The following is a 72,089-nucleotide window of genomic DNA, read 5'->3' as shown; positions in this document are numbered from 1 at the left end:
CAGGAGTCTTCCCTATCTATCAGTTTTATAAAGCCTGGATCTCCTAGCAAAGGATAAAATTAATTTTAGTTGAAAGAAAATTTACTGGAAATTGTGTGATTTTTTTTTTTTTCCCTAACGTCTAAGCGAATGTCTTTAATATCTCGTTCTGAATTATTTCTCAAGGCAGAATCTTTTTAAGGTAGTCAAAAAAACCTAGTTATACATGAACAGTGGACAGAAGGTACTAGAACTCAAAGTAAGACAATACCCTGACCTGCTTAGCTCTAATCATGAGCAGGAGTATTACAAATTCTCTCAACTCAATCTTTAAGGTGTCAGTAATGAAATTTAGAATTCAGCTGTTACACTCCTGTTATAGTGCAGAGAACATAAGCCCACTCACCATTAAAGCTCAACTAGTTTGATTCATTTCATATTTCTGATGTAACACATCACTGCAACATCTACGACTTAACATGACATGAATTTATCATCCCATAGTTTCATTTAGGCAGACTTGGTTGAGTCAGATTTCACAAGGCCTTAATCAGGGTGGTGACAGAACTCTCCACTCTGACATTGACACTAAATCTGTCTCCAGGGTCACTCAGTTTGTTGACAACCTGAGCAAAACTCAGCTACAAATGGCTGCAAGGCAGGAAGTCACTGGTCAAAAAGGGACATGGTATAAATTCCAAAAAATATCCCCTCCTCTCCTCCTCTCCCTTCCCCTCCCCTTCCCTTCTCTTCTCTTCTCTTCTTTCTCTTCTCTTCTTTTTTTTCTTACATTTATTTATTTGAGAGAGACAGAGAGAGAGAGAGAGTGAGCATGAGCAGGAAAGAGACTCACGATAAGTCTCTGCACTGAGTTTGGAACCTGACCCGGGGCTCAATCTTACAACCCCGAGATCATGATCTGAACCTAGATCAAGAGTTGGATGCCCAGTCAGCTGAGCCATCCAGGTGGTAGAGGATATTCTAACTGAGGACAAGTTTCGTGTTTGATGCAGGGATGCATAATGCTTTTTCTTCACAGTATATTCTTGTCATCTCCGCAACAGAAAGAGAAAAAAGAATGGCTACACGAAGGACTAATTTTTTTTCCTGCAAAGCCAGCTGAATATTCCTCAAGGAACAACTGAGTGATCAGAATGGATTAAGTCTAAGCCAGTTTGAGCTTTTAAATAATTTGTTCTACTGATCACCACTGGGTGCAAGGCTCGGAGAGAAGACTAGCATGGGAAAGCATAGCTCTCAGATTCTTTGTAGTAGTTAAGAATAGTCATCTGCTTAAAGAGCATACCAATAGGCTGTTCTACTCACAAATTAACAGCGCATTTTACACCCATTACTGCCACTATACTGACATTTATTAGTTAACTATTAATTAGCAAAGCAGACATTAAACAGTCCATGAGCCTTGCTTTATAAATTTTATAAATTTGATGAAATTCCATTACAAAGGTGTTCCCCTTAGAACCAAAAATCAAACAGAAAGCTGCCAAATTCAGTGTGGATGACTGTTAGTGACTAGTTCACATGTCGCATCCCCAAAAGTACATTTTATATACCCTTCTGGTTATTGATATCCTATTAATATGGGAGTGTTGAATGTATGGAAGGCATTTAAGCCAACCACACTTTATTTCTACCTTCAGATTTAATGAGACCCTATCCTATACATTCATTATTCTAATTAAAAAGACATTAATTTTACCAATCAAATCTGATTTCTCAATGTGATGGCTGAAAGGCTTATAGTAGGTCCCCCTGGAATGTATGCTTCCTGCCATAAAGGCAGAATTAAATAATCCCAGGAATGTGAATTCTCGATTAGGGCAGTAGACACCCTCCTAATCAAAGCTCAAGATAACTGACACTCATGTGTTGTAAAACTGCATAACCTGATACTTCTGAAATAAATTGTGACTATCATAATACAGTATATTTTAGTATGAGTGAATTTTAGAATAACTGGAATCAGATGGTCGTGGAAGACCTCTCTGAGGCCACATTAAATCTAAGACTTAAATTATAAAAAAAAAAAAAACAGTCTTTAAAAATATACATTAAGGTGGACGTGAATGATATGGCAAAATCTATATAAGAAGATGTTTGCCTTGTTTGAGAAAAAGGAAGAGCAAAAGAGCATGAGAAGAAGAAGCAATGAGAAGAATGGCACGTGGGAGGGGGTCATGGAGGCTACATCCCATAGGATCTTACAGGCCCAGCATAAAGTTTACATTTAGCAATAAATGCAACACAAGGGCATTGGAAGTTATGAGGCAGATATATCATTATATGATTTATATTTATAAAGGATCATTCTGGCTCCTATGGATTATAGAGAAATAATGTTTGAAATGGAAAGCCCAGTTAAGGGTCTAGTGCAATATTCCAGCAGAGGCATCATGGTGGTTTGCAGCCACATGCCAATGCAGAAGCAGGGAGTAAAATTTTGACTTTGAATAAAATATAAAACATGACTTCCTATGGCTGGATTAGGGCTGCTATAGCCTTAATTCTTATATTGCTTCCAAATGTGTATGTCAAAACCTAATATACATTGTGAGATTTCAAAAACCAAACCACAACGAAGAAGACACAATACCAAGGTATTTAATCCAAACTATAGTCAGATTATTGGTTTTTACTATTTATTGGTTGGAGAGAGAAGAAAAATGTTCTCTATTTATTGGTACACAAAATAATATAGTCCTACTCATGACATTTTCAGTTTGGGACATGTTCTATTCTAGATGCCCATTGGAATAGGAGTGGAAATATTAATAAAAAAAAGAATAAATGAAACAAGATGGGATTGGGAGGGAGACAAACCATAAGTGACTCTTAATCTCACAAAACAAACTGAGGGTTGCTGGGGGGAGGGGGTTTGGGAGAAGGGGGGTGGGATTATGGACATTAGGGAGGGTATGTGCTTTGGTGAGTGCTGTGAAGTGTGTAAACCTGGTGATTCACAGACCTGTACCCCTGGGGATAAAAATATATGTTTATAAAAAATAAAAAATTAAAAAAATAAAAAATTATTAAAAAAACCCTACACAGATCTTCATATGCAAGGTATGGACTAAAAATATAAATTGAGGAATCATCAGCATAATTAAGGCCATGAGACTGGATAAGATCACCCAAGGAGGATGTTAGTATAAGGATCAAGCCTTAGGTGCTCTGTTTTTTGGAAGTCAGGGAGGTAAAGAAGGACCAGGAGATAAGGAGTATCTAGAGAAGTAGCAGTCAAATGAGATGACGGTAGTTTCCTTGTTGCCAAGTAAATTAAATGTTCACACTTCCCCTGAAAACTCTGAGAACACTTCCTTGCCTCTACCAGTTTCCAGTAATCGCTAACAATCCTTGGAGTTCCTCAGCTTGGGTCATATTCTAAAGTTCCAGGTAGACATGAGTTTTGGGAGGGTGATAGTCGAAGCAGTATGAGGACTAAAGGTGAACTATTGGATTTAGCTATATGGCAGCTATTGGTGAGCTAAAAAGGAAAAGTAGAGAAGAATGGCATGGCATGGTGAAGACAAAAACATCTGAATTTGTTTAGGTTCAACAAGAGGGGAAGGAATAAATTAGAGGGAAGTGAGAATAGGCAATGTGAGGCAAAGGAAGCCAAGAAATCACTGAACCCAAGTCAGTGAGGTCATAAGAGTTTTGTTTTGCCTTATTTAATTTAGTTATGCTTTGCTCTTTAAAAAAAATAAATTTTTGCAGAAATATGAATACTTTGTGTGCTGATGGAAAATATATTGTATCAAAAGGAGCATTAATTATCAAAAATGAGAAAAGAAAGAATTGCTGGAATGATTTCATTGGACAGTCAAGAGTGAATTGGATCTGGTGCTCATAGGAAGGGGGGCTCTAAGGTGGGAGCATCAGGAGGTCATTCTGGGCACTGACAACACATGCAGGGAAGTGAGCAGCAGGGAAGTGGGGAGATGAGATGGTACAGGCCTCTCTCCTCAGAATTCTCAGGAAAATGGGAAGCAACCTAGCAACCTTACTTTGGAAAGGCTAGAAATATAATTGAAAGCAAGATTTAAAAATATTGAATAAGGGCAGGAAACATATTAGTCATAGAAATTTACAGATAGGAGCACCTGGGTGGCTCAGTGGATTAAACCTCTGCTTTTGGCTCATCATGAACTCAAGGTCCTGGGATCAAGCCCCGCATTGGGTTCCCTGCTAAGCAGAGAGGCTGCTTCTCTCTCTCCCTCTGCATGCCTCGCTGCCCACTTGTGATTTCTCTGTCTGTGTCAAATTAAAAAAAAGAAAAATCTTTTAAAAAAAGACCCTCAAAAAAGAAAAAAAAGGAATTTACAGATAGACATCACAGCAGAATATGAGTTGGGTTATGTGTGATAGAAGTAGATGGAAATTTTCAACACTAAAAAATTTTCACCACTCTAAAAAAATTCTTTTTTTTTTTTTAAAGATTTTATCTATTTATTTGACAGACAGAGATCACAAGTAGGCAGAGAGGCAGGCAGAGAGAGAGAGAGAGAGAGAGAGAGAGAGGGAAGCAGGCTTCCTGCGGAGCAGAGAGCCCGATGCGGGGCTCGATCCCAGGACCCTGAGATCATGACCCGAGCCGAAGGCAGCAGCCCAAAACACTGAGCCACCCAGGCGCCCCTCTAAAAAAATTCTTGAAATGGACAATAAGGTTAAAAAAAAGAAAGGAGGATTAATGAAATCATATAAGTAAATTTCAAAGTTCTTTTAAAAATCGCAATGTAAATAGATTCATATTTCAAATATTAACAGATCAGTAAAGTTAAATGAAGAGGTTGTTCTTTTCCACTCAATTACTTAGTAATAATTATTGTTATTTTCCACCTTACTAGTTATGAATAAATTAATAATATTTGTGGGTTTCTAATTTTCAAGGGTCAGTCAGAAAACATAGGCAGAATTATTCATGCATCTTTGTTTCTTGAAGCTTCTTTGATTACAGTTGAAAGCAAACAAGAAAGAAAACACTTAAATTCCAGCTATGCCATCTGATTTACTAATTTAAAAAAAAAAGATAAATCTATAAGATGAACACAAATAAAATATTTAGTTAAAATTTGGCCTTGGTAGAATAGTTATTACTACTGAATGACTTCAGAATAATACCCTTGAAACCTTTGAATGGGATAATCTTTTATTAATATTACTATTGACTTTTTCTAAATAAATTTATCTTGGAGTTGAGATAAATGGCAGGTCACCAAAGTATAACTAATAATCTACTGATTGGTAGATGTAATGATGATATTTCTTTGTTACTCTTATCATAAAACACTAGGGGGAAGCTATGAGATACTAAGCTTAAAGAATGGGTTGGAAGCATACTACATATACATAAATAGCTTTCTTTCTCTTTTTTCTATATTCTTGTGAGCTCTGCAGAAATTATACCTATAATTACACACACACACACACACACACACACACCCCACATATTTCTGCTACACAAAGGAATTGAATAGATGATATGATGGCATATAATTCACATTGCGTGTGTAGTCTTACACTGATATATAAGATAAAATATAGTTCTATGTATAAAGTAAATATATATCATAAGGGTCAACCAATACTTAGTATACACTCACTCACACACACCATTTATAATATGTATATTTATCAATAGTAACTGTTAAACCATATGGAGCACTAAGTCTACTTAAAGCAAAGTGTATGTATTTTAAACACAGAAAATATCAATGATACATACCTACTTTACAATGACAAGGTCATTTCTTTATAAAATTAGGACATCTTTGGAAGGGGGCTTCTTTTTAATTGTGGGAAAATTTTATAATTTTTTTCAAAGCATCCCGCTATGAGGTTTTATGTGCAGAGTGTAACTGGGGAAGGGCATGGAATATGTCCACCATTATAGCAGCATGTATTTTTCAAAAGTCCATGTCCACTGAAAATCAATTACCATTAAAAAAAATGATCTACTTCTTAAGGGGCTGTAGATTCCCTGAGGCAATCTTTATTATTTTTGGTAGAGAGCTTAAGGCAAAGATTAAGTATCTACCAACGACATTTGGATTTTCCACAAAGAATTTACATTCAACAGTGGATGGTGCAACAATCAGCATAGTGAATTAGTGTTGTAGGAAGTGACCACAACAAATATAAACACTCCAGATAAAGTGCAATAAGTTCTTAGTATTTAATATACTTTTCAGAACCTACTTGGTTTCTTGCTTAGTCTGGCTGTTCAGTAGGACATGCCAGATTAATATACAGGAGACTATGTATTGAAATATTTTACTAATGAGCAGAGCAAGTGGAAATAAATGGCTGACACCTGTAGGATATTATGCCATTTTTATGTGTGGAAAATTGCATGGAATTTTGACACTTTTAGTATACGGTTAAAGAGGCACCTCACACATTATGCCATTGACTTTCCAATAAACCATTAAATACTTTTTTATTCCTAACATAACTATTTAACTGCTAGGCCAACATAACCCTGCCTAAAGCCTCAGTAAATTGTGCAGACATTTCCACCTCAAAGAGGTAGGACCCAATAGCCTGGGTGCAAAGAGCATTATGTGCAGTGCAGATTTCAAGCCAGAGGTTAGTGTCTTCTGAATTGCAGGAATAAAATACTTTTTAACAGGGTGATACACTCTCCCCATTTGCCTAGTTATTGCAAAATAGGTGCAGCAAACTCAATTTTGACAGTAGCTTGAGAGTTAGAAATAAAAGCAAAATCACTATAGTTTCAAAAGGGGTGCTATGTACTTTCCCTCCCCGCCGACTATCGGGCAGACTGAAGAAACTATGTATGCAAATACAGAAAACACAGAATTGCTATTAAAGTGTTTATCTCTTCTCAGAAATTTAGACAGATCTACCAGTCTAATTTAGCTGTGTACCAACCCTCTCCTTCTTTTTCCTCCCAGAGCACACTGAACCTAACCCTAGCATAGAGTCTTTCATTGTTGGGATGTGAGTTTTCTTTGATAGTAGGTAATGATCTTTAGAGGGTCTCACTGTTTGAGTGCTTTTAACATGGTAGGCATTGGAGATTCAAAGATGAGTGAAGGTTGAAAAATTAATAAGTGAATACATTAATAATTAATAAAATGTATACTGATATAGTAGAAAAGGTAGACTTTAAAAATGAAATATTTGTATATATATATAATATATATATATATTTATGTTCAAAACCTGTTTCCTTCATTAAATTAACTTGTCCCATCACTCCTTCAGTATTTATATTTTCTTTTATTGTATTTTTAATATATATTCCCATTAATTGCATATCAATATATATTATTCTGGGTTCTCCTACTGGTTCTGTTCTTAATAAATAAATTTATTATAAGAGACTGACTGACTCACATGGTCATGAAAGCTGAGAATTCCCAAGATCTGCAGTCAGCAGGTCAGGACCTATGTTATAATTCTGGTCCTGGTCCAAAGGCTTAAGAATCATGATAGCCAACAATATAAGTCCAAGTATGAATCAGAGTCCAAAGACAGAAGACCAGTATTCTAACTTGAAGATAGTCAAGAAGAACTTGATGTAGAGAACCTATGTTACTCAGGCTTTTTTGTTCTATTCATGTCTTCAGTGGATTAGATGGGGCACTTCCACATTAAGAAGGGCCATTTGCTTTACTCAGTCTACCAACTCAAATATTAATTTCATCCAGAAACTCCTTCACAGATATACTCAGAATAATGTTTAATCAATTAATTTGTCCAAAATATGTATTTGAAAATGAGAAAAAAATCTGGGCACTCAATGGCTTAGTCGGGCTGACACATAAATTATCCTTCATAATATCTCTAACTAACTATAGATCTACCTATCTAATCTATCTAATTGTGTTTGTATATTATTTAGTTGTACATAGTCTCCATACAAATGAGCACATGGTAATTATGTATAAACATCACTTAGAATAGGGAGGGAGAAAAATGGTCCTTAGCCATCACATTATTAAAAAATAATCATGAAATAAATGTCAACAAAACTAAATACTTTCTTTTCCTGTGTAGTGTGGCACTAAATTAAAACTTATTTAATTATTCAGTCAGACTAGATAGTTAGTAAATGTCAGGTACTAAACGAGCTTCTAGAAATACAATAGCCTGATGCCTCTACCTTAATGTTCTTTTGAACCTTAAATACTTTATTTGAAAGAACAGACAAGACAGTAGTATAATGTACCTCTTGTTGCCTTTGGTACAGTTTGATCTTCTAGAAGACAGGAAGGAAGGAAGGAAAGAGGAAGAAAGAAAGAAAGAAAGAAAGAAAAGAAAAGAAAGAGGGAGGGAGAGAGGAAGGAAGGGAGGAAGAAAGAGAGAAAGAGAGAGAGAATGAAAGAAAGAAAGGAAGGAAGGAAGGAAGAAAAGAAGGAAAGAAGGAAGAAAGGAATGAAGGAAGAAAGAGACTAGGGAGTGAGTGGAAGGAAGGAAGGAAGGAGGAAAAAGAAAAAATGGAGTTGAGATGAATGAAGAAGAGATGAACATGCATATAAAAAACATTTTCTTTATGTCCAGCACTGGGTCTTAATATCTCTCAAGGCAAACTCCTAGCTTCAATCAAACCAACTTCTTTACTGCTTACATTTCCAGAGATAGTCTTTTGCATGAAAATCTTTTCGATGTATGCTAGAAATCCTTTTTCATGATTTCAGAAATAGACTGCCAACACAAATAACAGTATTACGCTCATCATGGATGGAACTTAACTGTCAGTGTAAATGAGATATCCTGATTCATACCATTCTTTGGCAATGGAAAGTGAAAGACTCAGAGCAATGATATCATCAAACAACCCAGTTCTTTCAGTCTCTTTTATATTCTGCAGTGTCACATTATCCTAAGGCTGGATCTTAGCCCAAATTTTTAACAGGTACAGGGTCTCCTAGAGCTACTGCTTCCTCATTCATATGCAGTGGAGGAGATTCAAAGCAACTGGTCTGGCTTAGAGCCAAGGCTTGTTTCTAACCTTAGCATGTGAACAGCTCAATAGAAAGACTGGCTGACTTAGTTAACATCATTCACACCACCTCATAAGGCAGGGGTGGTGCCAACTTCCCTCCAATCACAGACTGTTAGGAAGTGGATGGCTAATGGAGAGCAGTGGACACCATTCTATGATGTCATAGACAGAAACTTATTTTTAAAGATTGATTTATTTATTTGACAGAGAGAAAGAGAGAGGGAGCGCAAGTAGAGGAAGCAAAAGAGGGAGAGGGAAACATAGGCTACCCATTGAGCAGGGAGCTTGATGTGGGGGCCTGCCCCAGGACCCTGAGATCATCACCTGAGCTGAAGGCAGGTGTTTAATTAACTCAGCCACCCAGGCATCCCAACAGAATTTTTTTTTTTAATGGGAAAAATATGATCCCCAAATTAAATTACTTAGGAAGAAGGTTTAAAGCACATGTGATCTGCAATTGAGTTCCTTCAATTCTTATGGCCAGGGATTTGGCATTTAAGTTTCTTCCTTAAATTATTGAAAATATACAATGAAAATTGCATGTCAATTCTCTCACTTTCATTAGGTTGGGTCCCATTCACCTTATGGTGAAAGGGTATTTATTTCTGGCTACAACACAAGGCAATTTACTTCATTAGGTTCAGTTTATTTCTATTTGAAAATTCTTCTCCCTTCCCTTCCTTTCCATTTCCTTCCTTTCCCTCCCCCCCATCTTCCCTCACTTCTATCCTTCTTTCCTTCCTTCCTTCCTTCCTCCCATCTATCAGCATAGGCTTAATTAAATACAGTGTATCTAAATTATATTCTTGTGACCTTAAATGTTTCCCAGAGGGGTACAACCCTGTTTCCTCCCATGATTCCCAACCAGACCTGTTATATGGCTTTATATTCCTTGTGATCACATTCTGGGGTAGAAGCTAAACTGCTCTTAATAAATGTTATGTGTGATGAGACCTCAGGGTTTTCAAAGTCTGAAACATATTGCTTCAGTCTTATTAAGATGTCACTTTGTTCAAATATGAAGATATGTCTGCATTATCTCAATTCTTGGCATATTGCTTTAAAATAACATTGTTTCAAGTTTTTCAAGCGACACGACACTATTCACAGCATGTCCACAACATCCAGACAAGTTTGCAAATTCTTCCAGACAAACTGATCTACATTTATTTTTTACCACTGATGACTCATAAAGAAGGGCAGAACCCTTGGCTTATTATAGTTTCTAGCCTAGACTCAAGTTCGACCAACATGTCAGTTCAACAATGTGTGATGTGTCAACTTCAAAAATTAAACAAACCAGACAATGTAGCACTTGCACTACAAACAACTGCCCCCTCAACCTTCATTTGCTAGCAAAAATGCTTTGACTTTTGTTTCCCACAAATCCCACTTTTGACTCAAGTCCAGCTTCTGTTTTCTGTTGATTCATAAGAAACTGGTTTTCTCAGCTGGGCAATATACTTAGTCTTATTTAAAGATACTCTCATTTAAAGATCTTGTCTCTTTATGTAAATGTTTCATTTTTGATCCAGGGGTTACTGAAAATTTAGGGTGTTCTTTTTTTTTTTTTCCTTTTAGTAAAACTCTTGTCATATATAAAAGGACACAATTGTTCTACATTAAATTGAATTACTACTTGTTGCTCACTTCTAAATCCAAGAACTTCATTTCCACATGATGCTCTTTGGTGTAAAAGGGAATACCCAAATGTAGAGCTATAATTTAAAGGCATACATGATACATCATGCACATCTATATGTGTATAAACAAGAAGATGTGGCAAACTTGAAAGAATGTATTTAATTTAGAGTATTTATACTTCCATTCCCTCTCTCTGAGGAAGAAAGATTCACACAACCTTGGTGAGTTTCTTTGAAACTAATCCTTTGAATCCCAGGATTCAAGTAATGAGACAACAGAAAAATTGAAAGAAAACAGAGAAGATTTTGCTCCATTAACAAATTTCCAAGTTAAAGAGGGAAAATGAGAAAAACAGTCTGGCTCTTGGTCTGCACTTGGGAAACAGTTATAACGAACATCAATGTAGTCAAGAGAGAAGTGGAATCATCAGCTGTATGGAGAATAAGCCTGAAGAAAAGAATAAAAAAAATATTTAAGATATTTTGATTCGCTTTATAAATAGCACTTATAGCACTTGCTATTTTCATGAAAGACTTAAAAATAGGGTTATTTTTAATTTTTATTCTTATTTTTTTTATTAAGTTGATAAATGTTTTACTACAACCTTCTCATGTCAAAACAGGACAATAAGCAGTAAGATATAATACAGGTTACATATAATGATACGTACATTTACAAACTTCTAATACTGGTTACTTCCTAGGAAAGACTGAAGAGAGATAAAGGCAGATCGATAAATTTAATCTATATGTAGCCATATAATGAATATTTTAGGTAAGCATACATTACTTCTTTTTAGTTTCAAAATAAATAAATTTTCTATATTTTATTGCCTTCACAACACTGACATTTTGTTAATCTAACTGGTAATTATCGTTCCATAAAGAAACAATTATCGCTTTGAGGATAATCACATAGAAGACAAAAGTAGCAGTAGCAAAAAATGCACTTTGACCAATTCCATTGCCAAAATTCCATTGCCAGTAATTCTGGGAATTCCTGCGTTAACTCAGATCCACAGGAGCATTTATCTCCGTACCCGCCCACCCACCCCCAGAAAAAAGGCATTTTGTAAAAATAGTCTTGTTTTACTTTTTAATTCTTAATTGACACATAGTTGTCATCTAATATTGTATTATTTTTAATAAATAGCACTCGCTACAGTGCTATTAATATAGTGATTGAATTATATAAATTATGAAATTCTCACCATGGTAAGTGTAGTTACCATCTGTCACCATAAAATATTATAACAATATTAACAATATTAACCCTTGTAGGTTTCATCCCATGAATGATTTATTTTATAACTGGAAGTTTGACCCTTTTAATGCTCTTTCCCTATTTTGCCTGCCTCCTTTCCTACTCACCCACCCTCTGCCAACCACCCCTTGGTTACCCATATTTATGAATATGTTTCTATTTCTGCTAAAGCTTTTTGTTGTTATTTCTGTTGTTCGTTCATTTTGTTTTGTTTTATTTATTTTTTTTTCTTAAGATTTTTAAAACGTATTCATTTGAGAGAGATACAGAGACAGAGCACATTGGGGGAGCGGTGGAGAGGGACAGGGAGAGACCGATTCCCCAATGTGGGGCTCGATCCCAGGACCTGGAGATCATGACCTCAGCCAAAGGCAGAGGCTTAACCATCTGAGCCATCCAGTTGTCCCTTGTTTTTGTTTTTAGAGAACAATTATAAATGAAATCATATGTTATTTGTCTTTTTTTGTCTGACTTATTTCACTTAGCATAATGGCCTCTAGGTCCTTCCATGTTGTCTCAAATAACAAGATTTTGATTTCGTTATTTCTAATTGTTGCTAGTTTCCATTGTGGCCATAATGGATAATTTAAAAAACTAGAACTAGGGGCGCCTGGGTGGCTCAGTGGGTTAAAGCCTCTGCCTTCGGCTCAGGTCATGATCCCAGGACCCGGGATCGAGCCCCGCATTGGGCTCTCTGCTGGGTGGGGAGCCTGCTTCCTCCTCTCTCTCTGCCTGCTTCTCTGCCTACTTGTGATCTCTGTCTGTCAAATAGATAAATAAAATCTTTAAAATAAAATAAAATAAAAAACTAGAACTACAATCTTATACCTAGTAACACAGAGAATTAATTTTGTGACACATGGTAAAGTCTCTTCAAATAGTAAATACCAAAACATTTTTTTAACTTATGGAATAAGTTTATGCCCATTTCAAAAAGAATCATCATATGAAGTAAGATTCCTTAATTCCAATGAATAGAATATAACCAACAGAATACTAGCCAGAATAAAAGATAAAGAACATGTCTAAAGAGAGCTCTTCTTCAACTCAACCCCATTAACACTCTAGTTCCCCAACACAGATAAACAAACAAAAATCTGGCCTATCAATACCAGTATTCCCCTAGTTATTTCAAGGCTAAAATTAAACAATGAATGAGAATATGCTTTTAAACTAAAAAACATAGTATGCAAGCATGAAACAACATTACAGTGACATTGAACAATAGTGAGGACTGATACGACTGTTTTCTCAGACATCACATTTAGATGTACTTCTAAACTTGACAGACAGCTAAAATGATACATCTTGGCATTTGCATATCCTTTTGTTCAAATATCTCATCACCCATGTTTTGAACATGTTGTAAACATTCTTTTTGGTAGTAATTTTCAAGATATGAAACTTTTCTATAGAAAAATGATGTTTCTTTTGTCTATAATTCATCTCTGTGTAAGCTTTAATTTCCAGTGTAGCAGGTGTTACAGGCTGAATTGTATACCTCCAAAATTCGTAGGTTGAAGTCCTATACCTCAGTGGTTCAGAGAATGATTGTATTTAGAGAGAGGACTTTTAAAGGGCTGGTTAAATTAAAATGAAGTCCCGATCTAGTCTGACTGGTATCCTCGTAAGAACAGGAAATTTGGGCACCCACAGAGACGCAGGGGGCACTCACACAGAGCCACCTGGGTGACTCAGTGAGTTTAGCACCCAGTGTTTTATTTCGGCTCGGGTCACGATCTAGTGTTGTGAGATTGAGCTCTGTGATCTCCTAGCGTGGAGCCTGCTTAAGATCCTCCCTCTCCTTCAATGTATAGATTCGTTGTAGATTTTCAGTATGATGGACATTCTGCGATACTACGGAGACAGGGAGAAAGAAGTCATCCACAAACCAAGGACAGAACCCCAGAAGAAACGAACCCTAATGCTGTCTTGCTCTCAGGCTTCTAACCTCCATAATTATGAAAAGGTAAATTTTTGTTGTTCAGCCAGCCATTCAGTCCCTGGTAATGTGTTATGGCTGGTCTAGCAAACTAACACACCAGGATTTGAGGGAAATATTTTATCTATTGTAGTATATCCCCATCAAATATCTATAACAGATCTATAAACCATAATTTTTTATACTCACACTCGTCTCTCCAAACAGCAGAATATTTCACATTTCAGCAGATTTTGCTATATTTAAAATTTAAAAGTCACATTTAAAATTGGGTTTTAGCTTCAGGCTTTCCACGTATTCCATCAAAAAGACACAAGTTACTAATGAAAAAATCCTAAGGGCCCTCTGCTGCTTCAGCCTCTGATACAAGCCAGTTGGCATAGCCAGGAGGCAAAGGAGTCCTTGACAACCACAGGTTGGGAGTCAATTCTTCTCTTCTACCCGGGCCCATGATTCTCCTTTGTAACAAATACATCAAATGAGGTCATTCCAAAGGTTTCAGAGACAAATTACTCCATGGGTAAGTGCTTTGGTAAAGCTCTCTATTTATGGGAATCACTCCTCATTTCCCATCATTATTATACCTGTGACTTTAAGAGTCTGTGAGTTTTGGCTCAGGGGAGGGAAAATAAATGGCTTTTTTTTTTTTTTTTTTACAGACAGGGTTTTTACTGATCTTTTATGAGTTGGACCTTCTTGATGTTTTATTTCATGGCCCCATCTCACATAAGCCGTGCAAATACCCACATCCTTAGTCCGTATGTATGTATAGGATCCATTCTGCTATTTATCTTTCTCTCGATCCAAGGCTGTATTTGTTGTGAGTGAAAAAATGCAAGTAGAAGTTTTTAAAATCTTCCACCTCAAACTTAATTAAAATGTCTGTTTATCACCAAACATAACAAGCTATAAATTATATGGATGTCTCAGTTTATTTGGCTCTGCAAATATGTCACTTTGATCGATATAAATTTGACTTCACTCACAGTTTTGAAAGTGACAGCTCAATGATATTTTCTCCCACAAAAGAATTAAAAAAAAAATAGATGGAAGGTGATCTCAATAGGAAGTTTCGAAGAGGAGAGCAGGGAGTCCCCAAAACAGGTAAGGTGAATTTGTAAAGCATGTAAAATAGGTTTTTCAGAGTCATAGTCTATCATGGTTCATCTCCCTTTCCAATTTCCTTCAATCTGAGGGTTTTGAAGGGGCTGGGTGTGGGAGGTTGGGGGAACCAGGTGGTGGGTATTGGAGAGGGCACGGATTGCATGGAGCACTGGGTGTGGTGCAAAAATAATGAATACTGTTACGCTGAAAAAATAAAAAAAAATTTTTAAAAAGCATGTAAAACAGGTTAAAAGATTATGAGAAACGTAGGGTAGCCACGGAGTTTTGCCATCAGATTGCTACCGCATGTTGCAAAGAAAATAAATAAATAAATAAATGATAGGGGAGGGATAAAAAAGATAATAGGTTTTTACGTAAAGGGAGAAATTCCACAGAAAGTGGGTTTGAATATTCACCAAAGAAAAATCAAAGAAGGATCCTCTGGCCATTTCTGAGAGACAGACAAAGAAATATTATGGAGAGATGATTAAGATAGCATTAAAGAAAGAAGATGGAAGAAATAAAAACCCAGACTCATATTGAAATTTACCAATAAATAAACTCTCCTATACCTAAACCTAAAGCTTATGTTAGTTTTCTTTGGACAATAAGCAAAATGCTGTTTTTTAATAACCTAATCTCCTATTGAAAACTCCCCCGTAGAACTGAATGAGCATTGAGGCTTTTGCTGAAGAAAGAGTGGTAAGATTCAATAAACTTTCCTTCCTAGAATTCTCAAATGCAAGGTGGTCACCATAGATTTCTGAATACTTAAGAAACATGACAACCTCCCTTCCTCATTAAAGCATAAAAACACGCTTTAGTTTGTCTGGATTTCATGAAGTCTGGCCTGCAGGTCTAGAGTTGGTATGTGCTAGGGGCCACCGTTTGTTTGAACTCAGCAGCCTTTATGGCTCATTTTAATTAATTTTCTTTGTCACATACCATATATTTCCTTTACGGCATTCAAGGGACTATGTAGAAGTGCCCCAGGGTGGCTCATTTAACACCTGAAATTTCCATTATTTTATTATTATTTTTTTTTAACGTCTCAGATTGACCAGCAGGCAATGATGTGCGTGAGAGAGGCATAGAAAAATACCCATAGCAGGAATTCTGTTTCGGATAAGTTTGCATTAAAAGCTCTTAATAACGATAGCTTATTTCCTTTGAAGTTCTTGAGCAGGACCTCTTGTAATTCCCGGTGTTGCTTTTATTTAGCCAGAATATATAGCCGCCCCGATGTTTGTTCTCAATTCAAATCTCATTAGCTTGGTGTTTGCATTCTCTACTCATGTAATGATGAAGGATTTTTGATTTGAATAAGGCCTCTGGGAATATATACGTGTGCATGTGTACATGATTTGATTAGAAATTCTCTGTGTAGTTATGACGGGGAGGCAGAAAAATGAAGACATGATAGTAAATCCCAACCTCGTGAGTCCAAGATGATGCTACCTGGGGAAAATCACAAGGTAGAGCCTCAATCCCCTCAGCTCTGAATGAGAAGAACAGTAGTGTTTTCATCACAGAATTACTACATGGATGAAATTAAAGAATAGGTAGAAAAATACCTAAAAAAGTGGAAGCAATATATCCTATCAGCTGTTTTATGGTGAAGAAACCAGGAAAGCATGAGGCATTGGACTAAGACAGACCTGAGTCTGAAGCTCATTTCCACCACTTACTAACTGCTGACTTCTCTTTGCCTTGGTGATTCTTTTCTGTAAAATGGGGATGACAGAGCAACTTTCCTTGGGTTATTGTGAGGCATAAAAAAATTCACATAAAGCATTATGCCATGCCATAATTAAACTAGTATTCAGTTAATGATAATTATACTGTATTATGCTTTGAAGACAGAGTCTTCATACCTCTGAGAGACACCCTGTAAGTAAGTGGGTGCTTCTCTCCATTTAATCCTTCATGACTTCGAACGTTAGGGAAGAGTCTCTCTCATGTTTTTAAACTGCCTCTTTAACAAAATCAGTGATCACAATGCAAGGAATTCTCTTCCTTGCTGGTGGCAAGCATTACATCGTGCCTGTGCATTAACAGATCAGAACTGAATGGGAGGGACTAGATAAACCACCACTTAGTTTCTGAAAATAAGGGTGGGGGGGAAAGTAGCCAAATACATACTTAGTTTAATGGGTTCCAGAATTTGTCAGATTAGCTGAACAGGCAGAACAGCATCCAGAGCATATTCATAAACAAAGAAATGAAAGAACGAATGAATGAGAAAAAATTAGATGCACTAATTATGCAAGTGAGCTATAGGGACAAAATGATTTAAGCACATGGGAAGCGTTAAGAGTAACTGCTCTAAGCAATTGCTAGACATGGTAGAAGGAGGGACCCCCCAGGAAGACAAGTGGGAGAGAATGGAAAGCATTAGACAGAATTAAAGTGCAACCATTCTTCCCTGCAGGACCTTGAGAACTAGCATCTTCCTTTCTAGGTGCATCTACTTACCTCCCATCATTGTCTTCACCACCTCTCACACTTTGCCCCAAAATTAGTCTTTCATACTGAAGAGTCTTCTAAAGTGTTGATTTTTAAAATGTGTGTAGACTGCTAAACACCTTCCGATCTATTAGAAGTGTCTTTATTTTTATTTTTTTAAATTTTTTTAAATGATTGATATATTTATTTTAGAGAGAACAGTCGTGATGGGGAGGCAGGGGGGAGAAATACTCAATGGAGCCCAATAAGGGACTTGACCTCAGGACCCTGAGATCATAACCTGTGCCAAAATCAAGGGTCAGATGCTTGACTGACTGCTCCACTCAGGTGCCCCTAGAGGTGTCTTTTTAAACAGAATGATCAATTAACATTTATTGAGAATATACCATCTGTTATGCGGAATGGAAATAAACTCCAAGGATGAAAATCCTACTCACAAAAATGAAGCTATAGGGACATCTGGGTGGCTCAGTGGGTATCGGGCTCTCTGCTCAGAAGGGAGCCTGCTTCCTCCCCTCTCTCTCTCTGCCTGCCTCTCTGCCTACTTGTGATCTGTCTGTCAAATAAATAAATAAAATCTTTAAAAAAAAATGAAGCTATAATCCAAATGAAGATACACATATTGGTGTTGTCTTTTTATTTTTTTAAGTGTAAGAAAAGATATTGGAATATCATACCTACTGTGATCTTACTATGCATCAGGAACTATGATTATATGATCAACTTACAGTTACTGAAATAGGAAATTGGAAAGGGTCCCCATTCAACAAAGGAGCTGTATACATATCCACACCTTTGCATAAGTTTCCTGTGCTGATTTGTTTAAGCTTTGTTCCTTTGTCATACAGATAGTTACAGTCATTTCTCACTGTTCTCTCTCTCTCCTTTCCCATTAATGCAACTCTTTTTTCCATGATTAAAGGTAGAAAAAATTATTGACCTATGTTCCCTAATTCAGCAGGAAAGTTGTAGGATACCACAAACAGTCCACCACATCATGGAAATATAAATTAAATCACTCAATTTTGTTAGAATAATTAATTCACTACTGGATCCAAGGAAATCAATCATTAGGCTTAGCTGTCAATCAATTTACCTGCTTTCCAGACAAGATCTAGTATCTCCGATACTCGATTATGAGACCCTATTTTCTGTGACTTTTGCATTTATCTCTATGTACATTGGGAATAATCCTCCCATCTTCTCATTTTATTATTTTTTTGCTTGTTCTCTGTCTGTGTGTGTGTTTAATTTTACTTTAACATTTTTTCCTATGTTTTTCGTGTGAATTAAGTCAATTACAGGTAATTATTTGTCTTTGCCCTATAAGTGACTAATTTGAAATTGCGGGCCAGTGTGAATTGTTAGGGTCACAAAGCCAATGTATTTGGTTGGTTCAGCTAAATGGTCTTAGAAGCAACTCCATAATTTCAGAGGCTTAACACAATAGAGGCTCATTTTTCACTCATGTAACACATCAGTGCAGGTGTTTGATGGTGACTTGAGGACCCTGGCTCCTTCCATCTGTGACTTCATCATTCCCTCGGGCCTTATTACTCTGTCCTAGATCTCTGCATCCAGCTGGAAATGGGAGGAAAAGAGAATGTAGAGAATCATGCGAGAACATTTATGGGCCAGGCCTGGAGGTGGAGAATATCACTCCCATTCCCTCTCCATTAGCTAAGACTCGGTCAACCTGCCATACATAACAGAAGGCAGGAAGGGACATGCAGACTACCTTGAGCCCTCTGGGAAAGTAAAATATTCTTGACGAACAATTAGCCAACTTTTTTCTGCCATGGTCTGTACCTTAGGAAACAAAATATCCATTTTATTGTCCCCACACCAGAAAATACATACATCTTCTCCCCCAGGGAGCCAACTTAAAGATCTGTCTACTTTTTGTACCCAGTTAAAAGTCTGAGATCTATAGGAACTGTATATTTCTCAGGAGCTCTTCATGGTGTAAGGATATATGAACTAAAATGACTTGCCAATATCCAATATATAATATTAAAATAGGGAGAGGATAATTCAGTGGGCTTCTTCATTTAGAAAAAGGAAGATTGGAGAAAACAGCAGACATTGGTCCATGTCTTCCTGAAACCCTGCCAAATTAACATTAGGAAACACCTCTAACCAGGAAGTGTGGAAAACTCATCAGTTAGACCAGATTCTAATCTCTGAGAGACACTCCATTGTCTCTTGTCTTCAATAGTCCCTGGCTCTTCCCTCTGGAATATTCTTCATTTTCCATTATTCTTCACACACACCAGCTAAACCACTACCACATATTTTAGGTTGTTGTTATAGGTTATCTCAAACAGAAGTACTCATTTTTGTATTAGTCAGCATAGGTTAATCCCTGTAACAAACAACTCCAAATTTGCTCTGACTTGACACAATAAGTTATGTCATTCCCATTTAAAGAACAGTTCACTGTGGCTCTTCATTGAGCACCTTAAATATGATAACTCCAAGACACTGGCTCTTTCTTGGGATTCTGCAGACCTTGGGTCATTAGGGCTCTTTACAGCTACTCTACAGACAAGAGAAAATGGAGAATCGTGCGTACATGTGTGGACCACATTCACTCACATTCAGTTGGTGAGAACTTATTCACATGATCTCAACTAACTGGAAAGACAGTGAATAAAGTAGTATAACTCTGAACTTAGGAAAAGAGAAATGTTTGGAGAACAACCAGCCAGTCATTTTTAGTGAATATATACATTGGTCCTTAATGATTAACTTTAGAGTTTTTCCATGCTTCCTCCCAATTGTATCTAAAAGTCAACATCTCCTGCAAGCCTTTCTTCACTAAAAATATTAACTGTGGTCAAACATCACATCCCAGAAAGGTACAGTTTCAATTATTTTCATACTTACTTCTATTTAACTTAAAAAATACATTGGTACCAAAAACTCTATGGCCCTTCACCACATTTCAAGAAACCATCAGGCCTGGAGGTGTTACATCTAGCTGAAAATGCTCTTGACTCTCTTACCTGTAAAATAGAAGGAGGTGGAGTTGATGTCAAGTTAGTATACATTATTAAATATCCATGGAGCCTTACAAATACAATATATTAAATATATTAAGAATCATGTTTGTTTAATAAATCATTCAAAGGTACTTAAGAGAGTCTCCTAAATATTACAACATTGCCATTAAGTTAACCCAGATTTTTTTTAGAGAATTTTGACAAGTATATTTACAAGTTGATATATTAACCACAACTTTATTTCCACACCATTTCCTTAAATATGGGGTTATTTTGATGAGACATCTCCACAAAAATATTCACCAAGGTAGATAAATACAGCAATTTAAAACAATAAACTTTTCAAAATATTTATTTATTTTTTTAAGAGAGAGTGAGGAGAGGGGCAGAGGGAGAAAGAGAGAGAAAATTTCAAGCAGACTTCCCACAGAGTGCCGAGGCCAACACGGGGTTCAATCACACCACACTGAGATCATGAATGACTGCAATGATTATTCCAACCTATAATGGAAAAAATCCTGGTTTCAGGGTCCTAGTTTCTGAAATGGGAATTACCACAAGTTTATCCCCAGAGAACTTTTGGGTCATCCTCAATCATGTGTCCACCAACAAATGCTTTCCTTTCAGGCAGTATCATGGCTTCATATTAGTGTGCTCATTGATCTTTATTGGTAAGTCATCATATTGTATTGTTTGGTTTGTGACATGCTTTCATTCCCAGGGGAATGTAAGTTTCTCAAGGGCAGACAGTGTGTCACCATCATTTTTATTCCTATGCATTTCCTAAGGAAGACCTTTAATTTCAGCATACTCAACAAAAACTAAATAATGAAAAAAAAAAAAAGATTGAATGAACTAGCAAGTCAGCAACATTTGAATCGAAAGAGACTTTCAAAGACTTTGTATACTGATTCCATATAATAATTCCAACAAAACTACATTTTGTTTCTGCAGTTTTTCATACGCTCTTGCTTAGAATAGTAGATGGTCATTGCAGGATCAAGTAAAATGGCTTGCCAATCTCCAACAAATTTGCAAAAAACAAAAATAAAAACAAAAACAAAAACACAAAACTTGTCCAACTTTTGAGTACATTTGCCTATAAGTAAGGAATGCTTAGATTTGGTGAGGTTGGGGGGAAAACCATTAGAAGAAATTATAGAATGACTTTTCTTCAAAATATGTAGAGAATTTTCATTAATATCTAGAGGAACATCAGCTTTTGAGGTCATCTAATTAGGAGTGCTCCATATTGTATCAATGCTAATCATTCTGAAATGTTCCCTAATTCAAATGTTTTATCTGAAAGCAGCACAGCAGAGGTTGTCCAGAGCATAATTAATTGTTCTTAGGAGTTACTCTCTTGTCCTTTTCTTCCTTCTCACTCCAGTCTGAAAAGCAGCCTGAAAAGTTACAGAGTAGAACTCACATCAATATTAGAGTCTTAATAGGGTTACAATAAATATTGAACTTGCTTCTCTTGGTCAAGAGAGCAGAATACAATGACTTAAAAATGCTTCTTTGAAATATGTCCAAGTTAACACCAAAACCATAGCCTGCAGCCAAAATTTGAACCCTGTCAAAATATATGCAGGAAAAAATTAGCATGAACAAGTTAACTTGCCATGGTTTTCCAGGAGAAAGCTTGAATTTATAAGGTCATGTACTTAAGAATTTACATTCATTGGGCACCTGGGTGACTCAGTGGGTTAAAGCCTCTGCCTTCAGCTCAGGTCATGATCCCTGAGTCCTGAGCAGGGAGCCTGCTTCCTCCTCTCTCTCTACCTGTCTCTCTGCCTACTTGTGATCTCTGTCTGTCAAATGAATATATAAAATCTTAAAAAAAAAAAAAAAGAGCCATGGGCCTGCATAATATTTGGAAAAAAAAAAAAAGAGTTTACATTCATCTGAGACTTACAACACAACAAGAAACAAAGAGTCATTAGGAGGATTTAAATAACTGAATTTAACAGTTTTCAAGAATATTGTTTAAAAGCTCAACTTTCCTGGGAAGTCCTCTTAGATTACTATTCTAATCCTATCACCCACACTCAGTTTTGTGCATATTTTCATATTAGTGTGTGGAAACAGAATCATAGAAAACACAAAGTCATTGCTTTACCAATCTAATGGAGCATGTTTTCAAACCCAGCTTACCAGGCCCCTGGAGGTTGTAGTAGGTTAAGTGTCTGGGGACTCTTGGTTTTGGCTCTTGGGGTCTTGAGATCAAACCTTTCATCAGGCTCCATGCTCAGTGTAGATTCTGCTTAAGATTCTCTCTGTCCCTCCAACTAGTGTTCTCTCTCTTTCTCTCTTAAATAGAACAAATAAATCATTAAAAAAAAGTCTTACCACAACTCTAGCTATATTCTAAAATCTCAGTAATTTAAATATCAACAGCAATAAAATTTATAATGATTAAAAACATGGGAAAATTATTAAAATATGGGAGAATTTTTCTTGTGTCAGGTATAATAGGAACATTACAAGTATTTTCAAATTCGCACCCTCGAAGACATAGCTTGCTTCCCCCACCACCACCACCATTTTGTTAAAAAGAGACAGTTCTGCTCCAGGAAAAAAATGGCTCTATCTGAGACCACATGTTTAACCATTTTCAAAGGTGGAATACTTTCCGTATTCAGTTTTTCACAATGGCTGAGTTTACCGTGCTCCATTTATGTTTTTATCTCATCTATAGCTTAACTTTTTTCTTAATATACTTTGAAATCTAATCTAAGAGAAAGCCTGAACGCCACCCAAATTTCTGCTACTTTTCTCATACTAACTATAGCAGGATGCACAGAGCTGACATTTTATAGAGATAATGATAATGGAATTATTAAGATGTGATTCTGGCAGAGAAAAAAAAAAATTTTCCGAATCTTGGGCATGCAGAGTTAATTGAATCAAAATGTTCTGAACTGCATGGGCATAAGACAAAAAGCATTTATGGTGGCATTTAGTCCCATAATTCATTCTTATGAATCATGCTGATGCTTCTGTGTATAAGACAGAGATGAAAGTGTGTTGTTAAAATTTGTTAATATATCCTGCCTGGGAATGGAAAATATAATATTAAAAAGTTTGATCTTCCAAGTGCCAATCATGAGTTTTAGGTAGGACCGAAATCAAAGTATTATGTCTCTTAGGATCTTTGGCCTTTATTTTGACAGTTAAATCTAGACTTCAATTTTTATTAGAAGTTTTCAAATGTCTCTTGCAGATGATTTTTAAAAATTAAACCTAATTAAAGGAAATGACGAGGAGACACTGAGCTCTAGTAAAGCCAGGCAGTCCCAAACAGAAATAATCCCTCTGTAACAGCAACACCATCATTATTTGGGAACATTCACATACACATAGATGAATGCAATATTTCGTGTCAAACAGCATACAGTATAATATCAATATGTAGGGAATAACTTTTTTAAAATATAAGGGAATAAGGTTATACATTTTCAGAAAATAATATGCCAGGTCAGTATGTACTGGAGTGATTGCACTGAAATGGATGATTTCATGGAGAACATGGAACTTGGTCAGGCTTAAAAGCTGAATAGAGTTTGAATAGGTACAATAGTGATTAATTCCAGACAAGGAGGGACACAATTACAGAGAAGTAAATATAGGAAATATATTAAGAAATAGCAAATAGACGTATCTCTTTAGATGTATAAAGTGGTTTGTTGAGTACAAATAAGTGAGATGGCTGTCATCATTTATATAACATCATAAGACATAATTATCACTTCTTTTTCTTTCCAATTACATAGAGTAATGGGGGAGAAAGAGATAAGATAAAATGAAATTTGAAAGGCTACGTTGGGAAAAAGTGAGACTCAGAGTGGATGCCTATAGTCATGAACTATGTATTAATGAGATTTTAGTACATAGTCACTGGAGACTTTAGTGGACAGAGAGATAAATTATCCTGCATAATTTAGTGCTGTGACAGGTTGAATAAAAGCTCTATGAGAGAAATAAAAGGGGTGAGCGTCACAGCAGGAGGTTTGTGATTGAAGAGAATGGGGGCCACTGGAGATCTACAATGTCCTTAAAAAATTTTTCTAAAACAGGATGCTAATCTACAGTTTCACGGTATGAAATGGCTCTAGCTCTCTAGTAATTCAGTCAAGTCTGTGACTCACAACAATTGTTTGTGTGATGGTCTTTTGAAGAAAACCAAGGACCAATACTAATTCTCACATACAGATTTGTTTAGACCAGAAGAAAGAAATATAAGATATGATGTTAAAAATTCAAATATACTAAAAAAAAAAATAAAATCAAATATACTGGGGGCTATTTACTCTGTGTGTGGGTACTGGGATCACATCACAAAGAACAGAAGTCGTTCAGATGCCTGCTATCTTAGCAACTAATATCTCGAGTTGAATGTCTTATGAGAAGGATACAATCCATTTAAAGTAATGTTCCAAGAGTAATCATGTCTTAGATTTTCAAAAGTTACCTTCAATGTATTTGCTGAAACTCTTCATAAATCCTTGGCACAACCTTACTAAGAAGTTGTACTAATTCCACTTGAACTTGCCATTCCTTCAGTATCCCTTTCATTTAATTCTGAATATTCAAGATAACTGGCTTCCTACCACTTATATCTTTGTTCTCTGGAACAGCGTAATATAAACCTAAATTTTTTCTTACCCAAAGAAACAATTATTCAAACATGATGAAATAGCTACTTCCCTTCTTTTATTTTGCAGATTAAAAAGTGTTTCTATTTTCCTCATTTCTTATTTGAAGAATGTTTTGATTATCAACCTCACCATCCAGATCCTTCCTTTACTGGATCAGCTAGCTTTTCAGTCTTCCACACCATGCTAATTGTGTGATCTCAGAGTTGACTACAATATTACTGGGCAGTCTGATCAGGGTGGAAATGAAAGATGTGTTCAAAACATGACTATAGGAATAAATAACCCAAAAGGATGAGACCTAAAGTTAGAGGTATGATGAAAAATAAAGGTTGAGGATAATCTTTATGAAAAGTAAGTAAAGAAAAATTGGGTCTACAATTTTTCACTTGGTATATGAAATATACCCTGGACCCACCTACTATGATTTCCAAGAACTAATGATACAACTATCTATTTAATAAGCTTGAGTCTTATAATGACATTAATAAGCTCAATATATACAAAAAAAAATCTATTCCACAAAAACTAAATCAGTGTTTCCTTAACTGCTATGAATAATCCATTCTCCAGATGTAAACCATTTGCAAACTTTGAGTAATAAAATGCAAACAACTATTAACCATTCAGGATAAAACAATTTGATTCAAAATATTTGAAAACTAGGTTGTCACCAAAATGTTGACCACAGATGTTTAAGTTCATGATTAGGTGCTTTCCTTCAGCCCTTTCTTTTATTTAGACTAGGAAGGAGTCAGTTTGTATTTTTCATGGGAAAATATGCACACCAAAAAATGCAACCAGACAGAAATTGTACATAATATTACAAAGGAAAAACTGTGGGAATTTTCTAATACCAAGTGAGTATGAGTTAGGAAAAAAATGTTTACTTAAAAATGAAGAATGACTACATTTTATGTCATTCCAGATTTCACATACACTTTATTAACAAAAGTCAATTATTAACACTTGACAATGTATGCATCAGCTATATGTCAAGTACTGATTTAAGTATTTTACAAACTTTAACTCAGATAATGCTTCCAACAACACTGTAAAGCACATAGTATTTAGTATCTGATATTTATAAAAAGATAAGTTATTTCAGTGCTCGCTTCGGCAGCACATATACTAAAATTGGAACGATAAGTTATTTCTGTTTTCTTAAATTGATAAGTACTGCACTAAAACCTAGGATTGTAACACATCTTACCAAAATAATAATAATAATAATAATAATAATAATAATAATATATTGGATATTTCTGCAATATCTGTATTTCTTCATATAATCTCAGTTGAGGGATTTAACAGTATATTAGAAACACTTGGACCTATGAAATAAATGAATTTTGATATACACAACAGAGTTTGTCAAGAAGAGATAGTGTTTAAAGCCAAGGTAATGGTCATAGAGGAAGAATAAAATCCAATATATAGTAGTGTTAGAGATGTCAAGGAAGAAGTATAGTTAAGTGATATTCAATACTCCAGAGATTTAAAATATGATGGAGAGAGAGGTCATTGGAATTAGCAAAAAGAAAGCCATTTGAGGGATCTCAAAGTTGTGTTTCAGAACATAAATGATGTGCCTGAGGTTTAAAAGAGATATGGATGGATAAGTAGAAGCTGCGAGTATAGCTTATCACACACACACACACACACACACACACACACACACCCCTGAATATTTAAATGTATTTAGACAGGAAGGACTTAGAAGGAAAGAAAAGAGATAAATAGGTGGGAACCCAAAGGGAATGATGGGATCAGTCCCATCCAATAGTGGTCATGACTGGGAAGAATCAAGTGCTTGGATGCCAGACAATGTTGAAGTTGCTACATCGAACAAAAGACGAATGCATAAACTGCCTCCAAATGTGGGCTTAGGAAACTGTAGTTTGTCACTTAGGGCCAGGTAGCTAATGCAATGGATCTTGACCCTAATCCTCAGTTTTACTTCCTCTTAAAATTCTTTGGAAATTCCTCCATAATTCACCATATTACCAATATGCCTAACTTTCTACAGGAGTGGTGTGCTTTTCTTTAGTACCCTAGTCACTGAGTAGCTCATGATCCCTCTCATTGTCAAGTTTTCCCTCTTTTCATTCAAAAGAAATAAATATGAAATATTCCTGAGGGTCTCTTCCCACACCACACTGCCCGGCATTAAATATAATTGCTAAAGTGAGAGATTCGGATCACCAAATAATAAACTGCAACGTGAAAAGCCAAGCTTTTGAACCAACTAAGCTCACAAGTGTTGGCTCTGCCTCCATCCCAGCCTCCCCCACTCCTCTCCCACAGGAGGGAATGGCTGATCAGTCTTCTAGCACACCATGCTTTAAAGTGTTGATCCTTCTGTCTTCCATTATTTTTCCCTGCCCTTGTTTTTTTGTGTACCCTTCAAAAAGATTTAGAAGCCACATCCTTTTTAGAAACTTTGTTGACTGTTCCAATGAGAGTTACATATGCTCTTTTCTGTACCACATCAGTACAATAAATGTACTTCTGTTACTGTACTTTTTGTCCATATTATAATAATGATAATGGTTTTTGACATATATTTATTTCCTTTGGGAAACAAAAGCACCTACATTCAAGGACTGTCAGTTTTTACATCAACATTGCATCTCCTAAGCTATTTAAGAAAAAATACAAAATCACTAAAAGTAAATTTAAAAATAAGAAAGAAAAAATGAAAAAAAATAATTTAATATCTATCTAAACTTACAAGAGACTCATTTATCTACATTTAGTAGATGTCATATTTTCTGTCATACCACAGACGTCTGCAGAAGACATTTACTTCTTGGGAAAGCACAAAAGCTCATATTATATCCTCTCTAATCTACCCATTAGTGTCCATTAATTTCAAATTCCAATGGCGTGATATTCCTCTTTTTCTGAGATCATCAGCAGATCATAAAGATGGACACCAGAAATAACTTAGATGTTCCCCAAATTGCCCACTGAGGATTAATGTTACAGCCATTTCTGGGGAAAAGTGGCTCACTTCTATAATGTTAAAGCCAGAAAGATGAGGGATCTAATGATAAAATAACCACAAATTTCCACTCACCTATCAGTAACTGCAAATTTCCAACTACAACAACAAAATGCATACCCATTCATGTGCGGTGGGTCTGAGTAGGACAGGAGCATATATCCTGAAATCAGGTGTGCTTTGTTCTAAGAAAATAAGAAATGTACACAAATACAAGCTTTGAAAAAATTCATTATTAAAAATCACCAAGATTAATATTAAAGAAATATAACACAAGTCAAAACAAGCTCAGCATATGTGTAGCATAATAAAGTAGTATATTACATGATTAAAAGCAGAGCAACTATCATTTACCAAGTGTTTCACATGTGAGCTTTTCCCTAAGGAGTTTGCATACATTGTATCTTTTCATCATCATAGCCATGTCATGAAGTAGAATTTTTCATCTTTCTTTCCTAGTTCAGGAAACTGAGCTTAAAGAGGTTAAGGATGTTTGATCAAACAGATAAAGCTGGGATCAAATGCAAATCCATCTAAATCAAAGTCTGGGTGCTTAATGAATGTCCTACAGGCCAGAGCATGAGCTTTTCTTAGGACATAAAAAAATGTTATTCAATGTAGAAATATTTAAACTGTTCACATACCAGAAATCTCATTCATGAAACGATTCTGGGGCAGTTGTGCTCTGATGTATGCTCTAGAACCAGATTTCATTCCAGCAGCATTGATACATTAGGGAACAATGTGAGCATCCCTACAATTTCACCTTTGTTTCTGTACAGTTTCAACCATGAGAAGCACTCTGTGAACACAGGGGACTGCACCCAGGTAAACCCAGCACAAGGGAGCCCATAGACTACACACCCTTCCCACACCTGTGTTTCACCTCAGTTCACTTGCCAGCAACTTGAGTCACACCCACCCGCATCTGACTTTCCATCTGATTTCAGAGAAGCTTCCTTTTACCACTTTGTAGTAACTTATGAATGGCACCCCTTTCCACACGTACTTGCACAAGCAAACTTCAGGTCTTCTCCAAAGTAAGGGGCCATATTTATTATCCTAACCATCTACTCCTTAACCATTTAGCGCATGTTAACTTTCATTTTTGTTAAGTTCTTACTGCTTTAATATGTCCCTGATGATGTATTTGATTGCTGTGCCCTGATGCCATTTTTCTCCTAAGCCTCATGGATTTTAATGCGTGATTTTGCACAACATGGTGATTTAGGAATACACATGTAGCCTTATAGCAGAGCTGGCCATATACTACTTCTTGAATAAATTATATATCATGGCCTTGGGTCTTTTTTTTTTTTCTCCCCCAAAGGAGTTGATTACTGTTTAAAAAAAAAAAAATGGGGGGAACCGGGGTGATTCAGTCAGTTAGGCATCAGGCTCTTGACTTTGACTCAGGTCATGATCTTGGGGTCCTGAGATGGAACCGCAGGCTCCACACTCAGCAGGGAATCTTTGTCCCCACCACCACCACCCTGCACTCACTCACACACACTCTCTCTCTAAAATAAATAAATATGTCTTTAAGAAAGATACTTAACCAAGTAAATTTGAAGATCTAATTGGCTTTGATAAAGGATGTGATAACCAGGCAGCACACCATCCAGCAATGTAGAGAGGAGCTCCAAGGAGTTGCACAAAATGGAAGATTTTTATAGATAGAGGATGGGGTCAAGAAAGTTATTGGTAAAAGGAAAGGTTTATTCCAAATGAGGTGTTTTCTACAGGGGAATAAAACAAAGCATCTTATCATGCAGGATGGAAAGAACACAGGTGACACACTCATTGATGCAGACAGAAAAAAAAAAACAATCCTGACTGACTGAAGACTGCATTTGGGGGAGAGATCAAAACTGCAATTAATTGGATATTAAGCCCAGTTTGGGAATTCAGTATAAGTGACACCATACTGGGCCTGCAATTTTCTTTTTTTAACACTATCATTAGTTAACAGAACAGCTTCAGTGTGGGATTAAGAACAAAAAGCATCAGTAATCATAATACTTTTACTTTGTTGATAAACAGTAAGTAATCAGCACACAAAAGCAATTGTTACTGATGTCTATGAAAACTAGAGGCTTACTGGAATTGGTGAAAGATGCTGTTTCTAAAACTCCACAATATTTCTCTCCTGGTTTGTCAAACTTTTAATGTAATTGTTTATTTTAAAATGCCAACACTGACATTTTTATTGAAAATCTGTTTGTTTAAAAAATAACACAGCTGTTGGTCATATGGTAAGTGTTTCACAAGGCAGAATGAAGAAAACGTGCTAAGATTACATTCAACCTGATCAAGATGACTATTCCTCCAGGTTAGGAAAAAAGTTTATTATTTCTTTATTGGTGTGCAAATGTCTGATATGATTTATATCTATATCTATATATTTATATTTATAATATTATATAATATTATATTATATTAATATATTATATTATATTTATATTATATATATTTACATTTATATCTATATCTATTATGGAAGTCAAATTCTGAAAATACTCACAGTTGATTTGCCTAAAGAGATGTGAATGAGATTTTGCATTTAGAGCAAGAAAAATGTACTCAAAACAAGAAAACAATTTGCACAATTTCAGCCTCTGTCAGATAATCCTTGTGTCTTTTAGCTTAATATACCCAGAATATGGCATGAAGGTACGGGTGAACTTTGAAATATCTAATAATGGATATGGTAGAGGCACTGACCAGGTAGAGGCACTGACCAGATATCTGCCGCATAAAAAAGTGTGTAATGCTGGATGTCATTTTCATGGACAGAAGGGAAAGGGAAATATATTATTGTCCTATTAGGTGCCAGACTTCAAATAAATACATGAGAACAACCACAGCATATTAAAATCATTTATTCTACATTCTAATTTGGGGTTTGCATGTGAGTGCACTCACACACGCACATGTGTGTGTGTTTGGATTTTTCAGGGATAATTTTTTTATTCTTCTTAGTATATCCAGCAGGAAACAGTGTCCTGACCTAAATAATGTTTAGAAATGCAAAAATATCCAAATCAGCAAATATCATTGGCTGGATGCTCACTCTTTAATCAGAACTGGGTTAGGTGATTCAAGTACATAATCTCTAATTCCTCCAAAACTCAGAAACTAATTGTGATTATTCCCATTTCATAATAATAAAACTGAGACTCCAAAAGTTTCATTGACTTGACTTGGGCCACAGTGTCAGACAAAAATTTAAACCAATGTAAGTCTCTTCCCAGATCCTTTTATTTCATATGCCCAGTATGGTGCAAATGCATTTCATTTTGGTTGGATTGAATTAAATCTCTTCATCTCAAACTGACCTTCACAAAATCTACATTAAGACTGTTTCTTAGATCAGGGAAATTATTCCAAGGTTGCCATCTAACACACATAGAGAATGGAAACATTAAGAGACAAAAATATCTTTGTTTCCAAATTGATTTACATATCAAAGCTTTTTGGAGAAAGTTGGAATAAACAGTTCAGTTTCTGGAAACTTATTTAAATCAACTTTCACATTCCTTGGAGAAGTTAACCACAACATTTTAAGGAGAATGTATAAGCATCTCAAGTTGGCACAAGATCCATTCACTTTACTGTGGCTAAACATGGCACCCATTTTTTCCTCATGACCTCACCAGAATCATGGTGGCTCACACTGCACAACTTCCTCATTTTAAGTCTGTCATTCATCCTAGCATTTTTTTTTTTCTTGCCTGGAGACTTTAAATGTTTAAACCTATTGAATTTATTCTGTGGACAATGTGCCAGATACAGCTGTTTCACATATGATCTTTTTGAAGTCACATTTCTTAAACTAAGCCATTAACTTTGAATAACATATAAAAGAAAAAAAAGTGAATAAGCAGTTTCAAAATAAAGTCTACAAGGAGGTGGCTTTGTGTGATAGTGTAAAAAGCAGTCTTTTAACCCAGAATCTTAGAGTAGTCTCATGGCCATTGCTTCCTCTATTGGCAAAATCCCAGTTCTGAATGAATTTGTTATCTACTTTTTCCACACGAGAACCAGCACCACCATATTTGGCATGAAATAAATCAACACACGACCAAACAGACTTCTTAAACATGATTTCTTGGACATAAACCTCAGATCTGTGCTACGTCATGCCCAGGAGCCCTACTGTGTCTCTCTAGTGAGCTCACTTTATCCTGCCTTCAAGTAAAAATTTCTTATCTGTTCAAGCCCTCAAGACATTGGCAGATAATCTTGCTTTATACTGTAAATTATATTCATCAGATTGAAACTCTTCTCTCTTCTTGTTATATACACTGGAGTCCAGCTTTCCCTTTTTCCTTTCTGTTATAATGCATTAAGTGTCCTTCCTATTGCAAAACCCATTTATCTGCTTGTGGTATAGATGCCATGCCTTCCACTTTCCAAGAAACTCTCCTACTCACTTTCCTACACCATTGATCCCTTACTTTCTACTGGTTATTCCCATTGCCTTTTTTTTTTTTTTAATTTTTTTCTTATTATGTTATGTTAGTCATCATACAGTACATCATTAGTTTTTGATGGAATTGTTCCATGATTCATTGTTTATGTATAACACCTAGTGCTCCATGCAGTCCATGCCCTCCTTAACACCCATCACCGTGCTCACCCATCACCACCCCTTCTAAAACTCTCCATTTGTTTTCCAGAGTCCATAGTCTCTCATGGCTCATCTCTTTCCTAGAAAGTCTCCTCTTTAAATACCCTACATTTATCCCCAGATCTTTCCCCTGGTATTTTATCTTTTCACAGAACTACATTGTGGTATTCAGATATCCAGAGCTATTCAGATTCATTGACTAATTCTCACACTTATTCTCTCCTTGGTGCAATTCAGTGAGGTTCCCATCTTCTGAGAGTCACTAAAAACTGTTCCTGAATTCCATTACTTCTTTCTGAAAAGGACTTACTATGTTTTATTTACATTTATTGTCATGTATATTTATTTAAATTTCTCTATAGTTGGTCTATATAAGTCCCATTAGGATGTGTTGACCAAATCTCCCTGTTTACCATATTTTATCCCAGAACCAAGGGCTGTGCCTGTACATAAATATTTGTTGAATAAATAAATAAAATAGCTGCATTGGAGAATGTCATTCCATTTATGGAATATCATTCCATAAAATCATTTCATTTATGGAATATCATTCCATAAAATATTCCATTTTAATATAAGATGATGTTTAGGATGCATTCATTTCAAAGAGGAAAAATGTAAGTCCATGTTTTTTAAAAACTATTTTCATTATCATAAATATGCCACCTAAGTATTATTTTGTGAAGTTTGGAGATATTTTAATTTATTTCATTTTTGAATTTAATTGTGAAGCTAAGATCAATACAGTGAAATTCGATACAACCAAAATGTATTATCAATGTTTGTGACATCATGAAATTATTTCAGGTCTGTATAGTTTCTCTAATAAAAAGTACAAAGACCTATAATTCACTTTTCCTTAGTTCATACACACCCTCAAGCTCCATACCATCTTTTTTCTGGACTTAAAGCCGGAATTTTAAATTTATTTCAACATAATTTCATTTGTAAATACACAGCAGCTCTATCCAGAACAAAAATAACCACATAAGTAATTTTAAATTCTCTAGTAGCCACATTAAGTTTGTTAAAAATAAAAAAGCGAAATTACCTTAATGAAATATTTTATTTAACACAGTATGTGCAAAATATCATTTCAGATTATTAAAATATAAATTTACTAATAAGATATTTTACATCTTATTTTTCATACCAAGTCTTAAATCCCAATGAGTATTTTATATTCACAACACTTTTCTCCATCTGGATGCTAAATTTTTGTCTGAAATATCTATTTAAATTTAGATTTCATAAAATTTGCAGTTGAAAAAGTGGATTCATGTGTCTAAGTCATTCCAAACATGATTTAAAGTTTTCCATTACTGAATTAAATATTGTTTTAAAATTTAAATTAATTATATTAAACTAAAAATTCAGATCTTCAGTCAGACTAAACACATTTCAAATGTTCCACAGTCACATGTGACTAGGGGCTGCTGATTTAGATAACACAGATACAAGAGAAAAATGGAGCACAATTAGATTTCTTTCCCCATGGAAGCTTATATCCAAATGAATTATTTTAGATTTAAAATATCTATCAGCTATTTTAAGTGTATATGTGTGTGCATGAACAAACGGGTAAAATACATGCTCTAATTGTCTGACCTATAGTAACACTCAAGTGATAGATTTTATTCCTCTATTTTAAATAATTTTTATTGAGCTTGACAGTAATCCTATTTAGTAGTGATAGCAAGTTTTAACCTAGTTTTATACTGTAATTATCCAAAATCCAGAGAATAAAGTTACCTCAAAATGTCCACCTACATTTCTTTGCAAAGTCATCCAATGGGGTAAGAAGGAAGACTAGAACTCAAATCCTCTGCATTCCCACTCACTATTACATCTTGAGATCCTGAATTCCATATCCACATTTGTTCCTCAAGGATTTGCTTGGTTCCACTATGTACCTATTGCGGTAGTGGACATTAAAGAAAAACAGTTTAAAATTTTATTGGGGAAACTTACATATACGACTTGGACCATTGCAAAAAGCACTTTTTTATTAATTTCATTTTCCCCTTGATTTATTAGGGGAAAAATCATTGGAAAAGTTAGGCTTAAAAATACTCTTTCATTAATGAAAGACATTTTAAAACAACTTCTTGTGGGGAAAAATCTAGTCTAGGAAAAGAATGCTTTTTTATATACCTGAATTGGCAAAAATTATTTAATAGTCTTTAAAATTTCAAGAATTTATTGGCTTATAGGTCCAGGGCTATAAAATGGTATAAAATTATGTATTATTGTTTTTTTTGAATAGGACATAGGAGTATGGTAACTACCATGGAAAATTAATACACAGAGAGATTCAGAATGGGGCATTTTAAGAAATGTATAAGAAATATGCAGATGACAAATGCTTTCAATCAAGTTTTATTAAATTCCTACCAAATATTTTGACTTTCCCCCCTAAACATCTGGTTCTAAATTTCAGCTATTTATACAACAAGTCTAAACATATCAATAAGAAATATCTTGTGAAAGCTCTAGCTAAACTTAGTAATAGAAATATATTTTTGGCTTTTGAAAGACTCCCATTTTTCATTTGTTATGTAAGTGAAGAAAGAGAAGGGGCTCAAAACAGGCTATCTATGAGAAGGAAATATAGAATGACTTCTCAAGTTTGGAATAGAGCAGAATTTTTCAGGGATGGGTGGCAGGAGGGTGACTAGCCAATGAAATATTCACTGAGTACTTGAAAGATAATTAAAGGTGAAAGATCATTTAAAAATTTTTTTCAATGATGTTGCTCTGGGTTATGACTTACACCCCTTTTAAGGTTCTTTGAAAGAGGTAACTGAGCACAAGGAGCCTTTAAAGAAGAGTCTTTGGGATTGTACTACTTTGACTATTTCAGACTGAGTCAAAGTTAAGTGGGGGGCCATAATTTATATTTGCTCAGTTTACATTTTGGAGGACATAGTTGATGGTCTCAAACCTAAAGTGTCCAGATGCAACTTAAAATCTTTACTGTACAGCTGAGCCAAGTGGGTGTCCCCTCCATCAGTGGGACTGTTGAGCTACTCAGGTAACAGAGCAGGAATCAGTCAGACAGGAGCTGCTATAGTTCTTAAGAAGAGATGTCAAAGTCACAGAGACGAAGTGCAGATGACACAAGAATAGAAAGAGGATTTTGTAGAGAAAAAGAGGAGGCTTATGTGGTATTTTGTGGGTTTACCTCGCTGATGAAATCTTAAAACCCTCTTACGAAACTGTATATTGTAAATGAGTCAACCTCCTGGACACGTGCTTTCTTAAAGAATCATAGGCTCCTTGGATAGAAAGAAGTGGTCAACAGCTGACTTGTTAGGATTGGTTAAATCTTTTTCCAGACATCGCCAACAACGAGCAGACGTTCTTCTCTTCTTGGAGAACTTGTGATTCATTAAGGTTTTTGCAAGCCGTGATAGGGTGTAATCCCTAATAGAAACTAAAGAAATCCAGTGGATCAAGAGTCATTGTTGAAACCATGCCCCGTAGGGTTAATGAGGTTGAAACTAGCAGAAAGTTCAAAGCTTGATTTTCAGAGACCTGTTTCTTCCTAATCAGCTATTGTCTTTTTAGACCCCACTAAAAAATCCACTAGCTATTTCTGCAGAAGGCTAAACTCAAGGTCAACTGATAGGCTTCCTGCCTATGAATAAGGACCACCCTGGCATTCCTTACCAGAGATAAGGAGCCCAAGACCCTATCCAATTTACACTGGCTCTTGGGACAAACCCATAGCCCCTTCTCCTTGTCCTAAAATAGCCTCCTGATGTGAGGGGTTACATTTTGCCTCGTTGCCATGTTAAGTATCCACCCCAAAGTGTATATGAGATGTGTGTTACATATGTTTGCTCAAAGCTCCTGCTCTGTCTTTCCTTATAAATTGTCACTAGCCTCTCCTTCCTTTTCATCAATCTATATGTAATCTCAGTGCTTAAAAGAACAAAAACTTGTTCTCTCCCCCTTTCAGGAAGGCAGAGTTGAGGCTCATCATCCCCTCTTCTCATTTGTCAGCCTCTGGAATAATTCTTCCTTTGCTACAAACATGATGTCTCAGTGATTGGCTTGAGTGCATCAGGCAGATAGACTTGGGTTTAGTTACAATGTGATCACCCTACAAGAAGTCAGCAAAGGAAGGCTGATTATTAGAATTTAACATTAGCACTCCTAGTGGAGGCATTTTCACTGTTTACCTATGTGGATTGGGGAAATAACCCAAAGGAAGGGAGTGTATAACTGTTATCCTCAGCACCAACAGCCTTCAAGTTACACTAAGTTTGTGCTTTTAAAATGTTTTAGCTTTACAATTTTCAAATAAAATTGTATGATGAAATCTAATATATAAAATAGATCAAAGGAAACCTGCTCCCTGATTAAAGTGGGAGTGGGAAACTTTGCCTACTCAGCCCCCACACTGCCTCTTTCTCTTTTGCAACATAAGCCCCGAGGCACCTCCAAAAACTGCTCTAGGACCCAGCTAAGTGCATTCGGAAAATCACAGCTCTAAACCGTTCCCTTTCAATTTCCTGGATCCCAGCCAGTTGGTGCCCAATTATTAGGTGGAGTCTTAACTTCTCATTTAAAAGACTTACCTTCTGGAAAATAACATATTTTCATTTGATTATTTTGTTACTTTTAATAATTAAATATCTTCAGTAATCATAAGAGCACACAATTACTTAGTATATGCTATATGCCGGCCATAGCCTTCTAAAGTCTGACATTATTTCATTTAATCTGCACTACAACCCTATAAAATCGGTATTATTATTATTATTATTACTATTATTATTTTTAATTTTCCAGTTTTCCCAAGGAAACTGAGTATGAGAGAAATTAAGGAATTAATGCAAGGGGGTACCTGGATGGCTCAATCTGTTAAGTGTCTGACTTTGGCTCAGGTCATGATGTTGGGGTTCTGGGATCCAGCCCCATGTTGGGGTCCACACTCAATGGGGAGTCTGCCTCTCCATCTCCCTTTACACTTCTCCCCACTCATGGGTGCATGCACTCTCTCAATGAATAAATAAAATTTGGTGGTGGGGGATACCTGGTTGGCTCAGTGAGTTAAGCCTCTGTCTTTTGCTCAGGTCATGATCCCAGGGTCCTGGGATTGAGCCCCACATCAGGCTTACTTCCTAGCAGGGAGGTTGCTTCTCCCTGTCCCTCTGCTGCTCTCCCTTGCTTGTGCTCTCTCTCTCTCTCTCAAATAAATAAATAAAATCTATAAGTAAGTATATAAGTAAGTAAATAAATAAATTAATTAAAATAAATTTTAAAAAAATTAAATTTATGCAAACATATGCAACTAGTGGGGTCATAACTCAGTCAGTGTTTCGAATCAAGCTCTTTGGAATTCCAGCATTCTCTTCTACAGCCATTAGCTACTGCTGCTGCCTTTGTCATAACCTGATACTTTAGGGTAGTCCTTTCTAATTTCAAAATTAGGATTAGTGTCCATTCCCCCTCCGCTGCTATTTTTCCACCATTTTCATTCACATGTATTAATGTTTACTCTTGAAAACTCAATTAATAATATCCTTTGGATATGTCCTTGGAGTTTGTTAAAGACCACTCGTGTCTGAATGGTACCTTAGCATGTCGGTGCTTGCAGATTTGTGTGAATGGCTGCCATGTATCATCATTCACATGCAGCATCTGTGATCTTTACCAGCTTCCCTGGGAAAAATTATATCCATTTACCGACTTTCTGCAGCCCTAGCAAAGCTTGCTAATCAGGTGCAGGCTGGACTCCCTTTCTGCCAAAATGGAAGCAGGGTTTGTGAGTTCTCTGCATTCCTCAGACTCACTGGAGGGTGCACCTGGTCTTAGTTAATTGGGTGAAGGAGTTTTGCCTGTAAGGTGAAAGGAATTAGTGACAGGTTTCCTATTCTCTCGACCCCCTGAGGTGGGATAAAAAGCTTGACTGGCTACCCCATTTTACAAGACCAATTGGGGAAAGACATAATTAAGGGAAATTCGGTGTGGCATGAAGCTTTTCCCTTGTTTGGGGATGATAAAGGTCAAGAAACACAATTTTAGATAAACATTGGGTTAGCTGGCTTTATTTTTAATATTTAGTTAGCAAGCAGTAGAGACAATCAACTAGATCATTTAGCCATTGGGCTATAAATTTGCCATTATGTGATTTAGTTGAGTGATGTTCGATAGGTCTTATAAAGTTTATTGGAGTTCAAGAAAGGAAACCATCACACCTGGCTAGCTCTGACATAAGGGAAAGTGCCTTGTGGGAGTTGGTTAGACTTTCTAATATGATCAATGGCCTGATGTTACCCAGCATAAAGAAATAAAAGACTTGACTTGAAAAGTGCATTAATTCTTTCGGGCTATTTAGTATAATTTAATGCACCGTATAGTGCCCGGGGGTATTGAAAGAGTTAAACTCCCCAGACAAAATGAAGAATTACTCTCTTTTTCCTGGAAATATCAGGCCCATATGTATAGAGAGAACTTTATTAGCAAGGGTATTAAAATTGGTTTCACTGTAAGCGATTTTCCGAGGTTCCATTTCTGTGCCATCTGTCCTTTTTTTCCTTACCAGTAAAAGCAATAAAATGTACATGTTCACTAAAAAGAAAGGAATTGAGTTTTATGGCATTCAAGGGACATTAAAATTCCTTTCTCTTGGAGAATATGTCTTGGTCTTTCAGAATATTATTTTAACAACTGATTTCTAATATATCTATAGCAAATTATTCATATTTTGTATTAATGGTCATATAGGCAAACTGGGTAAAAACCAGGAACAAAACAAACCTCAAGCAATGTGAGCAATCATTGCCACTGAGAATAGAAACAGTGGCTATAGTTTTGATATAGAAATGAGAATCATCACAAATGACACATGAAATAGGGCTATCCTTGCTTTCCTGCTTGCCTTATATTTTTTTCAAAAGACATTTAAATTAATAGGTATTGTTCTTTTACAGAAATGCTCTTAACTTCCTGGCCTTGGATCTGATCACAATAGACTACCTTTGATAAAAAAGAAAAGAAATATTCAATCAACCATGACCATTAGCATCAATTTTTGTTAACAAAAATGCCCTCTCTCCCACCAATGCAGGCCAACTGGGGCTCTTACCTACCCCTCTTGTCTATGCTTTTGCCTGCACTTAAGTTTCTTTTATGGGATGTTTTCCGGTACTTGTTTAACCTTCAAACTAATAGCACTAACCACTTTAAACCAAACAAGAGTTTTCAATTGTAATTTAACACCCAATCCAATGGCCTCTGGATTTATAAAAGAATCATATTAAATACTGCCATGAAGGAATTTGGCTGAAATAAAGAAAGAAAACCAAATGACCATTTAGTTAGTGCTAGAGTTTTGATTTTTATGTAATATAAATATGGCATGACCTAAAATCTTTTGGGCTGGAATATATCATTCTGTGATGGTAATAATATTCTGAACTGAACTTGCTCTAATGCACTGATCCCTATTCATTTTGCAAAGAAATAAAGAGTGTTATGCATGTTATTCAGCAGGAGAAAAGTCTAGTACAGGAAGCTTAACTTCCCTTCCTGAAGATGTTCTTTGAGTAAGAAACGAGTCAAGGATAGAGCTTAAAATAACATACTATTGATTTTTCTGGGCCATTAGATCACAAGTATTTCATTCAACTACAGGTTTCACACTTTACCAGAATGCAGTAGCACCTTATCTCTATGAGCCTTTATGGTTTTTAAAGTCCTTTCTTGTCCATTATCTAATTTGATCTTCAGAACATCCCTGTGTGCCTGTTGGTTTCTCTGAACTTCGGTTTTCTCCATCCTAAAATGAGGATGTGTGGTTTACCCAAGCTTGAAACTGGTCAACCACAGAGCAAGTTCACAGGTCCAGAAACGGGCCTTTCCTCTGTACCATAGCCTTTGTTAGAACACTGAAACTGAAAATGTCTCTTGATTTGCTAAAACAATACTTAGAAATAGCACACACACACACACACACACACACAAACACACACACATTTTTTTTTTTTTTAACTGACAGGGTAACACATGACTTTTGCTAAAGATAGAGAGAATACAGAAAATAAAAGGAATAAGCATCCTCATATGCCTCCAACAAGGTAAAAAATACTAACATTTTCTTTCCAATCTCTCACCTGTGTATTTGTGACATAGCTGGCATGTTGTGTTTTTATTTTTGTATTCTGATTACTTCCACTGGCATTGCAACACAAATACAATACTATGATAATAAAAACTCTCTATTTCATTTTCATGGTGACTTAGTAACAATAACCACATACTTCAACACCTATGTCACTTTTCTCTATTTTCTGTATATTGCTATATAGAAAAGTTTTGAGTCGAGTAGGCTAAGTGAACACCTTTTTTCCTAGAGTATTAATTTAATGCCAGTTACTCAGTCTTTTCTCTCTAGAAAATTTAGTTTTGCTAATTAACTTCCATTAAAATTCTAGTTTGCAAATTTAAAAAAAAATAAACAATGTTTTAAAAGATGTGGCTTTTAGAGAAATGCTCCTAATTTCTAGCAGTGCAGTCCTTGGACACTGATAGCCTGCATTCAAATCCCAATGTTAGCGCTTATTCTTGTTAAAGTGAAGAACCTTAATCAAAACTCTTAACTACCTTGATCTACGGTTTCTTCATGTTTAAAATGATGATGATAATATAGATCACAGAAGCCATTGCTTTGACGTTTACAAGTCAAAAAGGATGCAGCACTTAGAATAAGCTGAAATATATCAAGTAGTAATAAATACTACATATTATCTACAACCCCAGCACATATACAGACACATATGATATATATGTTTTATCATGTATACAACCCCATGCCAGAGTGTTTGCTATTGAAGTGGGAAGTTTAAAAAGATGTTTCTTAAAAAAAAAAAAGAAAAAGAAAAAGAAAAGATAAAAGAAAAAAAGATGTTTCTTCTGAGCCCCAGGTGATAAAATAATATGCCAAGAAAATGCTAAAAGAATGTGCAAATAGAGGAGGTAAAACAATTGATATTTAAAATCAGATCTCATGCCAAATTTCCACATTATCCGGTCATGGATCTCTATTTTGCTCCATTGGTGAATATTTTTCTTTTCTCTGTTCTATTACCATAGTCTTAATTTTAATACATTTATTATGGATTAATAATCAGTATAATATTTCATCCACCCTGTCCCACTTCAGGAGTTTCTTGGCCATTCTTGGACTACTGCATTTCCATATCAAAGTTAGAATTAACATTTCCATATCAAAGTTAGAATTAACAAATTTCATTAAAAATAAATGAGAATACTGAGATTTTGCTTGGAATTATATTTGTCAATAGATCAATTTGGATAAGTTTGAAATATTTCTGATAATAGGCTTCCCATAGATGAGCAATGTACACAGGTTCTCTATAATGTCATTCAATACAATATTCTAATATCATCACAAAAGTCTTGTACAACTTCTTTAGTTTATTCTTTGGAAAACTTTGTATTTTTGCAATTTTAGTGACACCTTTTCCAGAAGTTAATTTATAGAATGGACTTTATTTCTATACTCTGGTGTTTGAGAAAACTTGATAAACTCTGAATAATTAAATTGTATTTCTACTTAAATAATTGTATCCTTTATACATAGGGATCATGCTATAATTTCACTTGCAATGTTTTTAACCTTCAATTATGTTCCTTGTTTTATTGTATTGGCCAGACTTTCTAGTAAAATATGGGAGGATAATGATTCTGAAATATATTCTTCTCTTACTCTCAATCTTAAAGATGATGCTGTCAGAGACTGATCATTATCATACACATCACCTCTGGGCTGCAGAATCTTTTCTTGGGTTAAGAAGATTCACTTAGGGGTGCCTGGGTGACTCAGTGGATTAAACCTTGAGCCTGGGATCGAGCCCCACATCAGGCTCCCTGCTCAGGGAGCCTGCTTCCCCCTCTTTCTCTGCCTGCCTCTCTGCCTACTCTGCTTACTTGTGATATCTCTCTGTCAAATAAATAAACAAAATCTATTTAAAAAAAAAGAAGAAGAAGATTGACTTGTAGTTAAATTTTTTCTGAGATATTTTAACATGAAGGAAACTTGAATTTTACTAGACTTTGCTATTCATTTAGGTGATCATACATTTTTTCTTGAATCATTTTTAGTAAATTAGGTTAATTGTCCTCTGTTAAATTTATCTTTTTTTCATTCCTCAGATAAACTCAACTTGCTCATGGTAAATTATAATTTTTAAGTATTTCCATGATAAAATTACTACTATTTTACTATTTTTCAGGATTGTTTTACCAATGGCTTGAGGGCTTGGCTTTTAATTTTTCTTTTACTTCTTGTTTTGTGAGTTTAAATAACTATGTTATCCTAACTTCAATGAAGTAAGTAGTCATTCTTCTCTATTGTGGAATAGTTCTTGTGCAAGTTAAAGTACGTGTTCTATAAATGTTTGGTAGACATCATCGTTTTGGGCATAGATACCATAAAAAATGTGGAGATCCCTTTTCCTTTGCTGTTTTTTTTTTGTTGTTGTTGTTGATGGAAAAATATGTACTTTTTAAAACACTGTAGGATTTTTCAGATTTCCCAGGTTTTTTTTGTTTTTTTGTTTTTTTAATTTAGATTTCAGTGATTTAGGTTTGGCAACTTAGATAAAATTATTCATCTTAACCTGACTTTTAGAATTTCAAATGCAAATTTGTTCTTAATATCCCCCCTTTCTTTCTTTTTTTTTTTTTTTTTTTTTTTTTTTTTTTTTTAGGTTTTATTTATTTATTTGAGAGAGACAGAGAGCCAGATGGAGAGGCACAGAGAAAGGAAGAAATGGGCTCTCCATGTAAGGGTCTATTTAGCCAAAGCAATTCCATCTGGTTAAACAGTGATTTTGTTGTTTATTCAGTAAAACTTAAACTGACCCTGCCCCCCGCCCCAAGGGGACATACTTAAAAGCAAGTCCAGGAAACCAGTCCCAGGTAACAAAGCCCAAATACAAGGGTGGGTCAGGCCAGGTGGAGACATCCTATCAGTGGGGTGCACATACTGTCTCCCTAGCTACCAAGGAGTGTGGGCCCCGCCTTTTGGGTGCCAATTCTGACCAAGGTGATAGGCTAGTTCAAATATCTACTATAAGGTAAATTGCAATTCAATTGGTCGCTTGTGTGTGACCTAGCATGACTGGGCATCTTTCTCTGTGTGTTGCAATCTCATTGGCCACCTGTGTGTGGCCAGGCTCAACCACATAGCCTTTGCCTTTAAAAGTTAGTCGGTAAGGCAAAGAGGGGTCACCCTCTCTATAAGAGGTGGCCCTGACTGGTCAGTTTGATTCTCGATGCTTGGAGCAAAATAAAGCTTTGTTTGATCTTTGCTTTGTATAGGTCTCACTCCTTTGATTACAGACCCAACACCCCACTGAGCACAAAGGACTCAGGGCTAGATCCCAAGCCCCCCTGAATCATGACCTGAGCTGAAGGTAGATCTTTAAGTGACTGAGCCTCCAGGACCCTCTCTCATTATAATTTTTCAATGACTACATCTCCTACAGCTATATCTTCTTCCTCTTTCAAATGATTCTTTTGTTCCCTTTCCTTTTTTTTTTTTTTTCTTGATAATGATAGGGATAAACTGGTAAATATTAGTCTTTTCAAAGAACGAACTTCTGGTTCCATTGAGCTATTCTATTTCATATTTGTTTTATTTCATTAGCTTCTCCTCTTTTTCTAGCTATCATTTTCTTATAAAATTTTTACCTAATTTTCATTTTGGCTAGAAGTTTAACCAATGTTATATAAATACATGCCTGGAGAGACTATTAAGAACAATTTATGCCACCTACTATTATTAACCAGAAAACCAAAGCAAAATCTATGTTTTTCCGTAGGTATATAAACAAACTACACTGCTTAATAAGTTAAGTTATTTATTTATTTTTTAATTACTTTAAGTTATTACCTAAATGTGACAAGTACATTTAGAGGTACAAGAGAAAAGGACACAGCCTCTGATGTAAAGGGACTGATAATCTTGACCTGTAATTTCCTCTAGCCAAAAGCCATATCCCATTTTGAGAAGTCGCATTGAATGAATGCCCCTGGGCTAGGGTGAGTCTTCTCACACACTGATTGAGGCTTCTCATGCCTTGCTTTCCTGGTAACCTTTTTGGTCTTTTTGTCTCGCAGAGTTTCAGATCCCTTAAAAGCAACCCCATACTTGAATATGTTAAAGGTGGTCGTTAGTCCCTTCTACTTTACCCACTTGTTTGGCAAAAATTCACAGGCTTCACATAAATCTTAAACCAAAACTCAAATGATATCTGCAGTAATATATGTTGGTTGTTTTTATTGTGTCCTGCATCAATAGTCAACTTCAATATGCTTACTTCTAACACTTCCTTAATTTTCTTTTGCTTAGTAATTTTGATATACAAATAACTTGCCTTGGATGTTATACATCTATTAAAACAAACAAACAAACAAAAAACAAAAAAAAAAACCTAAACATCTTTTTAATTTAGATACAATGATAAACTTCTTAATTTTTGCTAAAAATTTTCCTAAAGTTTAGAAGACACTCAAATAATTCCTTTGCATGTTTACTGTTCATTTGCATGTATATGTATGTATTTCTCATCTTAGTTTTCTTTTGGAAGCAGAACTAAAAAAAATCCAGTGAAGAATTCACTGTGGAATGTCAGCCCCGGCTGTGAATGCTAGATTATATATGATAAAGTCCATCCTTTAGAACTCACTCACTTCTTCCAACTAACTCCAGAGCATTCCTTCTGTGATAAATGTGGGAACACTTTCATGGGCCAGTTTTTAACAACAGAAGAATGTGCCTTACTGTCTGCATTAATGCAAGCACTTAATATAATCCTATGAATTTATAAGTATCAGTTTGTTGACTCCCAAAGACATTTCATATCCTTGGACAAGTGGGTTGTCATACTTTGAATCCATATTCCTCTTCTAAATTAATATAGTAATGGGTGTAGTATTCAGGAAACCCGATGCCCAGTGGAAAGAAGTTGAAATTAATAATAAACTAAAAGCTGCTTAAAGGTGAAAATGGAAATGTCCTTACAAAAGATAAATACAGATCTCATGATATCATATGTGAAGAAAATACATCTTTTTTTTTTTTTTTTTTTTTTTTTTTTTACCAAATAGAAAGCATTTGTCACAACAGCTTTGTTTTTCTTGGTGTCCATGTCTTTAGTAATCACTTTCCACTCTAGATCAAAGAGAGAAAAGAAGGCCGCAGAGACAGTAATAACAAGATAGGGAATGTTTCCGTGATCTGTTTTCAAGTGGGTGAAATTACTTTTGATAGCAGACATGCGAAAGTAGACTTGTTATTTTTGAATTTTTAAAAAATATAAGTTCTCCTTTGTTAATCTGAGGACTGAAATTTTTACAGAGCTTTGTTGGATTTGGGTAGTATCTGTCAGGGTGGAGGCAGGTTCCTGTCTCACTACAGCTCACATCTCTTTTCTTTTTCTTTCAAAGTGTTGAGGTTATAAGGGGACTGATACAGTCATACAAAGAAAAAATTATAATAATAAAATATGTAATAGGAACCAGGAACTTGGAACTCTCTAACAGCTTGAACTTTTTACCCTTCTAACACTGTTTTTTTTTTTTCTCCTTCTTTCCCAAGATGTCAATCCATTTATTAATCATGCTAAGTCCTCTGAGGATTATTTTTAAAAGATGTGTGAGTGTATCTGTGTGTAGTCATTTCCGATGGAATGAATTGGATAGGCTGAAGGCCTGCTGAGAAAGCAAGTTAAAACAAAATTATATATCACTAAAATTTAAAATTTAGATTTATCCTTTTTTTTTTTTTTTAAACCTCCTCCTCATTTACTGGTTTGTTTGCTCATAATCTACCCCTTACTCAGGATGCCTTTTGGCTTGATCACCACTACTTTATACTTGGCATAATGACCTCTGTCCATGCCAGACAAGAGGATGGATGATATAACTATATGAAGAGAAAAATAGTTGTACCCCTGCATAGCACCTAAACATGCAGTTCCGTGGGACATTTGACAAAGGAACACATGCCATTGTCCTGTGCTCATGTATGCACTGGACTATTGCTTGATCACATTATGAATCTGATGCTTCCTTCCTTTCTTACAGCTCTCCCCTTAATAGAAGGTATCACCCTACTTCTTACCCAGCATTCATTATAGAAACCCAGTACTTGAATGAGCCTCTTCTTCTCTCTCCCATCTTCAGACCCATTGTCCTCTTTCATGATACTCACAACAATAGGATGAATTCACTATCCCTATTAAGAAATTAATAGGATTAGAGTGTGGATGTTTGTAATCTAAAATTTGTATATTTTGTAATTTGGGGATTTTAGCTACTTCTTGATTTTCTCTCCTTTATTGTGGTCATTTGAGACTTCAAATGGTAATTTTCATATGTAATTTTTCTTTAATTTAAGGATATTTAAGTCCCCAACTTTCTCCAAATTATTTTTGGAGCATTATTTTTTGACCTGGCTGATAGCTGTAATGTCTTACTTATTTTGGAAACTAGCAAGTAATGACAATCTTGGGTCCAACATATAGACTACATTTGTAAATGTGATAAAAGTAATCACAAAGTTTGTCCTTATGATGTTTCCAATAATTTTCATAGTAAACAAAAACAAAACAAAACTTTTCAAAACAAACAAAAGTTATCACAAACCTCTTTAAAAAGATTTGTCCTTATGACGTTTCCAATAATTTTCATATTAAACACTTCTGTGCTTCCTTTTGGCATATTTTTTTCTTTTTTTATTGAAGTATAACTAACATTCTTAGTTATATTATCATTATACTTAGTGTTATATTATTTTCAGGTGTACAATATAACAATTCCACAATTCTATGCATTACTCAGTGCTCATCATAATGCATTCTTAATCCTCACCTGTTTTACCCATTCCCAACCCACCTTCCCTCTGGTAACCTCCAGTTTGTTTCTGTAGTTAAGAGTCTTTTTTGTTTGTCTCTTTTTCTTTCATTTATTTTGTTTCTTAAATTCCACACATGAGTGAAATCATGTGGTATTTGTCTTTTGCCAACTTGTTTCACTTAGCATTAGACCCTCTGGATCCATCCACGTTGCAAATGATGAGATTTCATTCTTTATTTGATACTCTCAAATTAATTGAAATAAAACATAATTAAGTTTTACAGTGAGGAAACTTTTTTTAGAAAATAATATGTTCTCAAGAATACTGGATAATCTCAGGGAACTCCATCACAATAAATCAATAACAATATCATATTTCACATGCAATAAAGCTCTTTTATTTTAACTTTTATATTTTTCTCTTTTGGTGTTACATTGGTATAAAAGACTTAACCTTTAATTGACCCCTCAGTTTTAATCATGGTTTAGACCATAGTAAAACTAGTTTACCTTCACAGGTATAAAACACTTAACTATCTTCCAACAATTATACAACTACAGTATTAGGTAAGCATAGTTTAAGTAAATTAAACTACAGTCATAAATTGATAAAAATTAAAATAATGGTCTACAAATTACCAGAAGCTATAGTACACAAGAAGTATTATTAAATTTGCTAAATTTAAAGCATATTAATTTTGTTATTTTTTTAAATTGCTGAAGACATTTAACTTATTACAGTTTAATTATTTTAACTTCTTAACTGTATTAATTAACAAACAAATCTTCAGATGTCAGCTGTAGTTCTATGTACCAATCATCTTATAAACCCCAATTGTGATATTAGTACCAGTTACTTTAAAGAGTCTCATCTTAGAAATATAATTTTTATCTGATTTCCAGGGAAGTAATTTAATAAAAGAGTGAGGTGATGAAAGTAAAATATCAAATCTTTAAACCAAGAGTGTTGATGTGTTGAACTCTTTAGAGCAATCTAATCTGAAGTCAAATGTGATATAATAAGAATACAATAGCAGATCAAACTAAAAAATATTCAAACTCAATGTTCAAATTTTTATTTTATTTTATCTTCTATTTTCTTTAGATAAATAATGAGAATAAAGTAACTAATTACTTCTGGAATACTTCTATTACATGGCATTGAGATTTCTTTTCCAGATTTTCTGCATGAAACTATTCTCTTAAGACTATGAATATATCTTGTGACCGATGGTCACTAACTAGATCCTCACTTCCCTTGCCTTCTCTCTGTTCAAATAAGGAAACGTAAAATGTAACTGAGGGTATTAACGTTGGCTTTAATACGGGTATTTAGGCTGCAGATTTCTAGTCATTGTTTTCTTCCACAATAGTTTTATAATTTGGTGATTATTGCATAAAATTAAAGACTCTTTAAACATACATGAATATACTTGGCATGTCTGCATGAAAAGAGACAAGAGATCACCAGATATGCATTCATATGTTTCAACACCTATGTTCTGTCGTTTCATTTATTTTTTCTTCAGGTAGGCCTAAATCAATTGAAGAGAAGGGAATACAGCTAACAAATGTTAAGGACATAATTGTGTCATTGCACACAGTCAAATTTACCCCAAATACTCATTAACTGTTATAGAAAAGTAGGTTGGAGATAAATAATCAACTACTTTGAGTTATAAGGTGAAGATGCAGGATTTTACCCTGTTGGTAATAGAATACTGTCATAGATATATGCTTACAATATTTTTCTTCTGCTATATAAATTGTGTTTTCCTATGTGCTATGAGAAAGTGATACAAAAGTCATTGAAGACATGGCATATGACTTCAACTAGCTTGCTATCTGGCTTAGAAGATAAGAAAAATATTAAATACTAAAAACATATCAGTAATTGTATATACTCTATGGGATAAGAAAATGAGACAAAGTTCTGTTCCATATCGACATGATACTTCCAAGTTGAATGTTTTTTCAAAATAAGAAAAATCCTCCAAATCTACAAATTCCTTGAAATAATGATATACATCAGTAAGATAATTAGATAAAAAATTATCACTCAAAAATTAAAAAAAATTAAATCGTACTTCTACTTGAGCAAAATTGATGTAATAAAGAAATTATGTAATTTTAAAAAAATATGTAATTAAAAATCCACTTATCATTTTCCAAAGAACCAAAATGTATTTGGAACAAACCTAACATAACAATTCAGCACTAAATAAAACTATAAAAATGTATAATAAAACTATAAAAATGTATTTAAATCTACTAAAGAATGTTTAAATTAATAGAAACATATGGATACCATTTTTACAGATAAAAAGTACAATATGATAAAGATGGAAATCCTTGTTTTTTGGTCTACAGAATCAATGTAATTACAAATAGAATGCCAATATATTTATTAGATCGGTTCTAAATAATATATGGAAGAGCAAAAGCAAAGAATAGTTAATACTTATAGAATTATAGGGAAATATAAGAAATTTTATTTTTTTATATTACAAGATGTATTATTACAAAGCTATAGTATTTTAATGTCTGGTCTTCGCTAAGATAAACAATCCAATCAATAAATAGAGCAGGGAGTCTCAAAATAGAGCCCACATACATACTAAACTTGAAGTCTAAAACAAGTGGTATTGTAGATCGTAAAGAACAAATTGTTTAATAAAAATTGATAGGCAAATCAAATAGGCATATGATAAAAAAAACCAGATCCAAAATCTATATCATCCACAAAATTTTCAACATAAGCATGAAAAACAAAGTTTTAAAATGTAGAAAAAAAAATGTATGTATGAATTTGTGGCATACAATGAAAAAAACTTAAAGGAAATATTGAGTAGAATTGTTAATTAAAGTTAGGACCCTGAGTTTATCCAACAGACTACCAAGTAAATGAAAAAAAAAATCATATATTTAGAGCAGTTACATGAAAAACATAATGAACAAAAAAACTAATATTCAGAATATAGGACATTTTCTGCATGTCAATAACAACAACAACAACAAATCCCAAATCACCCAATAGAAAAATAAGCAAAAATAGAGTAGCTATTTCACAGAAAACGTATCAAATGTCAATTCATATATAAAAATCTCATCAGTTTACTCGATACCATTTTATGATATCATAGTTCAAATTTTACAGTGAGCAAAAATTGAAGTCTGAAAATTCTGAACAATTCTCTATTTGACAATATAGTGAAGTGCACATCCCTAAGCTGCTGATGGTAGTACTGAAAAAAGAAAAGAAAAGAAAAAAATAATTAGCTAGTAAATTTGAAGATTTGCATATGCAGCAACGATACTTTGCCATAGATAAAGTCAACCATTTATATTAGGACATGTGGGAAAGAATGTTCTTAGGAGCATTGTTATAATTTAAAAAAAGAAAACAGGAGAAAAACAAATGGCCACCAAAAGTAATAAATTATAGTATAGTCACTCAGTATAGTATGTTAAATCGAAAATAAATAAACCAGAGCTTTATATAAAAACATGGATAGATCTTTCAAATAAATGATTGAATAGGAAAAAAAAAGATATATAGAAGAATAATTACAATCTGCTTTCATTTGTATAAAGCTCATAATGCAGGACTAAACAATATGGTGGGGTTGGTTTAAATAGAGCAGTTGGAGTGGGAAGGAACACATAGGTACTATAGAATTAGAAATACTTGCCTATTTAATTTGAGGGTTTATTTTTAAAATTTTAGTATTTTATATCAAAATTCATATATATATACACACATATGTATGTATATATATGACATAAAATTTCTCCTTTGCTCCAAATCATGCTAATATAAAGTTCAGTGCTCCAAATCATGCTAATATAAAGTTCAGAGTTACATATGTACAGATGGGTATTAATGGTATATAATGCTAGTCTGTCACTAGCTGTGTGACTACAAGAGGATACACAATATTCAGAAAGAAAAAAGTCATATTACTTCCCTATAGTGTTTTATAAGTAATAATTACATAATGCATATAGCACAGTGCTTTGAATATAATAAATACTCAGCTTCAAGTACCTAATTTTTAAAAATATTTTATTTATTAGAGGGAGAGAGAGAGAGCATGCACAAGTGGGAGAAGGGGCAGAGGGAGAGGGATAAGTAGACTCCCCACTGAGCAGGGAGCCTGATGTGGGGCTGGATCTCAGGACACAGAGATCATGACCTGAGGGGAAGTCAGAGGCTCAACAAACTGAGCAACCCAGGTGCCCCTTCAAATATCTAGTTTTTAAATACTGCAGTGCTACATTATACAAAAAGGTTTTAAATTAATTTATAATTTTCAGGGCACTTGGGTGGCTCAGTGGGTTAAAGCCTTTGCCTTCAGCTCAGGTCATGATCCCAGGGTCCTGGGATTGAGCCCCACTTCGGGCTCTCTGCTCAGCAGGGAGACTGCTTCTTCCTCTTTCTCTGCCTGCCTCTCTGCCTACTTGTGATCTCTGTCTGTCAAATACATAAATAAAAATCTTTTTAAAAATATTTATAACTTTGGTGAGACAAAATGTTATGAGGATCACTTTTAAGTTGGGATTTGAAAGGCATTGTAGATTTGAATTGGCAGACAGAAAGAAGAGGAAAACTTTTAACACAAGTGAGTGTATGAGAAGACCTAAAATGAAATAAAGAATAAAAAGAAAGGAGGGAAGAAAGGGAAAAAGGAAGATTGGTAGACAGATTGATATGACATTTTAAAATTATAAGTATGATTGAAAAGCCTGGTGTAACACATAAAATAATGAGGAAGGTTGTTTGGGACAAGCCCGAATGACTTGAATGTATTCATGGGAAAAGAGAGAGAGTGGAGGTTGGGGCAGAGTTATTAATGTTTGATTAGAATGTCCCCAAACCTACAGTACAGCTGTGATCTGTGATTGGATGACAGGTGTGTTAGAAGGTAGTCATTTTCTGAATGGTTTTGTTTCCTCCCTTCCTCCCTCCTTATCTCTCCCCTCACCCCCCCCACAAGTCTCTCTTATCTGTTTCTTTCAACTATTAATTATTTTTGGCATTTGATGTTAAAAATTAGCTAAATGCTGATTCCTGGTAAAACTTAATAATAAATTCTTATTTAGAAAAAAATAAATTGATATTCTAAGAAATAGTGACTGATAATATTTCAGAATTTAGAAATTGATTAATAATCAATAATAATAATATTTTGATCATGTATGCATATGTCATATTTTTATTTTGCATATTTTCCAGAAATTTAATTAAAAGTAGTATTTTAATTTCATATTTTGTTTACCGAATGCTTAGTATTTAAAAATCGTTGTTGCAAATTAAATCAAAATATTCTTAAAATGATCTACACTATATATTGACTTCTGGTTTTTGGTTTTGTTTTTATTTAAATCCCATGTGGTTAGCCTACAGTGCAATTGTAGTTTCAGGTATAAAATCTAGTGATTCAACACTTAGAACATCTGATGCTCATGATAATGATGCAATTCTTAATCCCCATGACCTGCTTAACCCACCCCACTGCTCTCTGGTAACCATCAGTTTGTTCTCTATAGTTTATATACAGTTCGTATTGTCCTCTTTCGATATCCTCAAAAAGCTGTGTTTGAAAAAAAGACCGTAGCACACGTGGTTTGTCAGGGAGGTGGTTGGAGGTGGCAGGATGAGGGAGTGTACAGAGTAACGCAGGGAAAGAGACCGGCCAGAATGAGATCCCCTGTTTCCAGCTGCCTCTGAGGGCCAAGGATGTGGCTCCTGCAGGAGGCCACAGGAGCTCTGGGCAGCTCCCAGCAGCCTGTTCGGAAACGGTGACCAGAGCATCTCTCCGTGAACTCGCAATGCCTGCCAGTTGCCGATGATCCCTGGATGACTTTTTTTTTTTTAAGATTTTATTTATTTATTTGTGAGAGAGAGAGGACACGAGCTTTCAAGCAGGGTGAGCAGCAGGCAGAGGAGAAGCAGGTTCCCTGTGGAGCAGGGAGCCCCAGGGGGGACTCGATTCCCTGACCTGGTGATCATGACCTGAGCTGAAGGCAGACACGGAGGCCTCCTACCCTCCGGGACTTTATGGCTGGATTTAGGTTTGCATTAGATGACTTTCTTGGTTTGCAGGAAGACCCTGAGGCAGGAAGTGAAAAATGTCACACATCCTACTTGAAGAGTGACTCTGCCTGAGTGAGGGATGTCCAAGTTCCGTGTGGAACTGTCTCCAGGAACTGCAGCTGAACTCCGAACTCTGCCACAGGAATGTGACATAAGGGGCCAAAGATATCTGCCAAATACATATGCTGAAAAATCATTCTCTGAAACCATTAAGACCAGTAACTCCCTTAAGTATATGTGTATATGTGTGTGTATTTAATATATTATCATAACTCCCTGTTTTAACACCAAGACAAGCAACTATTTGACCGAAGCTATAAAGCTATCTAATATATGGGGTAGCATAATCTTAAAAAGCTTATTATTAATTAGGTAATATAATGAAGATTATCTTATATTTGCCTTCATATTCCCCCTGTAATTTTCTACCCTGGCCTAAACCTTGTATTTGTCAGTGATATTTTTTATTTTTATTTTATTTTATTTTTTTAAAAGATTTTATTTATTTATTTGACAGAGAGCGATCACAAGTAGGCAGAGAGGCAGGCAGAGAGAGAGAGGGAATCAGGCTCCTCGCTGAGCAGAGAGCCCGATGTGGGCCTCCATCCCAGGACCCCGAGATCATGACCCGAACTGAAAGCAGAGGCTTAACCCACTGAGTCACCCAGGCGCCCGTCAGTGATATTTTTTAAATAAACAATATCGCTAAGTCAACTACACTGATATCCTGCTGAACCAAATTTCTATATGGGGCAAAAAGGAGTTTTTCACTCTTTTAAGTGTTTGAAATTACAAAAAAAGAAACATTGCCCTCGTGGGATTCGTTCCAGCAATGTGGATCATAATAGAAGCAGTTAATCACAAGATCACACAAGTAACTGAGAAATAGAGAATGCTTCACACGTTACAGAGTGGCTTGTTTTACCACCTTGCATAATAAACTAATACCCCAAGCTCGCATTTGGGACCAGTGAAGCAAAGAGGTAGAAAAGATACTATTTTGAGTAATGCATTGCTGATGTAGCCAATGACATAAAGACCATACAAAATGACCATCCAAAATCTCTTCTTCCTGGAAATTTCAAAACAAACTACTTAAGACAAACATTCAAGTGGAAAATAAAGGACTGTATGAAATCATCCTAGAACTCTATGTGCCATATGTACATAGGCAAGAATACAAAGTCAAGTGCCAGCTCTAAGATCCATGCTCTGGTCCTGATCTCAGCACCACCGGGGCAGACCTTGGTTCTGCCATTTATTTGTTGATAGATCTACAGCAAACTATTTAAACATTCCATCTTAGCACCCTAATTCTTAAAATGAAGAGGGCAGTATGTGTTATGTGTTGAGGGTTAAGTAAATTAATGTTGGTAGTATTAACCTTATTATTAAATATTAGTCATATTAGTAAATCAATATTAACTGAGTCCACAATATTTCTTGTTTCTACTCCTTTCCATTCCTAATTGTTAATAATGCCCATTTGCTCACAAAAGTGTCTTGCCTTTGAAGACAAATTATATGATTGCTTTAACTAATAATTATTCTGAGAAGTCGGGGTTTGAATAATATGTTGTTTAATTTAGAAAAGACCTGACGTGATATGGCATGCCTGTAGATTCAGATTTATATTAAATGATATTAAAAGTAGTGAAAATGCAATAACAGTAGGTGATTTTAATAGGTTCAGGTCACTGTATCTCTTCAGCTCTGTGCAGAGAAGTAGGATGAAAATGTCACTTTCTCTTGTTTCATACGAGGGGCTTTTGCAATGTAAAATTTTTGTCAAATGTTTACGAGCTAAGAAATTTATTTCCTTAATTAGTGTGTAATTATTGTGGATAATTATATTTTGTAGACTGTTGAAGAATAATTATTTGTTTGTCAAAGCAGCTAATTGAAGTGAAATTTTTGAACACCTTGAACAAATGTATTTTTAATTGCAAAAACTACATGAAAGGATATATTATTATGTATTGATATATTTTATATTTTTAAGAAAAAATTAAAATTTGGGAGAATATGGTTAAAATGCTCACTGCTATTCTTTAATTAATCTTTAAATTTGAATTCTATAAAATATTTTATCAAAAATGTTTAACAATATTTTGAGCTTATGATAGAAAAAGATTTAATTTCAGCATTTCCTATGAATCACATAAAAATAAAAGTGATAGATGTACAGAATGAATACACATTTGGAGTATTAGGATTGATAATTCTGAGACCTTGTTAATGCTACAAATTTTCTTTCAACCAGTATAAAAAATAATAAATTATCTATTGCATTTGCTATCCCCTACATGTGTAAATAAAATTTCTTGTTGAAAAGATATTTTTTTAAAAAATGGAGGAATCCTTGACAGTCTTGATCAATTTTCAGGTTAAAATTTGAAAAAAAAAATATTCACAGAAGCCAGCTCAATTTTCTTATTTAAAATTTTGAAAATACCTTATTGGAATTTTGTAAAAATTCAAAATTTAGTATTTTCCTTATTTCTTTTATTTTGTGTTTCTTTTATTTATATAATTATATAATTATATAAATTATTTTATTTATAAAAGAATGCTTTCCTTCACTAAGTCTCACATTTACCCCATCATGCTGTATAAGTAGCATTTTCTATGTGTACCATGAGGAAAAAAAATAAGGAAAGAAATTAATTTATCAATAATAGCAATAAAGAATAGATTTCTAGGGAATTCTAAGATTAAAAAAATAAAAAATAAAAAAAAATACTTATCTGAGAAAAATGCAGCTGTATGCAGGTTGGATTGAATAAATGGGACTTGGTTTGTCCTGAAAACTGTCAGTGGTAATGAGACAAACAAGTCACATTAAAAAAACAAACTACAAACAAGTCCTAAACTAGGGAGGCTTTGGAACAAAAGTGAGTACGGATAGGATCCATTAGACTGAGAAATAGAGTGGATTTGTGGGAAACCAAGAAGCCTCTAAGGTTTCAAGGTTGATTGCAGATATCTCATTATTACGATACTTATAATCACGAACATGGACAGTTTTGTCCTGGCACTGTTCCAAGGTATCTCCTTTTTGACATTTAAATTCTGTTTATCATATCATCTTACGCAAATGTGTGCACCTAAGTTGCTCAGGTATTGTTGGCGGCTGGGAATTCTTGAGTAGTGATAGCATCGAGTAACCCAGGCCACAGGTGGTACAATGTATCATTTCATGCAAGTTCACTAACACTTAATATGTACTAAGTGTTATTGGAAGTACTTCTTCCAAAAAAGTGATTATAACTCTTAGTAAAATTTCATAAAATAAAGCTACAGGAAATATGTAGTTTGCCTTGAGCCTTTTCAAGTGTAAGTTTCTTCTTAAGCATATACCATTTGGCCTCACAAAGTACAGAGGCCATATGTTTGCCAAGATTCCTGAGTCCACAATTTAACAAATGTGAAAAATCTATAAGAAGTCTGATGGCCAGTATTTGGCCTTGAGCCTGCCATTTATTAATCTTTTTCTTTAATTTGTATTTATTTTTTATATTTTTTTAAATTTTTAATAAACATATAATGTATTATTAGCCCCAGGGGTACAGGTCTGTGAATCGCCAGGTTTACACACTTCACAGCACTCACCATAGCACATACCCTCCCCAATGTCCATAACCCCACCACTCCCTCCCTACCCCCCTCCCCTGATCTTTTTTTAAAATTTTAATTAATTATTTTTATTAACATATAGTGTATTATTTGCCCCAGGGGTACAGGTCTGTGAATCATTAGGCTTACACATCTTATAACACTCACCATATCACATACCTTATATCTACAAAATGGTTATCCTTTCTCTCTGAATCTTTTTTCCAACCAGTGTAAAATGAAGATAAAAATAAAGATAAATGAAGATAAAAATAAAGATAAAAGATAAAAATTTAGTCTCTATTTATGTCATAGAATTCTTATACTGACCAACTACGCTAGTATAGCTCAAAGCCCTGTGTAAATTATCAAGAACTTTATAAATATAAAGGAAGTATGTATTAAATAATGTATACCATACCGTACCATACTTATACTATAAATATTTCTTCTTTCTCAGATCAATTTGGCATCACACACACACACGCACACACATACATATATGTGTGTGCATGTATGTCTGTGTGTGTGTATATGTATATATATATATATATAAAATCAGCCACTCTTTGATCCAAACTTACAAGGGAAAGAGTTACATCTCTATACTTTTAACTTGAATGAAAACTGACTTAGTTGCTTGGACAATCTACAGGAGCTTGTCAAATAAAAGGGAGTAGGTATCCATATAGCATACAACTCAAGGTTAAGAAAACAGTCACTTAACAGATATTTCTCCTGCCTCAGTTTTAGCCAGATCTCTGGTCCAGAACTTGAACCTATAGTGAATTCTGATAAGGGATATAGTTTATTGGTGACATGGATAGTAAAACTCTCAGCTTGTGAGGCATTTGTGAATCAGTAAAATAGCATATTTCAGATAACGTGCTCAAGTCAAAGACCAAAAACACCCTTTTTAACACAACCTTGGGCAACTGTAAAATACAATCTGCAATAACAGTTAAACATAATAGTTCTTTGGGGACTTATATACGAATATATAAAAGTGAATGGGTCACCAGCTTTCCAAAAGTGGTTTGGCTTTGGAAAAGCAAAACAGCAAACTAGGAATTCTGTTAGAGAAAGGTGCAGAGAGTGTATGCAGAGGCACTGAAACACTTTGGGTTCTGTTTTGTTTCTCAAATGAAGGTAGTGCATGGTGTCTCCACAAAAGGTCCCATTCTCTTGATTATTAATTAGGGTTAGCAAAGGACCCAGTGACCAAGGTGCTATGGTTGGAATGATGAAGTTCCCTCCTTCTGGAATGAGTTTTATAATTTAATGTCATATGTGAATTGCAGGTCCATGATTACTTCAAAATATATATTTCCTTTATTTTTAACTGGGAAAAAATTACAATGCAGCTTTCATGATCTTAATGATGGAAGGTTTACATTCCTTTATAATACAGCAACCATAACAACAACAGTAAGTAATCACTCATAGACCCTAATTGTGGATTATTAGTTGGGATATACAGTATATAAAATTATCTTCTACAATGTTACTTTTAACATAAATGTTGTAATCCTGTTATTTCAAGGGTAGCATAGGCAAGGATTCACAACATGGCTCTTGTTCCTCATCTGAAAAGGAAACTTCTAGTCTTTGTGAAGACAACCAAGGGGTAAAAGGAAGAAAGAGTGCCAAGTTTATTTGGCATCCACTCAGATGCTAAATAATGTGTGTCAAATGCAAGCTGCTTATTTCATTAAACCAACAAAAACTGCATCATTGCATCATTGAGCTTAGCACTTGCAATATACAGTCTTCCTATTTTCTCATACATACATATATTCCTAGGACTTCCAGTCTATGGGAACAAATGGTTAACATTAAATCAATAGTCAAATTATACTCTCTTACTATAACACCAGCTAATCTAAGCACATCAGCCTATGTGCCCCACTCTCCCTGGACAGATGTCTTCAGGTTCCTCAGAGATGAGATATTGATCTACTCATGTTCTCTCTTTCTCTCTGACAAGACCCTGCTTGGCTACCTTGTTGTGATTACAGAGCAGTGTTGACCCATCATCAGCAGAACCACATTAGGGCTTGTCCTTAATGCTTTGCTCCATAGGAATAAAACCCTAATGTATCTTCATAGGGACCAGTACATCAGATGAGTCCTGCTTTCTTTAGCTCAAAAGGGAAAACTCTTTTTATAGAAACTCAGTCTAAGAGTCACACAGACAAGGTCCAGCCCAGTGCTGTATAAATGCTGTATCACCATTTAAATTCTACTGAACCAGAGGCTCCTGGGTGGCTCAGTCAGTTAAGCATCTGCCTATGCCTCAGATCATGATACCAGAGTTCTGGGATAAGCCAATGGGCTCCCTGTTCAGTGGAGAGCCTACTTCTCCCTCTCCCTCCGCCCCCTCCCTGCTTGCGCTCCCTCTCTCTCTCTCTCTCTCTCTAATAAATGAATAAATAAATAGATAAATATTTTAAAATTAATAAATAAAGTAAATAAACTCAGCTAAACCATTTTTCTCTTCTGGCTCTTTCCTTCCTCGTTCAAAGAAGCAATCAAATCAGCACACATGTTGTAAGTTTCAATGTCATGACAAGGAAAAGTTCTGAGGAGATAAACAAGAAATCACATATCACTTGAGACTACCAAGAAATAGTCCTTTTTAAAAGTTCCTATAGTATATTGGTTAACAAAGTCTCTTTACTGGCCTTGGATGATTTCCATTAATGAGTGTGAATCATGCCTTATTAACAGCAATCCACATGTACAATATGTTTTTCCCCAGAGAATGGTAACTTACGATTTCATAGAGGAGATTCATCACAGTGACAACTTTCCTTACAGGGACAGAGTCTGACAAGAGGTATATAAATCTTATTTCCATAAAACTTTCTAATACATCCCTACATGTCAAAAGACATATCAAATCCTATAAATTAACAACAAAAACAACAACAATAATAATAGAGAAAGGAAGGAAGAAAAGAAAACAAATAATTTGATCCAACAAAATTATATTTAGTTTTTATGTTCCCCTTTTTATAATTTGTAAAGGAAAAACACTGGTAAGATTGTAACATGGAAACCTAGGTAAAGGTTTCTCCAGAAGACATTTTGGCTAATATTTTTAAGACAGCATGACTTCCTGAGAGCCATGATATCTCTAGCCCTGAAAAACACCAAGATTGTTAGAAAGTAATCATATGTAAGATGCCCCTTTTTCCCCCATCGACCCACAACCTACTGGAATGGGAAAAGGGGACTCAAACCATAAGGAAGGAATAAGTTAGGAAAAAATGTATTTTCATGATATAAAAAGGAGCCTCATAAACTTTGAGAAATCATGTACCAATAAACCTGTCCCTATAACTTATTAATGAAGAAACATAAATGATAATTTCAGAAGTTTATGAAAAAGGATTAAAGTGACAATTTGCAAAGAATTAGTAAAATAGGATCATGTGGGTTCATCAAAATGTGTGTTTCCAAAAGACAGGGAAATTGGAAAAGAAAGAGGGAAGAAAAACTTAGGGAAAATAAACATGCAAGTTGGATTTAGGCATACATGAAATAAGACAATCTGGGTTAAATATTGTTCTTAGTATACCTTGTGATTGTGGCTTACAGCATTAATTCATGCATTCACTCATTCATTCATTTTTTAAGGTAGGCTCCATGCCTAATGTGGAGCTTAAAGTGAGGTTTGAACTCACAACCCTGAGATCAAGGCCTGAACTGAGATCAAGACCCTGATGCTTAACTGACAACCAGCCCATCACCCCTATTGCATTTAAGTCATTATTCCTTTACATATCTGTATATATCAACTACTATTATCCATCATAGCAGAATATGAATTTCATTCATGTTTGGATTTTTTTTTTTTTTCTTGGTCTCTCTTTTTTTTTTTTTTTTTTATTTCCAGCATAACAGTATTCATTATTTTTGCACTACACCCTGTGCTCCATGCAATCCGTGCCCTCTATAATACCCACCACCTGGTACCCCAACCTCCCACCCCCCGTCCCTTCAAAACCCTCAGATTGTTTTTCAGAGTCCATAGGATTTTTGATTCCTGCCATTGTTTTGTATAAGTAGAGATGCTCCGAAGTATCATCACACTGGTTCCAAGCTACCTTCTTTTGAACAGGGATGTTGCCTTTGTTACCCATTGGAACCTTAGCCTTATTTGTAGCATGAGGAACACAGTAGACATTCCATAAATATTTACAGAATGAGTAAAGAAGTAAATGTATTCTGGCCTTCAGGGGAGTGGGTCATAGATGTCCACAATAAAGCAATAAGATGTGAAACATGAAGGCTCATAAAATTAACTGAGGAACTTGAGATGCATATATTATGGGCAGCTCTATAGCAATGTGGACACTGCCTTTTCTCAAAAAAGGAAAAAAAAATACAAAGAAAACCAATCCCTTAGTGTCTACCATGGACCCCACTTTATTACTCTCTTCTGTTATGCTGTGAACAAATGAATGAGTAAAAGAATAACTGAATTCCTACTCTGAGCATGTTTCTTCTCTCTGTAGACATCCTACACCAGAACTACATTGTGCCTAGTGTGTTGTGAGTAATCTGAGAAAAACACATTCTCCTATGAGTCAAGAGAGAGTACAGTGAAAGCTCTAGGTTTGGGAGATTTGGAGATGGATTCCCATGAAGGGGGGGAAATGTAGACATCAACCTCCCTTGTCCTAAAAATCAAACCAAACCCCTTGGCAGGACTGGCTGAATTAACAAGTAAATGAACAAAACCTAGCAAATACATCTCACAACACCAAACACTCCCTTCACTCCTTGTTTTTATGTTGAATATATTATAAAGCTTACATCAGCTTTTAATGTCACAACTTGTAAGCATGCATCCAGTTGGCAGTTTATGGGTTAGAAATAGAGGAGAGGGGCACCTGGGTGGCTCAGTGGGTTGAGCCGCTGCCTTAGGCTCGGGTCGTGATCTCAGGGTCCTGGGATCGAGTCCCACATCGGGCTCTCTGCTCAGCGGGGGGCTTGCTTCCTCTTCTCTCTCTGCCTGCCTCTCTGCCTACTTTGTGATCTCTCTCTGTCAAATAAATAAATAAAATATTTTTAAAAAATAGTAAATAAATAAATAAATAAATGGAGGAGGAATGTGAATCCAAATATCAACTCTTGTTTTAGTATATTATTATAATATGTTTATTACCCCCCCACCCCACCCAACTGCTTTTCCTTTCCTAGTTTATCCCATTCCTTTCTTGTCTCCATGGATCAAAGTGAAGCACATACACTTAGCTGCTGAGATAATTTAATTTATTGATCCATTGACATAAGACACTTGGACTGGCAGCTCCATTAGTAGGTGCAACTTGGTACTCCTCTGAGCCCAGAGTTCTAAAGAAGAGACACTTTAGACCAACATGTAAATTGTCTGGAGGGAGGCAAGAGACTGCTGCATCCGTTACTCTCATTATTGGCCAATTTGTCAGTAACTCAGAAAGCAGAGAAGCTCCATTTCGAGTCAAAGGAGACACAAGATCATCCCCAAGGCGAGATGAATTGAAGAAATTGATCTGTGAAGCAATGCCAAATGACAAAGTTATGGAGAAAAGAGAGAGCCCTAAAGCCCTCTAAAAGGTGGGAGAGAGGAGAGAAAAGAAAAAAAAAATGCTCACATGCCCATAAATTATAAACATAGAGAAGTCTTTTTTTTTTTTTCTTCCTGTGTGTGTGTGTGCATGTGTGTGCTTTAATCCCCACAGTATTTAAGTAGAACTAGTCTCAATAAAAGAAAATTCAACTGAAGATTTTTGGTTCAAAGACTAAAGGAGTGGGCGATGTGCATTAAGTTTTGATCTTTGACAACAACAGCTACCAAGAGAATATCAGAGGAAATGAATGAAGACATCCTGCTGAGATGGGAAAACACACACACACACACACACACACACACACACGACACACCTGGAATAACCTAGTTGCCTGTTACATTAAAGCCCAAATCCTCTCCTCATTGTAAAGGAGTTCGTGTCTACAAACTAGTTTGCTTGCTCACTCCTTGTTTTATCTGGCAATGGTCCCTGAACAAAAATCAATCTCCAATTCCTTTTAATGTTTAGTACTAAATCCAGAAAGCAAAACAAAACATGGGAGTCTCACATTTATTATGGAACCTCTTTTATCTGGCTGGAGGGCAGCCTTCTAATCAAGGGAATGAATAAACAGTCATTTACTTTCAGGGAATAGAGGAGACAGCTCAATCTTCTTGAAGGCCAGGCAAACAAAATGGGCCTCCAATTTGTAAATCAAAACATTAGCAGCTTGTTAATCTAGGCTGGCAATTATTAAGATGTAAAGAGGTTTGTATTACTGTGTTATTGATGGAAGTTATAGGTAGGGGCCAACCACTTACTTTTCTTTCTTTGTAGAAGGAAAAAAAAAATATCTAGTAACTGAGACTAGAAGGCCTTTTGAGAGACAAGCACTTAGTTAAGCTTCTAAAAATGTATATTTCAAAAAAAAATAAAAAAAATAAAAATGTATATTTCATTGTTTCTCAAATAGTAAAAAGAAAAAAAGAAATAAAGAAAAAGTCAGCAACCTGAACGACAAAAGAATTTACCATGTGGCCCATCATTTTTTCAGATATATGGTGTCCTGATAGGATGGACAAAAATACAGGACTGGTTGAGGTTGTCACATTCAAGCTGAATAATGCCACACTTCATTGTGTTTGACAGGCAGGCAGAAGAACACACACACACACACACACACACACACACACACACACACACATTCACATACCCCATGCTGGATTTATTTAGAGCAAACTATTTCTTATGCATTCATCATCATCACAGCTGCTTTTTTGTCTACAACAGCAATTTCTTAAGCCACATTCAAATTGGCCAAGGTAGAAAGCACCTTTTATCTCACAGAGGGCAGAAAATGTGAGCCTTTATAGTTCTTGTGGTAGAAATACAAGGATATGGAATGTTATGATGCAGCCAACTGGACACCCAGCTGTTTGGATTGGAGGGTCTTTCTGATGTGGCTTTGATTGATACTATCATTTTAAAAACTTGACTCAAAATAGCTTCACATTCATTTTTACTCTTTTGTGTTTCTTGGGTCTATTTCAATCAAAGAAGCTGCAAGGCAGCCCAGTGGTGGTGGTAGAATGAAGACGTCTGCTTTATGCATTACCTGGTAATTAAAAGTAATTCTAAAATGTGATGATTTAGGGGTGCCTGGGTGGCTCAGTCATTAAGCATCTGCCTTCAGTTTGGGTCATGATCCCAGGGTCCTGGGATCAAGCCCTACATTGGGCTCCCTGCTGGGCAGGAAGCCTGCTTCTCCCTCTCCTAGTCCTCCTGCTTGTGTTTCCTCTCTTGCTGTTTCTCTTTCTATTAAATAAATAAATAAAATATTTTTAAAAATGATGATTTAGAAAGGTAGTAAAGGAGTATAGAACCCAGTATCTCTACGCTTTTGCCGTAAAGAAAGACTTTATAAACAAAGCTTCCTTGTCAGGAGCCAGAATGAAGAAAAATCCAGTTGATTTGATGAATTGAGGAGGAAAAGTGTTCCGTAAACTAATGTAAAAGATAAACTCTGAAGATATTTGCACTAGGGTGGCATTGATATCCTTCATAGAATGAAAGCTCCTCAAAATTGTTGCTACAAAGAAGGATGTCTCTGCTATTGTGTGTTCAATAGGATTACTGTCTATTTTTCCTCTATACTGTGGGGCCCTGCCTAAATCATAGAGCAAACCACCCACTCCCCGGAGAGTAGGCATGGACAAATGGAAGGATGAATGCTGGGTGTAACAGCTGGATACCACGTACACTTATAGGAATCACCAAGATATACTCTTGAATATCTTACAACTTTGCCAATTGTACCTCAATAAAGTTGCAATGGAATAAAAAATCCTGAGAAATTTATACACGATCTAAAAATACAATGTACTTTATGATCGTCCTCCTACTCTACCCATCTTGTTTGTCTTTCCTGCTCTCACTATCAGATTGTTTCAAGACCACAAATTTCTCCCACACCACCTACAAAATTATCTCCCTCAAAAATAAATATACTCTTTTAAAATTTAAAAAAGAGACTAAATAATGAGTAAAGACTAAACTAAAATTTGAAAAATTATGATTGTGCATTTTGTATCATTGTATACCTGCACAACACAGCTAAACTTTATTTCCCCTTAGTGTTTAGAACCAATCATGCTAGGTAACAGGGTATGCTGCTTTTCTGGAGAAATTTGTTTTCCTGTGGACTTTCAGGAACAGGCCTAAGGAGAGCTGGAATCCTTCAGGAGCCACCGGCATTTAGTGTCAGCATGCCACACTGTATAATCTCTATTCCAGACCCAATGCATTTTTTGTACAGTTAGAGGAACTCCTTTGTAGATTTAGGTGGGAGATGAGGAGAGAGGAGCAGGCAGCAATTAGACACACAGGGAGTAGAAGTCAGCTGCTTCTGTAGTATCTTTGCTCGTGGGCTTCTCAACTTTCTGAGGAAATGCCAGGGAGGAGAGGATGGGACTCCACCACTCGGAGACCTCCAGTGTTGTCATCCTCTAGCTTGGATGGATCTATTTTCATCTCTTTCTCTCCCTTTATATTCCCTTATTCTATTTCTAAGAAATTTTACACGATCTTTCCAATGGGTTTGAGCATTAAAAATAAGAGGTAGCAAAAGCAAGACTGTGCTATGTTCTAACAAACTTGTGTTTATTTTCTCAACCATGCAACCTCTCTTTGAAGCAAAAAAAAAAAAAAAAAAAAGAGTCGATTATCTGCTTAAATAGGACCAGATCAAGAGAGAAACTACAGAAAGAGAAAAGTGTAAGACAAAAGAATATGATACAATGTACCAGAAATTATTTGGTCCCATGAATTTCTAGTTATTAAGTATATCCAGATCACATTTCAAAAAAGTTAGAGCCAATGAGAGTCAACATTTAGCTATTTTTTTATTATGTCACCTTGCTATTTCATAAGCTCAGTAACATCAGTCCCATGAACACACAGCTGTGCACTGCATCTCATACCAGATCATGATACAGGTGTGCACTATTTTGCCTTTCTGTTATGAATTAGCTGTTTGCAAAACAGTGAAATATGGAAAGTGCACCTGCAGAGCCACTCTTCCCTATTTTCAATATATTTTAACCATCTTTGCCCAACACCTGCTCTTCTTCGTTCCTCAGTAGCACTAGTGTTTCCCAGACCCTTTTATTTAATGAAGGGAAAGGTTATAAGTAGATTAATGCTAAAATGGTAGAGGAGTTAATATTTATTTCTCCTCTGTGCATGCCTAGAAAGAACGAGGCTGAGCCAAAAGTAAATGACATACTGAATGGTAGATTCTAGGCACAGTGGCATTGCAGTCACTATTCTTGGCCCTCCAAACTAGAATCCGACTGCGTATTTTTGAAGGCATTGTTTATTAGAAAGATGTGGTGAAAAATCAGGTTACTGGCAAAGGAGAAAGCTTTGTCTGTTAAGCAATGATTCCCAGCAAGAATTTATCCAAGCTGGTAAGTAGGTTGGGCTCCTTGAAAGCCTTCTTATGGTCCATTAGGCAGCATTAGCGTCCCCGGAGAAATGATGCTCGGTGATGATCACATTGTTGATGCAATTAAGATCTCCGCAACTGTGGGCTTTAAATACCTATTGTTGTGTTTTTGTCATTTCCTGAAATTATTCTTTTTTGATATTTTTCTAAGCATAAGGTTCAAGAAAAGGTGAATGTTAATCGCAACATTTGAGAAAAATCCCTTAGCGCATTACGTGTGATGAATATAAGAAAAATAGGCTGAGACCACTGCCAAAAATGTTTCTTGTGACTTTTTAGTTAATTATGATAACTTCCAGAAAAGAAAAAAAAAAGTAACTTTGAACTTACTGCCTTTTGTAAGTAACCTCAACCTAAAAAATCTTGCTATTATAGATTTAAACCTATAGCCTTTTCCTGACGTACATACACCTATTAAATCATAACTTTGATTCAGCATTATTTTTTTAGCATTTTACTATTAACATAGTTAACCTATGTTATGTCTGAGTAAGTTCATACCTCATAGGAGTCAGTAGGGACTTTTAATGCTTAAGTACCTAAGGACTCAATTTGTGATTAATTAAAATATTTTTTCAAATAAATTAAAAGGGAAAAGACAGGGCCCCTATTTTTATATAATCTTGTTTTCTTTTAAAACCTATTCACAACAAAAATAACCTGATACAGCATCAATTTAATTTTCATAAATTTTATGCTGAAGAAAATGTAAGTCAAAAGCCTGAAAAATCGTGCTCAACTGTATTTGCATTTTAAATATCAAATGTTCTATTCATTTTACTCAATACTTTTCCTTTTAAAGGGATTAAGATATTTAATTGTGTCCATGAAATAACCTTGTATAGTAAGGATGCATCTGATTAATGATTTTCAGAATAAAAATGTTTCAATTGGAAGCTTTTCAAGTGAATAAAGACTTAATTTATTTATAAATTGTTTCTTATATTCTCTAGGGAAGATTTGCTCAATATATAGAATTAAACCAATGTCTATACAAGTCCCAATCAGTTATTTTTTTGTTTTAAATAAATATGGGGCATATATATGATACCCATAACTCTTCATAATTGATTTGAATCTACCCTAGGAGTCGTCTGATGGTAAAGATTAGCTAAATGTTAGTTTGTCCTTAGGCAGAAACTAGTTGAGTGTGTGTGTGTGTGTGTGTGTATGTGTATGTGTATATATATATATATATATATATATATATATATATATGTTTTGTTTGCTTTACATTAACTGTTAGTCACTGTGCCGACAGTTTTAACAAGTGCTCAGCCTGACCCAGCCTTTGCCCCAGCTCTGGCTACTTCAAGGGAAAAACAAATACAGTAACACAATGAATGAGAACACATTGGCATTACACATTTTAGTCTATTGTTTTAGCTTCGGTTGGCTCGCTCCTTGCCAAGATCAACATACAGGGACTTTTAGGTTGCCAGTGAAAGGCTGACAGGGAACAAATTGTCATCCTAAGTTCCAACACGTATCAGTGTTTGTTCACGTAAAAGCAAGCTTCTCCTTCTGTCTTTTTCATGTTGATTTTAAACTTGAGACTGAACATAGACTAATACACTCGTGACAAAGAGGATGCTAACACCTCCAGCACAGCACTGGCAGAGAGCAACTGCTCTACAAAAACTTATCAACGTCTTCTTTACATTTGACGGTATTCTATGGACATGTATCCTTATATGATATTTATCACAAAAATATTAAAATGTTTTCCCGGCTAATCATGCACGATGCATGGTTTTTCATTTCCAAACCACACATCTCTCCCTTCCTAGCGTGGTCTCACTCTTCTAAATCTGGCATTTGATCCACTGACCTACTTTTCTGCAGCCATGTGAGGAACACACCTGTCCTTAACTCTTCAGGAAGTCTTTAGCTTTGCAGAAAACCAGCTCTGAGAGAACTGTCGCTGTGATCTCTTAGGTAAGATTAATTCTAGGGTTTGCTGGCCTCTTGGCCCAGCTTATTACTACTAATAAATCACAGTTCAGCCACCACTCCCTATGTCTTCTCTCCTTTTTTGAGAGTCTCCAGCAATCCTCTTTAACCCTCACTGGCATGACGCTCATGGTTTAATAGGTCTTGCTCCTACCTGACCCACACTGAGGACTCCTACTAATTCCAGTGTGCAGGTTCAAGACTGTATAGAGTTAGGTGAAAGATTAGTGTTAGCCCACGATGTCAAATGAGTGGGATTTCTTACCAGTGAGTATCTTCTTCACATACATGAAAATTTTAAAGCAGGATTATTTTATTATGAAGATATCCTCTTATTAAACTTTCTAGTTTATATTTGTGTCGACAGACAAGGTATCCTATAATTTCCTGAGGTTTTGTTTTGTTTTGTTTTAAGTACTGTTAACATCGACAACCTTTAGATGGTCATGAGAATGCTGGACTTCTTTAGAGCTTCCACGAATTAGAAATGTTAATCATCTATACAAGTCTTCTTGCCCGTTTTTCTGTTTAGCAGGGTTGAACTTATTCTAAGGAAAGTAGGTTTTGTCAACCTAAAATTACAAATATAAAAATAGCATCAGATACAACATCACATAGTTTAAAATAAAGACTTTATCTATTAAATCTGGTATTTTGATTTATTAATTCACTTTCCTTTTGTTTAACAAAGATCAATCCAGAGATGCCTGGGTGGCTCAGTGGGTTAAAGCCTCTGCTTTCAGCTCAGGTCATGATCCCAGGGTCCTGGGATGGAGCCCTGCATTGGGCTCTCTGCTCAGCTGGGAGCCTGCTTCCCCCTCACTCTGTCTCTGCCTGCCTCTCTGCCGACTTGTAATCTCTGTCAAATAAATAATTAAATCTTAAAAAAAAAAAAAAAAGATCAATCCAAAGCCAAATATTTTGGGATTTTTTTAAAAGGTTTTTATTTATTTATTTGTCATAAAGAGAGAACGAGGGTGTGTGTGTGTGTGTGTGTGTGTGTGTGTGTGTGTGTGTGTAAGAGGGGGAGTGACAAGCAGAGGGAGAAGCAGGCTCCCTGCTGAGCAAGGAGCCAGATACGGGTCTAGAACCCAGGATTCTGGGATCATGACCTGAGCCAAAGGCAAATAAATGCTTAATTTACTGAGCCAATCAGGCATTCTGATATTTTGGGATATATTAATCCAAACTCTTGCTTGCCTATCCAAATGCATTTCTGCTCATAAGACCAATCTACTCTTGTTCATGTTAAACTAACAATAATATACTCAAGGAAGAAGGCTACTTACTCTCCTTCTCTCCCTCTCCCCAACCGTAGAGATCTACTTGGACGAATCTCGTGATCTAATTTCCCCTTCTAGTGATTATAACCAGATGATCCCCTAGGGCAAATGAGACAGCACAAAGCCTGCTGGAAGTTTCTGGGAAGATTTTCCACCTTTATGAAAGAGAGAGACACAGAGAGAGAGCACAAGCAAATACATGGGGTGACAGAAGAGAAAGAGAGAAAAGAAACGTGGGGAGAAGTAACAGTCTCTTCCTTTTTCTTTCTCCTTCCTCCCCTTGTACCTTCTTTCCTTGGCTACTGCCTTGGAAGCTCCAAAGCTCTGTGGACATCTTCCAAGCATGAATGGGGGAGCCAGGGAAATGGGGAAATGCTGGCCTGAACACCATCTATCCGGCAAATTAGGCAATCTAAGGAAGCTCTTACTTTTGCACATCTTGTCATGCATGTTTTGTTTTGTTTTGTATTTTATTAAAAACAAAAATATCATTGTTGATGCAAGACAAACTCTTTAGATCAATCAAATTTGAGGTATTTAAATGTCTATATTTTAGAACCCTCTGTGGAAAACTTTTAAATGTTTATGAAGCATCATTTAGGGAAAGTTGAGTGCTGAGAAATTAACTTCCCTTACAACAAACACATGGAGGCGATTTTCCCAGAAATCTGTATCTTCAATACAGGAGAACTATTCAAGATACGTTGATCTAAAATACAGAACCCGTGGAGAGCCTGTGTGGCTCTTCCCGGTAAGTGCTTGTCTTCAGGTCAGGTAATGATCCCAGGGTCCTTGGATGGCACCCCACATAGGGCTTCTCCATCTCCCTATGCTGCTCCCACTGCTTGTGCTCTCTCTCTGGCTCTCTGTCTCAAATAAACAAATAAAATCTTTACAATAAATAAATAAAATACAGAACCAATTACCATCTGTGTGTGGCCTCAGCCTTGATTTGACTCGTGCCTTGATTGTGGAACTCATCATGTGTTTTTGTAAAGGGAACATCTGTTTGTCTTCCAGCTGGTCTGTAAGCTACTTGAAATTTTTATAACTGAAGTAGCTTTCTTTTGGCGTATACTCTGAAATTATTGAATGAAGCTGAAAAGCCATATATATTTAAAGTCTCCTTACAGGCTTTTCTCTTCCCAGTTTTGACTAGGCATAAAGGGAAGAAGCTCATTTATAGAATTAATTATGTGCGTGTGTGTGTGTGTATAGATACTAAAGCCCTACATCATCTTGTCTCAGGATTTAGTAAGCTGGATTGGAAATTAAATTATTTTGATGAACCATCACAGGTATTTCTGTTGACCAGCCAGTTTTCAGAACTACTTAGCTTAACCATAGGAAATAGGGAAGCAATAACAAATTTCATCCAGAAATTCTAGATTGTTATCACTAATGTACTAACTGAAAATTAAAAGGGTGGTCAACAATGAATGCCATTCTTTCTAGTGTCTCAGATGAAATCAAACACAAACAATCCCACACTCAGCAGCTCCAGTGGCATTACAACAGGCCTTCGGGATTCTTCTTATTCTGTTTATTATCTTGTTAGCTTTCATATCATTTTGTCTGGGCATGCACTTACCTCACTGTCAGTTTAATGGATTTCCAATTGGGAAAGTGCATTATTCAGAGCCACCAAAAGCAGGTTGTTTCAGGGGTATGCCTGTTGGAAGTTTTCACTCATAATGCTTCAATCACTGAAATATCAATGAAAGTGACTTAAAGCTCAAGGGACAGTTATACCTTTAGTTACTCCTTAAGACTGTGTCTATTCAGGGCAAAGTGAACTGAAACTCCATCAGGGAAGAAAATAAGGGCCATTTGCAACCAGAGAGTTCATTATCATGATCTTTTTCTGTGATGCTTCTAAATTGTCTTTGTGGGTGGATCTGAATTCATAAGTTCGTTATTTAGCTCCAGCTCACAGTAGCCAGTTAAGATAATTTCTAGCACAAGGGTCTCAAGGAAGAC

Source organism: Mustela erminea, chromosome 5 (genome assembly GCF_009829155.1).
Source record: "Mustela erminea isolate mMusErm1 chromosome 5, mMusErm1.Pri, whole genome shotgun sequence".
Lineage (NCBI taxonomy): Eukaryota > Metazoa > Chordata > Mammalia > Carnivora > Mustelidae > Mustela > Mustela erminea.
The sequence above is the reverse complement of the archived record's forward strand: the minus strand, read 5'-3'. Positions refer to the sequence as shown.